The sequence below is a fragment of the Amborella trichopoda genome, chromosome 1, assembly GCF_054954075.1.
Source record: "Amborella trichopoda isolate Santa Cruz 75 chromosome 1, AtrichopodaSantaCruz75HAP2 v2.0, whole genome shotgun sequence".
Classification (NCBI taxonomy): Eukaryota; Viridiplantae; Streptophyta; class Magnoliopsida; order Amborellales; family Amborellaceae; genus Amborella; species Amborella trichopoda.
In genome coordinates, this window is record NC_142336.1 from 1990231 (window position 1) to 2061406 (window position 71176).

The window sequence follows — 71176 nt, forward strand, 5'->3', positions numbered from 1 at the left end:
AATATCAAACAGTTGATTTCATGTAAGTATTTTGATAACTCCCCTCCCTCCCTCCCTCAAAATACAATAAAAAATCTACCGCTTTTTTGCGTGAGGGAGTCAATGCACAATGCGGTCCCGCGGGAGCAGGCCATAGACGCTGGGGACGAATTCGGCCGGAAATTAAGTGAGTTCAAATGCGAGAGGCAAACCAAGTGTCGAACGCAGTATGTGGGCTCGCAAAGTAGCGCGCGAATAGAGGCTCTTTAGGGTTTTAAAACCAGCCTCTTTTTCTCTCTCAACTACCCACCGTACTCTAAAAAGTGCGAAATCTCTCTCTAAAACCAGTTTCTATGTATCTTCACGCTCAATGTCTTAAACCCCCTTCTCTCTCTCTAAAACCAGTGTCTGTGTCTTCACGCGCAGTATCTTAAACCCTCTCTCTACCTAAAACCAGTTTCTATCTATGTTCAGGCTCAGTGTCTTAATCGCTCTCTCTCTCTCTAAAACCAGTGTCTATGTTCACGCTCAGTGTCTTTAAACCTCTCTCTTTATCTCTCTCGCTCTTATTCTTGTTCTTATTTAGCAGTTTCTCTCTCTAGAAAAGAGTACCAGTCCACTCCAGTTTGTACTAAACCCAACCCCTCCATCTACAACCATTGTAACTGTACCCTGTCCTGAAATCCTCTCTCTCTCTCTCTTTAAGAGAGAGAATCACTGCACTCCACTGTGTCGTAAAACTCTCTCTCTCTTACCTGAAGAGCAATATAATTTCTCTCTGAAATGCTTCAATGGCAGGCCACTCAAGCCTGTAGAAAGACCACTTCTTTCCCCTCTTTGATGGCCTTCTCCTCTTCCCTTCGCCTCGCAACCAAAACCCTAGTTCGGTTCCACCATTCTTCTCTGCAACTCCATGGCTCCTTCACCTGTTTCCCGCACCTCCAAACCCCTAATTACAGGTTTTTCTCTGTCAAAAAGGAGGTCAGGCTTTTATCTGGTGTTTCGAGGGGGCCTGGTAAAGGCTCTGGTGTAGTCAGGGCAAAACGTAGAGATGGCGGAGATGAAGGAAAGGGAGAAAAGAAAGCCCTGGAAAATGATGATGCAGAGGGTGGAAATGGAGGGGTTATGGTTAAGGAGAAGGCTTTTGAGGCCAGGGTTGTGATGGCTGAGCTTCACAAGGAGGCCACCGAGTCTTACTTAGCTTATGCCTTGTCTGTGCTTGTTGGTCGTGCTTTGCCTGATGTTCGCGATGGATTGAAGCCGGTGCATCGTCGAATTATGTGAGCACAACGAACCCTCTTTCTCTTTCTACATTTCCTGGTCAGTGTGCTCTCGCTACATTCCCTCTCTCTGTGGCTTCTGTATCTTTTTTGCCTCTTGCCTGTGTGCTCTCTCTACGCTGGATCTCTCTTTCCCTCTCTCTATTTACCTTTGGCTGTCTGCTCTATCTCTCTACTCCCTCTTCTTGCTCTTTCTGAGCTACCGAATAGTGTAAACAGTGGAATCACCTCTCTCTGCATTGTACATCGCGTGAGAATAGTCCCTTTCTCTCTCTATTTATGTGTCCCTATAATAGAACTTCTATTTCTCTAACTGGGTTCCTCTTTCTCCCTCTACACTGTAAAAGCCCTAGAGAATAACTTCTCTCTAACGCATCTCTGTCTCTTTCTCTCTCCTTAATGTCGAGCCCCAGAAGTAGAAACTCTCTCCATCCTTAGTTGGATGTCTGTCTCTCTGTACACCATCATAATTTATTTGGAGTACTGCTGTCTCTCTGCATCCTATTTGTTGCTCTGATTTTTCATGTACAAAATCTCTCTGAATTATTTAAATGAGACATCCACGTAAAACATTTCTTGAAGAGCACGCAATTTGTGGGATGCCTTCCATATTGCTTTGCTGCAACCAATACGTAATATATATAAAGTTAAACCTTTTCTCGAAAAACAAAAAAGATAGAAAATTTGGCAAAAAACTAAATACAGAATCCTATTTAATGCAGATTTGCAATGCATGAATTGGGTTTTTCATCGCGAAAACCGTTCAAGAAATGTGCTAGAGTTGTTGGTGAGGTACGGTTGCTTCTATTGTAAGAATTTCTATATAAGTTTCCCCATATTGTACTTACAACTTCAGCTCTATTGTTTTGTATTTTCAGTAGCAATATGAGGAATTTGGTTCTTGGGCATTGTATATCATAAAACATAAATGCATTTCTATGTTCATGCCTTATCTTATCTTCAATATTTCGAATATATGTTTCCTTTTTCGCAGGTGTTGGGAAAATTCCACCCACATGGAGATACTGCTGTCTATGACTCATTGGTCCGGATGGCCCAGGTAAATCATAGATGATTTCACAGTTTGGTTCTCGTAATTAGATACCCATCCTTTTGGTTTCATCAAAGAAACATGTACATATTTACCAAAACAAAAACAAGAGTAAAGAAACTTGTACGTTAGAGTGAATGCACCTTTTAAGATACCGTACTATTTCGCATTCAGTTTGGCAGTGTGCATGGAAAGAAGTGTTTGAATTTATTAACTGTTGGAAGTATTAGGTTTCCTTTTTGTTCTCGAGAAGAATGATAATACAAAACTTCTCCTTATCTGATCAAAGAATGTCTTTAACTTTTGAGGATTCGGGCATTTGTCTAATGCAATTGGTTTTCTTTGACTACATTGTATTTTGATTCATGTAATACTGTTGGTTATTTAGTTTTTTCTTTTGGGGTAAAAAAAATATTAGCAGAGTCATGATTAAACCTTTGCTAAATATTAACAGTTACAGGATACAATAAAATGGTGTTAGAGAGTGCAATGCATAATGTTTTCTCTAAAAACATATGTTTTATGTAATTGCCCTCGTTGTATTTGTGCATATAAATCTTATATCGAATAGATAATATACTTCATGGGAGTGAAATGAAGATTTTCATCTTTTGCAAAAACCTAACCATGAGTATTTCTTGAGTCACAATGTTGAGGATGTAATTCAAGCATCCCAACAACCAACCAGGGAAAAACAAAAATAGGAAAGAAGTGGAAGACAGACGTTAAAACTTCCTGTTGTAAAGAACATCATTCCGCCAGATTCAGATCGAAAAGACCTTTCATTTTTAGAATCATCAGTTTAGAAACTCATAATCAATTTTTTTTTTTTTTTTTTTGAAAATTATTCATCTGGTGATACTAAGGTGATTCCCAAAATCTCAGATCAGACAAATCCTCCTAATGGAGTTTCACCCGAGGGAGCAAGTGTCCAATTGGCTCCTGTGGTTGTCTGTTACATTCTCTATTTTTCAAATATACTACATGTCTACTTCGCTGTAGCATTTAAGGTTTATTGATACGTTATGATATTCTATTCAAATATGGTTCCTCTCTGAATTTAGTTAGATGGCTATCCCGAAGCTTATGCACTCTTGAGGTTGTTTCTCTAAGTCTTGATATTATATGATGGCTGGAGGAGTACTATTTGTCCCTTGAGGCTTAATCTTGGGGCATATGTTGAGACTTTAGTATGTTGTCTTCTGTGAAGTTGTTTCATTGCAAACTCTACACTGTGCAGTTTATGGAACTTGAATGCTCTTAGGAGAGTGTGGGTTTTTGGGACATGCTACGAGCATGAAATCCCGTGTTCAAACTTTCATTGTGCTTTTAGTTTTCATTTATAGTTGTTAAAAACGTCACACTACCGTCATTATTTTGTCTGCTCTTTCTTTGGCCTCTTGGTTATTGGTGGGGCCATGACTTGTTCCATATTAAGGTACCTTGATTGTTTTTGGTTTCCTGCTCGTAAAGTATTAAGTGATAAGATTGTTTTCCTTGTCAATACTCAGTACTTTTCAATGGATGATTTTTTTTCTTCATTTTGATCTCAAAAACACTGAATACATTGCTCTTGTTTTTGTTAAAATATACTTATTAAGTTATTCTTTCCGTCCAATGTTTTAAAAAACGGTCCCCCTAGCGCCTAGGCGGCCTGGACCAAAAATCCGCCTGCCTAGACCCAGGCAGCCCTACAAGGGCAGATGTACCTGGGCGGGCGCCCAGGCGGGCTAGACGGGCGCCCAGGCGGGCTAGGTGGGTGCCCAAGCGGGCTAGGCGTTTCTCATTTTTTTAAAACTACGGGGTGCTGGGCGCCAGGCAGGCCGCCTAACGTTTTTTGAAGCCTTGTTTCCCTCTTCAAAGAAAGAACAAAGTTCTTCATTCTGTCTTCATATTTTTAAATTATTTTAACAATTTATTACCTAGTCTAGAAGTCATAATGATGTGTGAATTTTGCATTTGAGCTGCTGATACTGTTTTGTGACTTTTAGGACTTCTCAATGCGTTGCCCACTTATTCAAGGGCATGGGAACTTTGGGTCTATTGATGCTGATCCACCTGCTGCAATGAGATATACAGAATGCAGACTGGAAGTAGGTTTGAGCTTGTGCTTAGTTTGGCCTATCTCCCTGTTTAATAATCTCTATTTGCAATTCTGTCTGTTTAATCAGCTGTGTCCTCCCAGTTTGTGAATTTGAATGAAAGCTTATGTTGGAATTATTTTTTAATTTGTATTTTTAATTACTGTTGGAAATGTGGATTTCTTGCTGTTGTTATTCTGGACATCTGATCTGCACGGAATTGGTTTTAATTCTTCTGACAAATGTTTCATCGACTATAGAAACTAGCTGCAATTTTTGTCTATATGGAAAGGGCTATCTACACCCTTATCATTGATTCCTTGGTGCTGATTCCAACTGATCTACAAACTTCTGCTAAATATGTCATTTGTGTCACTTTCTGTTCTTCACATTTTCCTTTTTTTGTTTCTTGATTATTGGTCGATGAATCATCTTGAAGGTACTCATTTGTTTAACTTGAAAACTTTCAGGCACTCACAGAAGCTATGTTTCTGTCAGATCTCGAACAAAACACGGTAAACATGGTCTTTCTCATGCTCATTATGGCATGGTGTCTCTCAAGGCTGTTTTTTACATTCTCTTATGTGTTAGTTGTTACAAATTGTTAACCAACTGAAAAAACAAAAAATAGTTATTTCTGGATCTAAACTTCAATGACCCGTATGAGCTTTACAAATTTTTTTTTTGATGCGTGCTTCGAAGTGTTTATTTCCTAGTGCTCGATCTTGAGAATATTTAATTTTCTTCCATTGCTAACATTGCAATGTTCAGTTAGTGGGATAGATAAAAGTAAATGCTTGGGTCGCAAAGCTAATGAAATTTAAATCTATTAAAAAAAAATTAAATCTCTATGAAATGTATTCACAATTTATGTCCTGCTTTTCATAATGAATATTTATTTTGTTTTTTTTTTTTTCTTGGAAACATGCCCATCATGAGTAATCTTTAACATAATGGCATTTTTGGCCACCTTTGGTTGATTTTGAGGAGAGTGTACTCATAAATTTCTTTAGCTCTTTGGGCTCATTCATCAGTTGGATTCATTGAGTTTTCCTCTATTTTCATTGGTAAACCATTACTTGAATTGGAATATGATTGATTCTCTTTGGATGTAAATACATATGTACTACTTATTTCTCAAAAAAAAAAGGTACTACTTTATGTCAATAGCACTATATTTTAAAACATCCTTGCTAATGTTTAATTTGGTTTCAGGTTAATTTCGTTCCTAACTTTGATGGGTCTCAGAAAGAGCCTTCGCTTCTGCCAGCTCGAGTTCCTAACCTTCTGTTGAATGGTTCTTCTGGGATTGCGGTGCGTCAAAGGTTTTTTGAGTTCTAGACGCACTTGCACTCAATTTCTTTATTGTCCATCCTAGTTTTTGAGTTTCATATGTTATGTTCTATGCGTGCAGAGAATGAAAACAATTATTCTTAATTTTGTGATATTTCCTGTTCTGTCAGGTTGGAATGGCAACCAATATCCCTCCTCACAATCTTGGTGAACTGGTAGATGCACTCTCTGTATTGCTTCATAATCCTGATGCTACAGTAAGACATGATATTTTCCATTCCTTAAAAGTTTTATTCTTCCCTGCTACCTTAGCGAAAAAATAAAATTTTTAATCTTGGGTGTTGTATATGTGTCTCGGTGCCCCTGTTTTTACTTACAGTAAATGGTTTTTGTATGTACCATTGAAACACTGGATATAAATCTGTGATGTTGTGTTTTCTTGAACCTAATAAGTTGCATGAGGTCATATGTTTTTGAAGTACCGCTACATTTTTTTTTTTTTGGAATACCATTTTCTTGCCATATTTGTGACTCAACTCTTATTCCAGAACCAATGATGCATAGTGTCAAAAGTTTACAGAATTGAACAGCTATTAATTGGGAAAATTTTCAAATCATACCTACGGTTTGTACTGTTCAAGATTTCATCATATCTTTTGGTCTAATTTGAAATTTCCCTGACTCTGTTTATCGAATCTCATATAACCGATCAAGGGGCACATCATTATGGGTTTTGAAAGGTATCAAATCCTATCTATGCTGAGATGTTAATTAGTTCAATTTTTAGGTGTGATTTAATAATTCCCTTTTTAAATTGAGCAAGCTGCATGCCCCTGTTACGCAGTTATAATGATGTAGGTTTCATCATGTGTTTAGTTCCAGGAAACAGTTCAAATGACCTGAATCCTTCAATATAAATTTTATACCGGGACAAGGTCTTCCTATTGTTCATAATAGAGTCTGAACTCTCTTGCAAATGTCAAAGTCTCTTGTGGTCATTGGTTTAGTTGGTTGAACAACACCATAAATGAAATTTGACTTTTGATGTGGAAAAATCTGCATTTTCATGTGTCAATTTTTTCCTCTAAAAGAGACCTGCTTTTCAATGTTTGCAGAAATTGCTTATTTATCTTCATGTGTGATGATTGCTTTTACTTTCCATCCTTGGGCTGTTTCTGGTCCGGTAACCTTTTTTTCTGATAGGTTTAGCACTGTAGCCTTGTTACACAGGACTTTTTTATTTTTTTATTTTTTATTTATATAAAAATAGCCGTGGAATGGTCTCTTTTTTAAGCATATTGTATTTTTTTGATCTGGGCATTTTTAACTCTTTAAAACACTTGTTCAAATGGGTAGATTACTATTCACCCCCGAAATTACAATTCCTAAATGTCTGAAGGGCTACTTGTTTCTCTCTGGAGTATGGCCCATGTTCTAGGCACATGCTGTTCGATTTACGAACCGGTTCGTCAAGGCTAAGAGTCGATTTTTATTTCATTAGACTAATATTACAGGGGCAAATGAGCTCAAGGCAACTGTGGGTCACGGTAGCGGGTGCCGCAATGTGATGTCTTGAGTTCCATTCGCACCAGTTTAAAGTCAATATTTAAATAAAAAATTACAAGTCAGGCTTGATATTCAATTGGACTGTAGTTTGTGTATCGGCTTCTTTCAATTTCTGATTGTCTTTTTTATGTTTAGTCACTCATGTATGGCCTACTAACTTTAAAACTTTGTCTTCTACACAAGCTCCAAGAATTATTGGAATACATGCCTGGACCTGACTTTCCAACTGGTGGTGAAATTATGGGAAATATTGGGTATGCGATTTGCATTCCTCATACTAGTTTTATTATGTCTTTCCCTTGGTTCACAAAATGGTACATCTGGATCAGAGTGCATCATTGTTTTCTGATTTGTAGCTTCTTCTCGTGAAGGATTTTAGATGCTTATCGAACTGGTCGTGGGCGTATAGTTGTCAGAGGAAAGACCGATGTGGAGGTGCTTGATGCAAAAGGCAAGCTCTCCGCTCTTGTAATTAGAGAGGTATTTACGTTTTGCATTTCTTTTCTTCTAGATATTTTTGTATACTTTCTTTGCTTCTTGTTTAATCACTCTATGTATCGCGCTCTCTCCTCCATCTCTCTAGATGCTACTGTCATTCCAATCAGATTTTCAAATGATCGTCTTTGTTACCACATGCAGATACCTTATCAAACCAACAAGGCTTCCTTAGTGGAGAAAATTGCTGAGCTTGTGGAAGACAAGGTTATGTATTATGTATTCCTTTTCGGTTTCTTCATTGCATACCAAATCATCTTATTGACAAACTTGTTCTGTACAACACGTTTGTTATTGTATGTGGATTAACCACGGGATGTGGTTGATTTTCTTTTGCTCTTTAATGTCCATGAAGGAAAACTTAAAACATGAAACTTACATAACAAAACAATGGACCCTTGTGACATCTTCAAACCATAATGGAATAGGAGTTATTTGAACCGGGGTTTATGTAGTTTCTCAGTCTTCCAATGTGCATATCTGAACGTGGCAAGGATGTTTTGTTTATTCTTTATTTTTGCAGAGCATAGAGGGTGTAAGTGATATTCGTGATGAGAGTGATCGATCTGGAATGCGGATAGTGATTGAGGTTTGCATGTCTTGTGCATTTATGGTGGTCTAGTTTTTTTGGGGGAAAATTTGATATGTTTGTGTTATTGTATACTGTAATCTATAAGAAGCTTATTGGATTGCCATAGTTCTCTCATTGTAATGGTTTTATCATTGGACATTTTGGTGGCAGTTAAAGAAGGGGTCTGATCCATCCATTGTTCTCAACAAGCTGTACAAACTAACTGTACTTCAGTCGAGCTTTAGCTGCAACATGGTGGGGTTAGTTGCATCTAAACCAAAATTTGAACTTGTGTTGATTTTGAATCTTAATGTGGTTACCTTTGCCATGCTATGGTAGTACAATAATAGAGTTTCTTTATTTACTTCTATGTTGAAAAGTTGGAAAGAATGATCATGTGGGAGGTTTTGAAAAGCCATTTACAGTTTCAATTATGATATTTTTTCCTATTTGCCTGTCCCTCTTTTCCTGCTGGTTGCACCACTTAATGATTATTCATCTTGACAAAGAGATATAGGTAGCTTGAGCTTGAGAAATTATTGTACGCTTGTGCACATGTTTTGATATTTCTTCGAATTTCTTTTAATTGATTCACTGAGAATGGTTTTTTATATTCCTGTTCCTTTATGATGTTTGCAGTATACTTGATGGGCAACCCAAATTGATGGGTTTGAAAGAGATGCTTCAGGTATTCCGTTCATTTTTGTGGTTGGAACTTTTAATTTTTTTTTTTCTATTTTGCTTTTGCTATTTATAGATTATAGATTATTGAGTGCTATTATAGATTATTGAGTGCTTCAGGTATTGCTTTTTTCTATTCATACCTAAAAGAATGTGTGCCAAGGATGCCAGGGAGTTCAACCATTGAGGCTATTTTCCCAATTAGTTAATTGATTGAGAAGTTTAGGGAAAAGAGAAAAGGCCTCCACATAGTCTTTATTGATTTAGAGAAAGCATATGATAAGGTACCTAGATAATTAATTTGGTGGGTGTTGGAAAAAAAAAGGAGTCTCCAGATTGACATGGTAAGTGAGATGTACGAGGGAGTGCAAACTAGTGTGAGGACAAGTAGTGGAGAGATGTGAATTTTTGTTGATGGCAGGCCTACATCACGGGTCAATGTTGATTCCATATCTCTTTTCCTTGGTCATAAACGAATTAATTAGCCATCTATAGGATGAGGTATTGTAGTGTATGTTGTTTGCGTATAGCATAGCTTTGATGGCTGGGACTGGAGACGGCGTCAATGCAAAGTTGAAACTTCGGAGGGATGCTCTTGAATCTAAGTGGCTGCATAGAATGTCAAAAACTTCATGATCTGGTCGTGTATTCTCAATTTGGGAGAAGCTAATGTAATTTGGCATGTGATGAATTCCTACATATTAAAACATAAGATTTTGTTTTTCTGATATTACTAATATGGTCAACATCATAAGATATAGAGGCTGTATATCCAATCCATTGTTTGCAGTATTATCAGCTGTATTTGGAATTGTATGGTCTCGCAAGTTACATGCTCTTGCAAGATACTTCATGAGTTCTATGTATAATTTCAAATGAACTTGTTTATATCTTTTTCCTAATATGCATTTCTCAATGATGGCCCCTTTTCCTAGATCTTCTTCATGTCAGGACAGGTTTGACACTGCTGTAGGTATCCTTCTTTTGTCAAACAATTTTGTCGATCCTTCATTTCAAAGTTGATTCATGAACACGGATCACCATGCACTTTTGAGTTTTGTTATGGAAGTAGGTCAGGATTTGGTTTTTGAGTTAGGGGTGGCTGGTATGCTTTTGTGGCCACCTTACCATGTGTTTGTCTGGACATCTGTCAGAATGGGCATGCAAGTTTTTGGTAGTTTTAACTAGATACAGAAAAATTTGAGTTCCTAATAGGCTTATAGTGTGCTCTAATATTCTGCAGTTTTTATACATGTCAAATGGTATATGCATAGATACTTGTTGAAAGTTTACCAATGATGTCATTTAGTGTTGATTTACTGACACCTGCTCTCTCTTTCCTTTTATAATATCAGGCCTTCTTAGATTTTAGATGCTCAGTTATTGAAAGGCGGGCAAGATTCAAGCTCAAACAAGCTCAAGAACGAGAACATATCATTGAGGTAGGTTGCAGAAAAAAAGTAAGACATTCGTAAATTGCACTCATATGAAATACTTTCATATTGAGAATTCATATGATGCCAATCTTTTCTTTTGAATATTTATTGGTTAAATCTAATATCCATTTATTTGTTGGCGTAAATCTAATATATGTTGATTGTTGATCGATGCTTTTATTTACTCAGGGTATTTTAGTGGGGCTCGATAATTTAGATGATGTCATTCATCTAATTAGGGAAAATTCAAGTCTTTCAATGGCCTCAGCTGCTTTGAAGAAAGGTCACCAATTCTCTTTCTTTTCGATGTTCTTCATAATGTTTTGCAGTGATTTGGTGATTCTTCTTATATTATCAAAGGGTTTTAGTTCATCATTAGCATTATATTGTGAATTTGGCACATTCATACTGCCATAAAGCCCTATTGTATGATGTCAGAGTTTTATTTTTGCCTAGAGAATGCTGTCTTATATGAATGACGGAGTACCAAGTACATTCTTTCTTCTTTTTTTCTTTTTTTTTTTTAAATTCCTGAATTCTGAACATTATTTTCTAAGTCTATTTCTTTTGAGAGTTAGTTTTTTTTGTCATTAACGAAAATTTTGTTATAGTGATAGGAAATTACCAGATAATTTTGGTCTCTAAGAGATGCTGTGATGGCATCTTGATGATTTGAGATACCCAACAAGGTAACAAGTGCATTCATAGATCACCTTCATTGGCTAGTAGTATATTGATAATCTCCGTTGCTTCTTTACGTATGTGATGGGAGAATGAGAACGAGACGAGAGGATCCAATGTCCTCTATCTCATAAGAAATCATAGTTAGATGCCAGAGAAAAGTGCTTCCCTTCCTTTGCCCACGATATAGTTCTAAGGGTATAGCTTTCTACCATGATCATGGTTCCCACGTGAGAACTGTCATTGCCCTTGGGTGGCAGTGGGATTTAGGTCATCTGTGGCTCAGGCTTACCCTAAATTAGCTCAAAGGTGACTGTCGTCCAATCCTCATGAAATAAGCCCCTTGGAAACCTGGTAATGTGCCCATACATTGATTTGGTCTTGAATCTTTTATTGTTGAGTCAATTCTACTCTAATTTGCCAGAAGATTATAAATTTTTTATTCCTTCCAAAATACTCCGCAAGCTAGCAGTTAAGCATGATTGTGACAATAATCATCCCCTTTTTGGGGGTATGGGTATGGAGGAGAACAAGTAGTCACAGAAGCAGGGGTCAAACCAAGACAGTTCAAAAAGCACTAGCACAAAGGGGACCACAACTCCCTTGCGAAACGACAATGAAGAAGGAGGTGGTCCACTGATTGTCTCCTGGCACATGATGCACATTATCAGGATTTGCATATTCCTACACTAGAGATGTTCAATAGTGAAGGTGTATTCCAGCAAGCAAGCCAGGCAAAGGCCAAGATTCTTGTAAGGATAGGATACACCAAACAAGCCATCTTTTAATGCACAAAATAATTATTGCAGAATTTTGAAATGATCATGTTACCATATGATGCATGGATACTTCAACGTGTGTGCAGTGGATGCTTTAGAAGCATATCTAGACCAAAATAAATAATGATTTTGTATGATTGCATTTGAGTCCACTATCTCGGCATTATTACACCATTATGAATTGATAAAACAAAAGTATAGAAAGATATCGGTACCTAATAAATAAGTGATATTAAGGTGTGGACCTCCATGTGGTATAATTTCTTAGTTTTAGAATTTTTATTCAAATTATTTGGATTTTTTTTTGGATTGCAGTACGAGGCCACGTGGAACCCAAATTGTGTTGCTTTTTATTACTGTGGTATTAGGTGAAATATTCTATTTCAATTACAAATATTGTTCTTCAACAAAATGCTTTAACAAAGACGAGTTTCAATGTGGTGGGGCACATAATTGTGGCATGCATTAAACTTTCAGAACATGTAGAATCTTGTGTTGACGAATTGAGGAAATAACATTGTTCCCCAAAGGTGGATGCCTTTGTGTATATAGATCTTGTAGATGGATTTTACACCAAAGCTAGTCACTCCCTACCTATATTGTTTAAAAGGCTTTATTTTTTCTTCCAATGCTCCTAATAATTGTTTCACGCTTAGATTTGTATGACAAGATGTATTTTAGTGGTTTATAATTTTTTTTTTCTATCAAGAATTGGTTTGTAATGTTTGATGTGATATATTGATGCTATATTTTGACCAATGATTTAAAAAACATATGGTTGGTACAAAATCACACCGTTTGACTCGGGAATCGGTCATCCTATTCTGGTTTTACATATATATAGGAAAAAGGCCGAGTCTAGAAGGGAACTGGCGGTTCTGCATAGTAAAATGATGATTCTCTATAGTAAAACGACGATCAGGACCGCTAATTTGATACAGACTGGTTTTTGGTTGGTTCGTTGCTTTTGTTGGTGCACTGTTTTTTCCACATTGTAAAATGGCGATCCGGACCGTCGATTCATCGATCTGGACCTGTTTTTGGGGGCTCGCTCCGGGTTTGAGATCTGTTTTGTAAATCACTAATTTCGACAATAAAAAAAGTTTAATGTTATATTTTTTTGGTACAAAAAAGACTGCACTTTCGATAACTTGGGTCAATAATCCAGGAAAATGGAGATATTAAGGAAGAAGTCGCACACAGAATTGGAGCTAGGTGGGCAAAGTGAAGATGTGCAACTAGAATTTTATGTGATCGCCATATACTAATGAAGCTGAAGGGCAAGTTCTATAAGACAGCGGTGAGACCAGCTTTGCTTTATGGGCTGGAATGTTGGGCGGACAAAAAACAATATACCCATAGGAGTGTAGCGTAGATGAGGATGTTGAAATGGATGAGTGGCAAGACAATAAGAGATAGAATTCGAAATGAATTCATTCGGGAGAATTTAGGTGTGGCACCAATAGGTGATAAGATGAGAGATAGTAGACTTAGGTGGCCTGACCATGAGTGGTGCCGACCAAGTACATCTGTTAGGAGGTGCGAGTTGGTTCAAGTGGAAGGACTGGAAAGGAAAAAGGGTAGTGCCCAAAATGATATGGTTGGAAGTAGTCCGAAAAGATATGGGGATTTATGGCCTCACTGAGGGAATGACTTTTAATAATGCAGAATGGCAGACCAAGATTCGTGTAGCCGACCCCAATTAATTGGAAAAAGGCTATGATGATGACGATGAATGTTATGTTTTATTTAACACTTCTTTGTTTGTATTTTAGTATGTATTTCTTCTTTTTTTCTTTTCTTCAATGAACGACTTGTTTCTATAGTATGGCTGTTGGAGTTAAACTATTTGTATTATTCATATGCATGTGCTCAGAATTTATTTGTCCCTTTTGTATGCTTTGTGTTTATATCTAGCTTGGTGCCATGAAAAATAATTAGGTTGAACTGATTTTAGTATATTCCTTTTTTGCAGCATATAACCTCTCGGATAAACAAGCTGAGGCTTTATTGGACATAACCTTGAGAAAACTTACTTCTCTTGAGGTTTTTTGTTATTGAAGTGTGATATTTGGTTTCGTTTCTTGACAACTATAGATCTGGTTTCTATTTGTTTTGTGCAAGTATGACACAAACTGTGTTGTCTTAATATGATGCAGAGGAAAAAGTTTGTGGAAGAAGGTGAGTCTTTGAAGGAACAGATTTCTAAGCTGAATGAACTCTTGTCAAGCAAAAAACTTGTATATCAGGTGAATGTCATGTATTTTTCCTTTTAAAATGCTTTTCAATGTCTTGTTAGCTTTTAAAACTCACATGACATTGTACTCCAGCAATGTCTTGTGAGTTTTTAAACTGTTCCTTCAGCGCTCCTTAATGGGTGAGGGAGTAAGCAGGGCATATTTGGTAATAAATGCTCTGTCCAAGCAAGGCGGAAAAGATCCCAAATATTATTTTACCAATTCTGTCCTCTGAATCCTTTTCTAATAGGGAAAGTATATTACGAGCATTTACCTTTGGTACAAGGTGGTCACAATTAATTTTGACCATTGGATGTGAAATTGGGTGGCTGCATTTATTTTATTGACCAAACTCAAAAATCAAAAGAAAATTTATCGAACTTTGTGACACACCTAAGCTATCAGATTTCACATCGGACGGTTGTAAGTAATTGTGACCTCCTTAAACATAAGGTAAATGGTCTCATGGTATACAATCCCTTTCTAATATGGTATGTTTTGGTAAAATTGTCCAAAAAACTTTTGACTGGTTGCAACTTTGATGACTTATGCTGGAATTCCATGCTCTGATTTGTCATTTGCCCATTTCTTAATGTTATATATTTCTTATTTTAACTTTGTCAATGTATTTTTCCTATTTTTACTTTTTAATTTTTAAACCACCCACCATTCATAAAAACCTTCATAAGTTGACTTATGTTAGTCACCACTGACTCCCTTTTGCCTAGTCATATAAACACAGCTAAGTCTTTCTGCTTCATGTTTTGACTTAGCGGGCTAGTCTATTAGACATGACTTCTGCACATTATTTCTATGCTTCAACTATATTCTTTTTTTATTCCTCTTTGACTTTCTTTTGATAGGTTTTCTTTCTGTGACTTGTTACTTATGCCCCCTAGTGTTTGGGTTGTTTTCACTATTTTATATTTTCATATGATTTTCCTGTTTTTCGTTTTTAATTCTTATACCATGGCAAGTATTTTCTTTACTTTGCTTCTATACTTCACTTATATCAGATTTGTCCTTGTGCTGCTTTTTTTACTGCTTTCCCATAGCCGTCCTGTTACAAATGAAAGCAGGTGGGCATGAGCCAGAGGCTTCTGTATAACTATAATATATCTAATTGTGTGATGGCCTTTTGAGCATTTTATATTCTTTTGTACGAGAGATATCTTTTGTTATAACTATTTTGTGTCTTATTTTCTGATTGCTAGTGGTAGACATATATTCGGTACCTATCTAGAAAAGAAAAAAAAAAGAAAAAAGTTTGGTGCCCCTATGGTATGCATGCATTATGTTGGGAGATGTGGCTGATGTTGACAGTTGTCATTGACATTTTAATGGAATCACAATTAGGAACTTATAATATTCTTGTTAGCGTAAAATATTTCCATTTAATTATAGATGGTCTATTAGATGGCTTTCCTAATGAATTTGCTGCAGTTAGGGACATGAATTTTGTTTGTTTTGGTGTGTGCTTGCTCGTGGGTGTGTGGGCGGGCAGCATGCGCTGTGCACTTTTGTGTTTACAAAGACATCTATTGAATGTTGTCAATGTTATTTTTCTTTTGTGTTTGTTGTGTGCATATGCTTTTCTTCATTATATTTTTCTTGTGCTGGCTTGTCGTTTTTTTTACGCTAGATGATAGAACAAGAAGCTATTGAAGTAAAGAACAAATTCAGAACGCCAAGACGTTCATCACTGGAAGAAGGAGATGGCAGTCAACTGGAAGAAATTGATGTTATTCCTAATGAAGAAATGCTTCTGGTATGGAACTCATTGTATTTTTCATGAAATTGAATGCATTGATCTGAGTTTTAGTCTGGATCTATTATTTTTAAACTCAAGTGATCAGTAAACATAAGAAACCCCCATTGTCAGCAAAGGACCACTATTGCCACAATACTGCTGAACGTTTAATTTCCTCAATCTGTAACATCTTTTAGGTTTTCAGTGAGAAAGGCTATGTTAAACGGATGAGGCCCAACACTTTTAGTTTACAGAACCGTGGAACAATTGGAAAATCTGTTGGGAAAATGCGTGTAAATGATGCCTTGTCTGACTTCATTGTCTGCCATGCCCATGATCATGTTCTTTATTTCAGGTAAAACCTCTATTCCGTTGTACGTCAATTGTGTTATCTTTCCTTCAGAAACTTACAAACCATTTGAAATGTCATCCTCCTATGATATGCCATGGTTTTGGTTTTGTGCTGTTTCCTGTTTATGTTGTCAATGACTTTTTCTTAATTTGAAAATTTTTTTATTTTCTCAAGAACTGAATGCGTGTTTGGCATGGCTATTGTTGCGGTAGACTGGTAGTTACCTTGGTGAGCATCTTAGTGGGCATCATTATCCTCACTGGACAAAACAATGTTATTCTCAGTGTACAGCTCCTTTTTTTTCGAAGTTTATGACTTAATATCAAATCAAAGTTTGAATATGACAAGTGTTGGTTTCTAAAAGATAACAAACTAATTCACTTCGATTTTTTGCATTCAATTACTCAGCTCTGACATTTAAGGTTTGACGCAATATAAAATTTACCGGCGAACAACACTGGAAAAATTAACCGCATTTAGAGAGAGAATTAAAAATCGTGAAGGAAATCACAAGAAGAAAGAACAAAATGTGCGGATATGAGTATTCTGACACGGGTCACAAGCAAAGGAGAAGAAAAAACGCTCACAAATGACCCTCTCTCTCTCTCTCACTCTACACGATCTCAAAGATCAATTTTTTTGATTCATAAAATTCAATCCCTCTTTAAAATAACATGCATCCCTTTTAATAAAAGAATTCTCTTCGAAACCTCCTAAAAAGATGTACTCTTCCTACAAAAAAAGATAATTCCTATTTCCCTTAAAAAAATAGCTATTCTTTTTTTCTCATCCACTAAGTACTAACTTGCTAAATAAATTAACTTTTATCCCTTTACAATTCACGTGATTCGAAGGCCACCTCTACCCATACTTTACTATCTCACCTAAAGATAAAAAATGTAGAGATAAACCTTGTATTCCTCAACTAATAAAGAGATACGCATCTCTAAAGCTAAAATTGGTTACCTCCTATTTTCCTAAAAAAAAAAACCATGCACAAGATCGGATCTGAAAAAGACTTATACTTCTACGCACTTACCTAAAATAAATAGACTTTATCAAACTAACCTAAAAATCCTATTAAATCCTATTTCTGAAAATTAACTTTATAAAACAAAAATAGAAATTCTACCCAACCTCTAAAAGTTAAATTAACAAAAATATATTTAAATTTTTGTAACAACCAAATTTTGATCCGCATCATTCTCCTTTGGTTGGAGAAAACTCAATCTTGAGTTTTAAAATGCGATAAAATCAAAATTTCCTCACATCCTTCTTCAATTCGAACATTACAAGCATGATCCTGTGACTTGTGGGTTACTGCCCTAAACAAACCATAATGATTGTACTTAGAAACTGAGAAACCCTTGAGGAAAGGCTCATTATATGCTGACTTTTCAGCCCCATAAACTTGCTGAAATTGATCAAACTGAACCTCAGGGCACACCACGTATGCATCTTTTTCTCCATCTTCGATCTCTGGAATTATGGAATCTAAACCCTCCTCATGAGCCACCGAAGCAGACATTAACCCAGTCTCCTGAACGTCTTCCATAAATTTAGCCATTGAGAGTAAATTTGCACCCTCCCCTGGTTTAGGCTTAGGCGTAATTTTCTTTTTCATGGGAGCTAACACAATTTTATTACTATCTTTCCAAACAGTATATGTGTTCCTCCTCCCATCATGTATCGCTCTACGGTCATATTGCCACAATCTACCCAATAATAGATGACAAGCATCTATGGCAACCACATCACACCATACATCATCACAATATTTCTTTCCAATAGAAAAAGAAACATGGCATCTACTTTCCACTCGTACCTCATTGTCCTTTTTGAACCAAGTAAGCTTATATAGTTGGGGATGCTTTTTTGTGCCTAGCTTGAGCTTTGTGACCGCATCTTGTGAGATTACATTCTCACAACTTCCACTATCAATAATAAGCTTTTACACCTTGCCTCCAATGGTACAGATGGTGTGAAAAATATTAGTCCTCAACCAATCCTCGTGGGTTTCTTGCTTGGGTGTTAGTAGGCTCTTTCGAATAACTAAGGACTCTCCAACATCTCCATAGACAAGATCATCCTCATCTGGTTCCTCACGATAAACTGGATCACCATCATACCCATCAGCATCATCTAGGTTCTCATCCACTAGCATGAGTTGCTTGCTTTTATCAGGACTGCTGTTCGGCTTTCTACAGTCTCTAGCCTTGTGACCTGGCTCCCCGCACTTGAAACAACGGAGAGTTGAGCTGCGCCCTGAACTCTAGCACCTGGACCAGCAGTATTTGGGCGATTAATGGGTGGTAACCAAATTTTGATCTGCATCAAGGTCCCTTCAGTCTGTGTAGAGTGTGGTACTGTGATGCTACTCCATTGCTTTATGGAACATAATAATGGGTTTCAAACTGTTTGCAACCTGTTGTATTTAATGAGTACTTATCTCTCATATGGGATGGGTCATGGCAGCTTCTGACTCAAATTTTACAGTGGCTTAGAATATTTTCTGAGTATTGTGTCCTTAATAATGGTTGTGTACCATTAAATTTATCATATGGTTTTTGCAGTGATAAGGGAATTGTGTACTCTGCCCGTGCTTTTCGAATACCGGAGTGTACCAGGACTGCTGCAGGTACACCCCTGGTCCAGGTACTCTACTATATTGTCTCACTATCAAAATGTATTTGCACTTTGTAATACATGGTTTCCTAAACTTAAATCTCGCTTGATGTTTTCTTTCGTCGCATGTAAAGATTTTCTGCAGGGAAGAATGTGTCTACCCTACTACTAAAAAAAAAGGAAAATAATGTGATAGCGCCTTCATTAATATGCAATTGGTCTTATGCCATTTAGTTACTTGACACCTTATTTTCCCCTTTATTTTTCTTCTGTGTATGCAGATATTATCATTATCTGATGGTGAGAGAATAACATCTGTTATTCCGGTCAGTGAATTTGTGAAGGACCAATATCTAATAATGCTAACTGCAAAAGGGTTCATCAAGAAGATTTCTCTGGAGTTCTTCTCTGCGATAAGAATAACTGGGATTATAGCGATTCAGCTGGTTGTTCCCTTTTCCTCTTGTCAATTAGTTTTCAATTCAATGCCTAATTGAGCAGGTAGTTTTCATCAGTGTGTTTGATCTGATTTGGCAGGTTCCTGGTGATGAGCTGAAATGGGTCCGTCTCTGCTCAAATGATGACCTCATTGCAATGGCTTCTCAGAGTGGAATGGTTCTTTTAAGCTCTTGCGAAACTGTGAGTTGCAAATCCTTTATCGAGTCCTTATTTTATATTTGTTTAGTACAGTTTGGAACCACAAAGTAACAAAGTCAAAGAAGGTCTCTTAGAGAAAGTATGTGTTGAACCTATTACAACAAACTAGAATGCTGGGAGCTAGAATGATGGATACTCCTAACTTTGGACATGTTTATATTATTAAAGAATAAAATCATAATGTAATAAATTTAAAAATGAATTCTAGACACATGCGACTGCATGCCCTTGCATTTGTGACTATGCATAGCTAATATAACTAGATTTATTCTCTCTCTCTCTCTCTCTCTCTCTCTCTCTTTGGTGAGAAAGTTTAACATTTGTATTAAAAAGAGGGGATTGTGCAAATAATGGGCTCTGTAACTAGGAGCTATATACACCAAAAAATGGCTACGCACAAACTAGGAAGCTTTCTGCAAAACCTCCGAGGGGTGTGGCAATAGAACAGTGCGTGGGGAGGTGGGGGTCCAAGAGTCCCTAAAGTGATTAAAACCTCTGCTAAAGTGGGAGATTTATCGAACATGTCTGCCAGGGACCAAGGACAAGTTGCAGAACCAGTGGCCGAAGATATCACGTTGCTGGAATGACTTTCGATGGTCAAGGCTGGGCTTCAAGGATGGTCGAAAAGTTCGAGGCTTCTAGGAGCGCTAGGGCCTCAGCAGTTTGGTAGTCTGAGTGGTCGATATGCTTAAAAAAGGAGGCCAGAATGGGGCCTTCATGGTCCCTAAAGAGGCCACCAATGCCAGCAGGTCTGGGGTTGCCAAGGGAGCAACCATCTCAATTGAGTCTTAGGAGTCCTGGTTCGGGTGGTCCCCACAGAGATATGCGAGAGATACTGGAATGGGTGAGGATGAGCATGGCTAGCCAGTCTGAGTGGAATGCCGATGGAGGGAATCCTTTGAATCACTTGTGATTTGAGGCCCCAAAGATGACCGCAGTGATTAAAGCCCCTGCTACAGTGCGAGATTTCATCGAACATGTGTGCCAGGGACCAAGGACAAGTTGCAGAACCAGAGGCTGAGGATATCACGTTGCTGGAATGACTTTCGATGGTCAAGGCTGGGCTCCATGGCTGGTCGAAAAGTTTGAGGCCTTCTAGGAGGGCTAGGGCCTCAGCTGTTTGGGAGTCTTAGTGGTCGATATGCTTAAAAAAGGAGGCCAGAATGGAGCATTCATGGTCCCTAAAGAGGCCACCATTGCCAGCAGGTCCTGGGTTGCCAAGGGAGCAGCCATCAAAATTGAGTTTTAGGAAGCCTGGTTCGGGTGGTCCCCACAGAGATGCGCGAGAGATACGGGGATGGGTGAGGATGAGCATGACCAGCCAGTCTGAGTGGAAAGCCAATGGAGGAAATCCTTTGAATCGCCTGTGATTTGAGGCCCCAAAGATGATCGCTGTCTTGATCTTGTCAAATAAGGCTTCTGGAGATGAACTCTATGCTGTTATTCCTCAGGAACCTTCCATTAGTACAAATCCAACTTTCCTTTCCAATGCACATCCCCTCTTCCATCAAAGAAGGAAAAGTATGCCGTAAAGTAATGGATTATGGAAAACCATAGTTTATGGAAAACATATTCTTTGAGGTCAACGCTGGTGATGAAATGATGGGCAGTCATGTAGATGGTGGGTCCCTCGACAGGGTCATTTTCTGTTCTGATCCCCCTCTCTCACACTTCATCATTTTATCAAATAGTTATAAAAAATATGAGATGAACTATGGTTTCTGTAGCATATTGGAATTTAAACTCCCTGAGAAAGAATATTCATGACTGGCTACTTAAGTGTGTTATGGAGACAATTAAGGACATTGGCATGCCCTTCCAGCTGATAATATCGTGTATCTTTTGTGTTTTTGTTTTTTGGTTGTGGCATCCATTTCCAGCTTCGAGCAATAGGAAGAACTGCTAGGGGAGTGGTTTCCATGAGACTGAAGGATGGAGACCGAATGGCATCTATGGACATAATTCCAGCAGCCATGCAGAAAAACCTACAGAAAGAGTAAGAAACCCTAGAATTCCATGCAATTGGTTTAATTATCTAGTTCTACAAGTGTCTGTTTCTGTTGATTGGTAAAGATCTATACAATGGCTTGTTGATCCATTATATCGGTTGTTATTTTGTGCTTTCTACAGTTGCTCGTGATCAATTATTTTGGATTGCTGACCATTTGATGTGTGCTTTATGATTTCTTTTATCTACATGTTTTTCTTCCTTTTCTTTGGATGATTTCTATATGTATATCCGTCGTTGAATCATTTGCAGGGGTAAAGATCTGAGTGCTCCATGGCTGCTTTTTGTGACTGAGAGTGGATATGGCAAGCGTGTGCCTGTGAGCAGCTTTCGGATGACGAGGTTTAGGAGGAAGGGTGTGATAGGCTACAAGGTAATATCAGTCCTCTTTTCTGTGTTGGTTGCAAATAAGACATTCAAAAGCCCAAGTCAGATCGAATGAGCATTTTATGTGTATATGCTATATATACATGTGCATGTTCTTGTCAAAATAAACTGTAGAAATATTTATCTGCATGTCCTCTCTAATTTGATTTATATTATTCCACCTATTAACATACTGTGTTAGAATACACTGTATCAATAAAATTAATTCTGATAATGAATTATATCTTGGTTGGTGGTGTCTACACAAAATAATATGAGATTATTTTATGGGCAGTTATACATATAAATTTATCTTTTGGAAAGCTGTTTTTATGTTATTAATAATAATTTGTTGAAAATCTCATGTACTTAGCCTAAAATAATTAAAAAAATAATTGAAATCACTGAAAAGTCAGATAACTAAGTAATACTATATATAATACAAGGTGTGTATCAAATAGTCAACAAAATAGTATTATGTGAAGTATATTAATTCCAAATAAAATAGCCTATTTTTTATAAGATTAACCGTCATCCAAGCAGGCCCCAATTAAGCTCATTTGTATGAGTGTGCCCCTTTTTTGGGCTTCTTAAACAATCTCTGTATGTGTGTGTGTCTATCGATCTATCTAAAACCATGCACGTGAGTTTCTGTTCATGTGATTCACAATTGACAATGTGGCAGCTTCCTCCCGATGATGGTTCTTCCGCCCACCCGAGGGTGCGGGCCTATCTCTCTCTTTCTCTCTCTCTCACTTGCCGGCTCGCTTTCTCTCTTTCCACCAATGCCCATGTGTGTTTTGATTACATATTTCACAATTCACTATGTGGCTTCTTTTTCTTCTCCTTGCAGCTTCCTCCCAATGATGGTCTGGCTGCTGTATTTGCTGTTGGATTTTCGTTGTCAGGTAAAATATATTTCCATGTATAGGTATCATAACCGTCTATAGATATGCGAAGTCTTTGTGTGTGTTTTGGAACTCAATCTTTGATTGCATTTTATGGAACTAAGCCTTAATATTTTGTTTCCTCTCCCTAAATATCCTTAGAATCTCTTCATAAAATTGGTTTACTAAAAAGTTTACTTGTTTGTTGTCATAGCTGATGGTGAAAGTGATGAACAAGTAGTTTTGGTTAGCCAAAGTGGAACTGTCAACAGAATCAAGGTTCGTGATATTTCCATACAGTCACGCAGCGCGATGTAAGTTTGATGCCTAAATACAATTCCGTCGTGTTGCTTTTTCTCAGTTTCCTATTTATTTCTTTTGATGAATGATGGACAAGATCTTTTTCTCAAGTTTTTTCCCTTGTTCTTTGGTAAATGAATCATCAACATGGAAATAAGGTAAGGGGGAATAGATGCAGTGATCCATTGCATTAGTTATGTGCAAGGTTTTAAGAAACGGATCTTTGATCTGGATCACGCATCTGGATTTCCAATCCGGCGGTATGGTGATCTGGTTTATCGAACCTAACATTAAAAAGTTCAAAAAAGTTAAAAAAAATAAAAAATACAAAGTGGGGGCTGATGCTCATCGTTTTTATTGCAGAACCGCCCTCTTATGTTAGAGGACCAAAAAAAGAATAAAAAGGAATATATAAAATGGGGCTGTTGCTTACAGGTTTCTCTGAAAGAACCAAGCTATCTATCAAAAAACCGGTTCACATTGGCGAAACCTGCCATAGCAGGAAGTGTTAGTATTTTAGTATAATAAAATGCTATAGTATATTTCAAAAATAAAATGCTATAGTATATTTCAAAATAATATATACCTACTGGTGTTGTTTATGTTTTCAATAAACAGAAAGAGAAAGTAGTAGATTTTAGTTCCACATTGAAAAGCGGTGTTGATATAGGACCACTCTCATGCTTTATGTTCATGGAACAAATGAGAGGGTGTGGGCACTTATATAGAGCTCGCGAAACATGCGACACGCACGTGTATGTGGGAGGGTGAGGGCGTTTGATGCTACACTTTGCACTTTTTACACTCGCATCGGCACATGAGGCGCCCCTTGCCCAAGCACGTGTGAGGGTCGGGCTCAAGACTCACCCCATTTTTGCGTGACGTGACCCAAACTGAAAAGGTGCATCGGATGGCAATGTGCATGCGTGTGTGCGGTCCAACGGCTATGGAGCTAGCCGTTGAGATTGAAGGGGCATGCGCATAGCGGTTGTTGGGCTATCAATGGTTGGTAACCTGTGGATTGTGACTGTTGGAACTCAAAGTGATTGTTCACATTAACAGTCCCTTCTAAGTGTCTCTACATTACCTGTGGATTGAAGGGCATTTTTACTACCAACTTTTTACCTTTCTACTACCAACTTTTTACCTTTCTACTGTGAACACTTTTTTCTCCTCTCTCTCTCTCTCTCTCTCTCTCTCTATTTAGGCAACTCTAGTGATTAGAAGGCTTGGAAATTTAGTGCAAAATTAGGCGAATACTTACTGTGGCTTTCTGTTTCAAGATATCCCAAGGACCGACTTGCTTGGGTTATCTTTGTCCATGCTTATTTGCACTAACGGGGCAAATTATAGGCTTGAGAGAGCATCTAGCATTTTATTTAATTGTTTTCTTTACATTTTTTAGCACTATATACTCCAGCCCCGGCTTCACCCATTTTCTTTCGAACTGTTCACTGTTCACCCCTCAACAACTGCCGATCTGGATCAGCCTGTTGCGATTGGCATTTTTTAAAAATCTTAGTTGTCACAGAGTGAGAGAGAGGGTCATTCTATCATTGAGATTTAGAGAGACTCACTCTTATCATTGAGATTTTGAGAGTCTCATTCTATCTTTCATATTGAGATTTTTGTTGCGATCTTAAATCTACAGGGGAGTTATTCTCATGAGATTGGAGTTTGCCGGAAAGATAATGTCGGCATCCCTAATGTCTGCTACAGAGGCGGATGATAGTTCTGAATCTGAAGAACAATCTGTGGCATAGAAAGCATAAAAAATGGCGATGAGAGAAAGAGGACTTAGAAAGGTGGAATTTATTGGTCCCAATTGGGAAGCACGGCTGAAGGGAATATAATTTTTCTACTATTTTGTTTTTATGTTTGTGTTTTTTGTGAGGGCAGACATTCATAGGTGTAACTTAAGTTCTAGGAGCAAGGCTAGATCATTTGAGATTGGGACTATATTGGCTGTGTTGTTAATTCTGCACATTGTATGTGCAATTTTGGAATTTCTGATGTATAAAATATACAAATATAAGCACGTAACATATAATGCCAATTGGGTAGGGACTCAAATGGTTTGTGATTTTTTTTTTGATAGGGAAATTTATTAAAATGCTCCGAAGGGATGAATTCTTGAATATTTTGCCCATTTTTTATTTAATTTTAAGAAACCCATTGAAACCAGTATTATGAAGTTCAGAATGGTCACTAAATTGATGAGTAGTATAGTATGGTTCATTCAAAATTTGTTTGATCACTAGTTGAATTGGGATTTGAAAAAAAAAAAAATGTTAGTTAAAAAATATAAAATATAAGATAAATACCCAATTATGTTAAACAGGCCAGAATCATCCATTACTTTTGATTGGTTTTTAATCTAATGCTGTTTTTGCTAGACCGAGATGAGGTGATTTGATCCGCAATGATCAAAACATACATCATGAGTTGAGGGTTAGAAAAGTGATGAACGTTTTTAAGTAGTTGATGAGTAGAGTAGGGAGAGGCTATTTGGTTGAGAGAGAATAATTGGTGTTTAGAGAGAGGGAGAGAGAAAGCCTATTTGGTGTTTAGGGAGCTTATTTTGATGTTTTTGGGTGGGCGGGTGAGGCGGGGGGGGAGAATTGAAGTAAAATATTTCTTCAACCATGAAACACTTAAATGAGCGACTAATTGTCTAAACTTTAAACCGAGAACTAATCATCTTCCATACCAATAAATTTTTTTTTTAAGGGTACGGTTTGTATAAGGCTGAGGCCTTAAATAATCAAAAGTAAGGCGTCTTCCGTACCAATAAAACAAAAGAACCGTGCGATTTGAATGAGGCTGAGGCTATCGGTATTTAAAGATGTTTCGACATTGGAAATCTTTGTGATGAGCTGAAAATTTATTTTCATCTCTCTAATTAAAATTTTAAAGCTTCAAAAATAATATAAATCAATCTAATATATAAACACTTGAAAATCTTAAAAATCGACAGTCCAAAAAGTACATTACATAATGCACATATCTAAGACTTGAAAGTCCATTTTTTCTTATGTCCATGTCTTTGAAGTTGAGACGATTGAATCGAGGATTTTTTAGCATCAAAACAACCTCTTTTAGTAAATTTGAGTTTAGGGCCTCACCTTTACATAAACTTTATAACTTTTTTTAAATAGAAATAATGTATCTTTCCTTCCGGATGAATCCATCAAATTTTGGACATCTAATGGCCTGCAAAACTCATCACAAGTACACAAATACAAGAACAACATTCCCAATTCTGAAAATGTATATTTACGAAGACCACCCATTATATCAGAGAGAGAGGGAAGTCTTTGGCTTTGAGGGGCCTCAATCTCACAGTGCACTTCCTCGAGGTGCTCGTTAATAATCGTAACCAGAGTTATTCGGCTTCTAAGGCCTCAATCTCATATTGCACTTCCTCGAGGTGATCATTGATGATTGTAACAGCGTCTTGCACTCCTCTTATGGCCTCCTTGAGGGCTTCATCATATGCAGCATCTACCTCGGCATCCTCTGTTCCTGAGGCCTCTGTGATCTCATGGAGGTGAACACATCGATGCTCGGCTGGCCTGTCAAATCTACACCGTTCGTGGCTCACTAGCCGTTCTGATGGCCGCCCTGCCTTCTTCAATACTTGAATCTTGGCGGTCTGTATACATGTGGAAAGAATTTTTCATAAGCAATGCCAACAACAATAATTACCTTTTCTTTATGTATTAGTGTCATGGTAAAGTATACAACGAGAGCATTTACCTTTGATAGAAAATGGTCACAGTTAATCTTGATCATTAGATAAAAAATTGAGTGGCTGCATTTATTTCACTGACCAAGCTCATAGTTCAAAATAAATTTTCTCGAACTTTATTACACACCCAAGCTATCAGATTTCACATCAGAGGGTTATAAATAATTGTGACCTCCCTGTATCAAAGATAAATAGTCTCATTGTATACAAACCCGTTTGTTATTCTTTAGCCGTAGTGCTTTATTTTAAGCAATTGAAAGTTGACTTTGGGTACGGTTTTGGTGCCTGCGTGCAGGCACCTGCTACAATGAGTCCACCTTTCCAAAATCCATTTTCGGAAGATAGGTTTTGGATCCAAAAATTTACATGTAATATTGACAACAACGATCATGAATATAAAAACAATTGAAACTATGTAACTAATATAATTATTATTTCTGATTTTCAAAATTTATTTATTTATTCATATTCATGATCTCCTTATTATAAATTATATATTCTCTAAAAACTAGGATCAAATTATATTTTTAAAATATATTTATTGCCAAGCCCGCATTTCTACAATATGGGGGCTGGTCGCATGCTAACCGCGTCCTATCAAGAAAGGCCTGTTTTTTGGTAGTTGCTTGTTGCCTTATAGCCATTTTTTGTCGTGTGCACATGCGCAGGCACGGACGCGGACGCGGAAGTTGGCGCAAGCGTGGGTGCGGGTGCAGCCATGCAGAGGAATGAGCGTTTTCTTAAAACATCTAGTAGATTAGCATACCTAAGACAATTTCGGAAACTGCTAGTTTTGTTGAAAACCCAAAACCAGTGGCCATTTAGTTAAATTCGTGTAAAGCCAGTGGCATATGAGTAGTTCTAATTGGCTAGGTTAACTACTACTGAGAATCATTTCTCCTAGAACCAACATAACCTATATTTAATAAAGGAAATCAACATAATCAGATTTTTTTTTCTAATTTATATAACATGTTGACGGTATATAGTAGATAGGAATGGAACCCGAGATGTCATTGTGGCTCTGCCACCACAACCACAAATTCTTACATAATCTGTTTTCACAATCATATTTTCCAAAGGACACGAAAAACCAATTCAAATATTCAAGATCTTACCATGTGTAACTTCTGTTTTTCTTGTGCCTGAACAGCCTTCAAAATGCTGGCAAGGTCGCCCCGACAAAAATATGGGTTTGAAAACTGAGACTCCAATTCAACAACCTGAAATCACACACAAGCATCATGCCTAAAAATTAAGGTGTACTCGAGTAGATGCGCTAAAGTGGGCTAAACAAAGCAATTAATGTTGCCCCTTTTATTGATGTATAGTTAATATTGCCGATTTCAATCAAGTAATTCAATCTGTTATTGCTATTGCGAATTTATTCTATTTGAGACTAGAAGTCTGATAGAAATGCGATTTTGCCCATGTATCTTTTTTACTAGTTAAGCGTCTCAGTTTCTTTTGGTATTTTCATTTTCTTCTATGACTAGGAAACCTCATTTATCCAAAATTGGTATACATATAAAAAAATATATATAAAGTGATAACAGAGTTTTTGTTTTAGTATATGTAGAAATACGCCCACCCACTAACAGGCCAGCTCTTGGCGACCATGTACAAAAAATGGTGCTCGACAGCACACTGTACGAGAGAAATAAAACAAAGACAGACAAAAAAAAAAAAAAAAATTGTGGAATCAGAGAACAAAAACCAAGTTAGGTTCCACCGCTGCCCTGAGCAGCCACTCCCTCCTTTGTCAAGGCATCTGCACCAGCGTTGGCCTCCAGCCCGGCATGCTGAAAGGAGATGCGAATATCAATAGTTGGTATATTCAAAAACGTTTTTGGAGAATTTGAATATATCACCCAAGGACCCACTTTATGGTGAGTACAAAAGTGACACTATTCCTCCCACCCTCCCAAATATGGTCCATCTCCTTTGAAATTTAGTCTTTGTTATGGTATTCATGCCTTTCAACTCTCCTTTCCCAATTCTTTATGCTTTTTGGAAAAATTTCATACAATTCAACAATTCCAATGTCTCCTCAGGGAAACAGAAGAACCTACTTGTTTTGAGCAATCATTGAATTCAACAGTGATTTCACTACAGAGTTGTTGATAGGTTGCATCACTTCCATTCACCATATATTCCGCAAAACCCCTTCAAGAAAACCTCAATCTAATTAGTATCATTTTGAAGTAGACAATATGGTGATATCTTCTGTGACTTCAAGTTCTCATTTTACATCAACATCCTGAAACTGAACCATGTCCCTGAAACATGTTTTCATAGGTGACACTGTTGCAGAAAAGATATATCTGCAATAATGCCTCAAATATTATCTTTAATATCACACAATGCCATGTTTGTTGAAGATATGCTTTCTTTAAATCAACACAGTATATGATCAGTTAGAAACAAAGTCAATTGCACAGTTTTGGTTGTTGAGTACATAACATTTTGTTATTTATCTGCGAACGATGGTGGATGCCCTAGTGTTGGACCTAATACTCATACACCACTACTTCATGTCTACTAAACAGAAATTTTTGTCCCTTTTAACACCATACCATTTCTTTATCTAGAGGCCTTGATACATTGTCTCCTCTCTTTATTTTGACAGACATGATTATTTAACTCCACCCCATGATTGAAACAATTCACATTGTTTTTGAAACCCCCCTCCATTGTTGAGGTTGCATCGTATGTTTTTCTTTTTCTTTCCAATTTTTTCTTTTGTTTTATCAGATCTCAAGCTTATTGGCAATAAGAAACAAGAACAATGGATAGAGGCTACATGATGGCAAAGGCATAAGGAAACCATGGTATTTATCAGGAGTTTTGTAATGTGGCAAATATGAGAAATTATCCTACCATTATCATGATCGGATAAAGCATTAACTTAAATGGGAGGGAAAAATGGATCCTTTGCAATGGTTGTGCAGATGATACATTTGTTTGTGTTAATATCTATGAGGTCAGATGCAGCTCCAACATGAATATCTAATATTGGACGCATCTCCAGTTTGTGCCCAAATCTACGTTACATGGATTCTTCTGGTTGGGTGCCCTACCCATCTTGGGACACGCATTGACACATATGCCAATACTGACTCGCATGGATTCTTCTTCTTGTTTAATAACCATAGCTTACAAATATTTTAGATATCTTGATATTCTTTCTTGTTTTGAGTACTCACGTAAACTTTGAAAATGTCTACAAAACTTGAAAATATCTATGGATCCAGCCAATTAATGTATAATAGATTCTTTCATGGATTATTACTTATGACTAAAACAATCTTTGGATTTGGTTGTCTCATCATAATATAGCGATGTTCTATTGTTCATGATATGAGGATCCAACACCCAGTACTGGTTTCATGTAATAACACATATACCCTATATCAACATAGGCACCTTTGTGACATGGATGCATAAGTTCAAGGTTTTAGGTGTGCGTCAAAACACCAAAGACACAACAACTCATGTTGGACACTTCTTTTTGTCTTTCTTATTGAAATCTCACTATAAAAGTAGTTTAATTTTGGTTAAATCCCAATCCCACCTTATAAATGATGTAAGGGCATGTCGCTTCTAAAAAGCCAATTTCAAGAATGACATTTTTAACTAATATCTTTGTCGGGCATTCACAAATGTGTTAATGTCTTTATAACATGAGTGTGTGTATGTGTGTGTGTGTGAGTATATATATATAGTGTGTATATATATATATATATATAGTGTGTATATATATATATATATATATATATATATATATATATATATATATATATATATATATATATATATATATACGGGATATGATCTAATGCAACAGTTTTATCATAGTATAATGCAACCACACTTCTAGAAAACCATGTTTGTGGTATTTGCATGACCCAAAATTTTGCACATAGACTCTCTTCATCTCAATAATCAATCTAAAAAAAAAAAAAACTAATTTTCACCCTATATATGGTCAAAATGAATCCCCTCCAACAATGAATTTAGACCGTCCATTTGATGAATTTCAAGATCTAAGCCTTCATGAATTCAAAATCATTTTTTTCTTTTTTAATATTTTAAAAAATTTGGAAAGAAAAAATATCATTCTAAGGCCTAGATCTAAGCATCTTAGCAAAATAGACGGCCAATGTTAATTGGGCTAAATAAATACTTTCTAGGTTGGTTTTTCAAATTTTTCTTTTTTATGATTGTTCATTAGAATGAAAAGAGTGTATATTTTAAAATTTGGATCAAACAAATTATTGATGCCCCTCCCACCATGGGACGGGACACCCAACAATATCCCCCTCCAGTCCTAGGGGAAGGTTATCCTTTGCAGATCAACCGGGTGCTAAAAGGCACCCATGCCTGTCATGCATCTGCATAACTCTTGCTTGTCTTTGGACAAGGTCTTTCTCTTGTCGATATGGTTTTTCCCTAGTTGCAACAGTTTTTCACCCTTTGTAGCTTGAACTTCTATGAAACAACTCTCGATATCCCAAGATTGACTTCCTAGAGTCTACATCTTCAGCCATGTCTGCATCTGTGTACCCTTGTAACACAGATTTACCTCCCCCAAAGTTCAAACACACTTTGGATGTTCTTCTGAGATATTTAAATATTCACTTGACTGCTGCCCAGTGTTCCTTGCCAAGATTAACGATAGATCTGCTTACTACACTAACTGCGTGTGCGATATATGTCATTATGCACACCATGGCGCACATCAAACTTCCTACAACCGACCCATAGGGCATTTTCTGAGTATCTTCCTTCTTCCTCTTGGTTGAAGGGTTCTTCTTGGCACTTAACTCCCGTGCCTTCTTGCCTTTCGTCAACTTTACTAGGTCATAGGTGTGATTCTTATGCGAGGACTTGTTCTCATCTTGCATAGCTTTAACCCACACCCTTTTATGTTTGTCGGCCTTGACTTCCAATAGCTCTCTGGTCCAGCCCCTTCAGTGTATGGGACATACTGCAATGTAGGGTAACTGGTAGAGGGTTTATGTCTCCTAGAGGACCTTCTCAGTTCAACTGTAGGTGACACTTCTTGAACATGCTGCTCCCCCTGCTCCTCATCACTCGGAACTGGCATGTCAAACTCTTTGGATCCATCCTCTTATTGCACTTCTCCCCCAACTTCATGTACCACGGTAGGAGGAACTATGACCGGTTCTGAACCATTGGAGATCCGTGGCTTTTCTAACTTCTTCACATCTTCAATAGTAAGGTCTTCCTGAAATACCACATCCCTACTCCTTATCACCTTCTTGTTCTCAGGATCCCATAGCCTATAGTCGAACTCTTCATTTGAGTACCCTAAGAAGGTACATAAGAGTGCTTTCTCATCCAACTTGGATTTATGTTCCTTTGGCATGTGCACCAATGCCCTGCATCCGAACACCCTCAAGTGTGAATAAGAGATATCTTTTCCGGTCCAAACTCTCTCTGGGATATCACCATCCAAAGGAAATGATAGGGATCTATTTATTAGGTAGCATGCTTCGATGACTGCTTCACCCCAATACGGCTTTCATAACTTGGCGGCGGATAGCATGCTCCTAACTCTTTCCATAATGGTGCGATTCATTCTCTTTGCTACACCATTATGTTGGGGTTATATGACACTGTCTTTTCGTGCCTTATGCCACGCTTGACACAATAGCATTTAAAAGCATTTGAGGTGTACTCTCCCCCATTGTCTAATTTGAGACACTTTAGCAACTTGCATGTCTCATTTTCCACCTTAGCATGGAAATTCTGAAAGATCTCAAACACTTAATTTTTCGATTTCATCAAATACACCCACACCTTTCTTGAAGCATCATCAATAAATGTGACGAAGTATGATGCGCCACCGAGCAATTTAACATCCATGGGACCACACACATCTGAATACGCCAGATCCAGGATTTTCGTATCTTTAGAGCTCTTACTAGAGAAAGAGACTCTAAGTTGTTTACCTAGCAAACAATGGTCACATGGGGATAGAGATGCATTCTTGACATTGGGAAGAATCTACTTCTTTGCTAAGATTTGCATTCCTTTCTCACTCATGTGGCCAAGACGCATGGGCCACAGATCTTGTGAGCATTCTTCCATGGCGGCATTAACTTCGCCATCAGAGACTTGCACGTGTGTTTTGTAGAGTGAACAACGCTTCTTGCCCTTTGCTATTACAAGAGATCCCTTTGTCAGCTTCCAATGTCCCTTACCGAACACTAAGTGGTACTCTTCATCTAAACAACCTCCCGAAATGAGGTTTAGATGGATATCTGCTACATGTCTGACGTCCTTTAGCACAAGCTTCATCCCAACATCAATCTTAATGTGTACATCTCCCTTACCCACAATATTTGAGAAACCGTTGTTCCTCATCTTTACAGGGCCAAAATCTCCCACTCTGTAAGAAGTAAAATAACGTTTATGTGAGGTAACATGAAACGATGCTCCGGTATCTACAACCCAGTCCATCACCACAGTTTCTGACCACACCAACATCTGCGATCATTGCAGTGGGTTGCCTGCCAACATCCTTGGCATTATCCTCATTCTGCTCTTTCTTGAGCTTCCGACAATCTTTTTTGAAGTGACCTTTCTTGCCACAATGATACCACGTGACCCCCTTTCTCAACTTCACTCTATGTTTATCCTTATTTGGTCCTTTGTTTTGGACCTTCCTCGATTTGTGACAAGAACTTGCGAGTTTGATGTGTCGGAGGATCTTCTTCTCGTCTCCTCATTCAGCAGATTGTTAGTGACCTGACTCATGGTCACTATCCCATCAGGTGTTGACTTGCTCACAGAGACTTCAAGGGTGACTCCCTTTCTTGACTTCACTCTAGTTTATCCTTATGTGATCCTTTGCTTTGGACCTTCCTCGATTTGTGACAAGAGCTTGCGAGTTTGATGTGTCGAAGGATCTTCTTCTCGTCTCCTCATTCAGCAGACTGTTAGTGACCTGACTCATGGTCACTATCCCATCAGGTGCTGAGTTGCTCACAGAGACTACAAGGGTCTCCCAATTGTCCGGTAGTGAACCGAGCAAAAACATAACTTATAGCTCATCTTCAAGGAACAACTTCATCGTTGCGAGTTGGTTAGCAATGCTTTGCACCTCATTCAAGTGCTCTACAACGGAACCTCCATCCTTGAACTTCATGTTCACAAATTTTCGGATCAAGAACACCTCATTTCCGATGGTCTTCCTCTCATACAAGTCATGTATCTTATTCCACAATCACTTGACAGATATTTCCGTTGACACATGATGGAACACATTTTCTTCCAACCATTGTCGGATAGTTCCGAGAGCCTTTCGGTTTAGTCTCTTCCACTCATCGTTTGTCATACCTTTGGGCTTGTATTCTACCCCTTCAATAGGTGCGTACAAGTCCCGACAGTATAATAAATCTTCTATCTTTGGCTTCCAGATGATTCAGTTATTCCCATTGAGCGATATTATTATGCTCTCAGTACTGGAATCCATCTATCCACACGCACTGTCTATCCACCGTCTGTTACAATTAGCTATCGCCCGCATGTTACGGTTAGCTATCGCCCGTGTGTTACGGTTAGCTATCGCCCGTGCGTTACGGTTAGCTATCGCTCGTGATTTACGATTAGCTATCGCCTGTGATTTACGGTTAGCTATCGCCCGTACGTTACTGTTAGCTATCACCCATGCGTTATGGTTAGTTATCGCTTGTTCGTTACGATTAGCTATCGCTCATACGTTACGATTAGCTATCACCGTGTTCCAAATCCCCAAAGAGCTAAATTAATTAAAGTCGGGGCAAAGCCCAAGAGCAATGACTATGATCAAAGAGCGGGATTAATAGAAAACCACTGAACCTTGCACCCGTCGTGAGCATATGCTCAGATGTGTACAACAGAACTCAATTATATATGGGACACAAATATGCTAAAATCGATGTGTTTATGATTGGGAAAACATGCAATAAAGCAAATAAATCTTACTGACACCAGATGTACGTGGTTCACCTTTTCAGGCTTCGTACATAGGAAAAAGAGATCAAATCCATTATTAACTCAAAGATTACAATGATCTCCTAAGAAACTTTCTTGGGCTCTCTGGTTTCTTCCAGAGACTCCTTTCTCTAGGTTTTCTTCTCTCTCTCAGAGGCTTCTTTCTTTTCTAGAAGCTTTCTCTCTAAAAAAAGGGAAAGGTTCTCTCCCTCTCTTCTTCTTCTTTCTAGGAGAAGGGTAACTCTCTCTCTTCTTCTTCTTCTTCTCTACAAAAGAAGGCTTCTTGTATTTTTCCAATACACCAAGAAGAGTCAACAACAACCCATTCACAAAGAGTCTCCCATGTTTTTCCTTTTGTATATGGGCCAATGGGATAATAACCATATTTGGAAGTGTATCTTGTAACTTTCTAAAAGGTGGTTCATCTCTATCTCTTTTTAGAAAGAGATAAGAGGAATATCTACCCATATCAAAACCATACGTGAGATCCTATTTGTATAGGAAGGTGACTTGGTCAGCAAATCACACTTTTCCAAACTACCCCTTTAGCTAGGATAAATTTCATTGATTCACCTCCCACCATAGGACGAGACACCCAAGAATCTCCCCCTCCAGTCCTTGGGGAAGGTTATCCTTTGCAGATCAACCAGGTGCTAGAAGGCACCCATGCCTGTCATGCATTTGCATAGCTCTTGCTTATCTCTAACTAAGGTCTTGGTCATCATATCCGACATATTCTTGTCGGTATGGATCTTCTCTAGCTGCAATAACTTCTTCTCTAGAACATACCGAATCCAATGGTAATGCACATCAATATGCTTTGTCTAGAATGGAAGCTAGCATTCTTGCTCAAGTGAATAGCGCCTTGAATGTCAAAATGGACGATATACTTGTCCTGTTTTAAGCCCAGCGCCTGGATGAATATCGACATCCATATCATTTCCTTGCAGGCTTCAGTGTCTGCAATGTACTCTACCTCTGAGGTCGACAGAGCCACACACTTCTGCAATTTGGACTGCTATGAAACAGCTCCCCTTGCAAAAGTAAACAGGTATCCCAAGATTGACTTCCTGGAGCCTACATCTCCAGCCATGTTAGCATCTGTGTACCCTTGTAACACATGTTTACCTCCCCCAAAGCACAAACATACTTTGAATGCTCCTTTAAAATATTTGAGTATCCTCTTGATTGCTGCCTAATGTTCATTGTCAAGATTAGCGATAAATCTGCTCACTACACCAATTGCGTGTGCGATATTTAGCCTCGTGCACACCATGGCATACATTAAACTTCCTACAGCCAACGCGCAAGGAACTATCTGCATTTCTTCCTTCTCATTCTTATTTGAAGAGCTATGCTTGACACTTAACTTGAAATGATTTTCAAGTGGGGAACCGACAGGTTTTGCATTGTTCATATAGAACCTTTCAAGCACTTTCTCAATGTAGCTTTCATGTGACAACCATAGCTTCCTAGCCTTCATGTCACGAGAGATCTTCATGGCCAAGATCTGTTGAGCATGGCCTAAGTCCTTCATGGCAAAGGCATTAATCAACTCTTCTTTCAACCTGTCAATCTTGCTAATGTCTTGATCGACAATTAGCATGTTATCAACGTACAGTAAAAGAATTATGAAGTTATCGTCAGAAAACTTCCTAACAAATATACAATGCTATGAAGATGTCCTCTTGTACCCATGACTCCCCATGAAGGAGTCGAACTTCTTGTACCATTGCCTTGGGGCATGTTTCAGCCCATATAGACTCTTTTCCAGCTTGCAAACCATGTGTTCTTTTCTTTTAACCTTAAATCCATGTAGACTATTATGATGAGATTGACTATCTTTGCAGGGGGACGCCTGTCTCATGGACACATATCTCGAGGTCATCGAATGGATTCACCGATCTGCTAGCCAAGGACAGAGCCTTGGCCCTTGAAGAAGTATAGGCCCTACCACTGCTCTTTTTGGGTCGGGCCTTTATCTACCTCTCTACTGGTGTTTCTCTCGGCCTGGGTTTTAAGACCCCCCCACCCCCCTTTTTTTCTTGTATCGCTTTTGTACATGTGCTGAATACTATGTAAGGGGATATTTTATAACCCCATTTTGTTTACAGACTTTCGACCAATTCTTTTTTACCAAGAGCCTTAGTTTTAAAGCTCCTTGGACTAATCTTGTATCTCTTCTCTTATTAATATAATTGTCAACAGTTATCAAAAAAAAATCCTTCTGGCTGCTCCACATATATCTCTTCCTCCAAATCACCATGGAGAAAGGCAGTCTTGACATCTAGTTGCTCTATGTTTAGATTCAAGCTTGCAGCCAGGCCTAACACCACACGGATTGATGACATTTTCACCACAGGAGAAAAGCTTCCATCAAAATCGATTTCCTTTTTCAGCCCGAAACCTTTCACAACGAACCTAGCCTTGTACATTACCTCGGGTGTCCTGTCCCATGGTAGGAGGGATCTCACATATAATTTTGGTATGGGTAGATGTTTCTCTTATCTCTTTCTAAAAAGAAATAAAAATAGATCACCTTTTAAGAGGTTATGGGATACACTTCTAAATATGGTTATTATCCCATTGGCCCATATATAAAAGAGAAAAACGTAGGAGACTCTTGTGTTGTTGACTCTTCTTGGTGTATTAGGAAAAATACAGGGAGCCTTCTTTTGCAAAGAAAAGGAAGAAGAGAGAGTTAACCAGCTCTTAGAGATAAGAAGAAGAGAAAAAGAGAGAACATTTTCTTTTTAGAGAGAGAAAAGCTTCTAGAAAGAAAAAGACCTCTGAGAGAGAGAAAAAGCCTCTGAGAGAGAGAAGAACCTCATAGAAGAAAACCTAAAAAGAGAACTCTCCATAAGAAACCAGAGAGCCCAAAGAGCTTCTTTATTGGAAGACTATTGTAACATTTGAATTAATAGTAGATTTGATATTTTTCTCCCGTGGATGTAGCCTAAAAAGATGAACCACGTAAATCTCGATGTTAGTAAGATTTATTTGCTTTATTGGCATGATTTTTCCACTCCTACACACACATCGGCTTTGCCATAATTTGTGTCCCATATATTCGTGTTCCACTGGGCACCTCCGCAATCGTGCGAGAGGGCTTTAATTGGGTGAGCCCAACACAAATGGCCCTAACATGATTTTTGAAGATTGTTGCATTGTATTATTAGACAGCCATTGCATTATATATATATATATATATATATAGGGTGAAACCGACTCATCAAAATTTGAACAATGTATTTTCCTTTTTGTTTTACGGATTTCAACCCTAATCACAAATTTCTACAATTTGAAAGATTATATACACTTATGTACAGAAATACCCAATTGTCAATAACGATTCAAAGAAATAAAAATGGGAAGAATAATTACAACAACAATAAGAGAAAGCTATAAATGGGATCACAGAAATCATAAGCAGAAGATAATTAGGGCTATTCAAATAGGAAAACTAGCTCAACAAAAAGAGAAATGAAAAAAAAAACTGATCCAATTCTTCAATGTGGCGAATTATTAATGCTCTAATGTAACCAAATAATCCCTAAATTATTCCTGAATTAATCAAAGGCACATTCAAGCATCACCAAAACAAAAAATACAATTGAATAACAGGTATAGAGAGAGAGAAAAATGGAAAGATAACTACTTCAAAGTATCAGAGAGGGAGGGAGAAAGACAGAGAGAAATAGAGCTCGCTACTTTCTTAGCCTTTCATACGCAGCGGCCCTTCTCTGTTGAAGAGAGAGAAACTTTCGAAGCAAATCAATTACTTTAATGGGTTTCTCAAAAGTGGATGGCAGGTTTTGCTGTCCATGGTCGTCTAACTCCATTAATGTAGCTCCATTCTCTGATGGATCCATTTTCACCACGGGTTTTCCTCTCTCTCTCTACGAGCAAGGCCTCTCTCTCTAAGAGCAAAGCCGCCTCTCTCGCTCTCTCTCTCTCTCTCTCTCTCTAAGCGAGCCTTAATTTCCTTCATTTGCGCCGAAATATTTTATACTTCCGCGGGAGTACACCGCTTTGCTCCCTCAGATAAAACCAAATATTATAGGACTAATTTTATGACTTTATAAACTAGAAAAAATAGAAACATTTTTTTCATAATGAAATGTAGAATTAAGGTGCACTTCCAAAAATCTATTGGAAAAAGGCTATTTTGGTATGAAATGTAGAATTAAGATACACTTCTAAAAATCTATTGGAAAAGGCTATTTTGGTATTTTTTAATTGATAATCTCGACATTAAATATATAAACATGTGAAAATTGAAAGATTTCAAGTCCCAAAAATGATAAATCTTGCAACATGTTATTTGAGCGGTCTATTTTTTCAAGATTTTGATATATATAGAGCTACTTGATTGAAATTATTTTTTAAATTTAAAATTTCATAATTAAACATAAAAATGGATCATAAGGCCATTCCAAAAAAAATTGACACAAAAGTTACATCTTATTGTAAAATTTAGAGGTGCACTTTTATACAAAGTTCAAGAAAAAAATTCTTGAATCTTGTGAGACACTTCAAACCATCTAACTTGACAACTGATAACTAGGAGTTATTATGAGCTCCTTGTAACAAAGACAAATAATCTCACAATATATAATCTCTTCAAGATTTAGTCAACATTTTAACAGACTTAGATGCCTTAGATCCAAAGTCGAAATCGGATTATTGATTGGAGCTGCATGACGAAGCTTTGGGAAAGAATTGTAAATATTGTTTCGCACCATTAAGATCGGGGGATCAGCCTTGATATTCTAGGTATTATTTATTTTTCAATTGAAATGCATATTCTTTCAAGCCAAGCAACAAATTTTTCTATTATATATTCTATTTACCTTTTTTTTTTAGTGAACTTCTTGGTATGATTTCTTTTCATAATTTCTTGTAGATTTTTGTACTGGGTTTTTTGCCCCCTTATCTAGGGTAGGGCTCGGGCAATTTGACTTGGACTCGCAAAGTAACTCCCCAGGTAAGTGGGCGAGCTCTAGGGGTGAGAATTTACCCCGTTTGGATCCAAAACTCGAATTTTAGACCCTATCTAGATCTGCGTATGGATTCAAGATTTGGATCGGATGGATCGAATAGGATAAATTTAGATCTAAATAGTATTTGGATTGGATCCAGGTACCGATAGATCTGATCTAGATCCGACCCAGTTATTAAAAATATTATATATATGTTTTATATATACATATATGTTATATAATACTTCTTTGTTATATATTATTTTATATAAAAAATATATATAAGATGTTTTTTTCGTTCCGATAGGGTCCATTTTTTAATTTAAATCCTATGAATAATTTTTGAATTTGGATCTGAAATCGAAATCGGATCCAAGTATTTTGGATCACGATCCAACCCCTTCTCAGCCCTACTGAACTCAGCCTGAGCGGAGTAAAAAGAAACATTTTTCGAAGGCCCCAAAATATTACAAAATTCATTTATTTTTCAAAATTCCAGCAAGGTCTATAACCAACATTCATCTCTCTCTATCTACTACCAGAATTTCCATTTATTTTTTGGGTGCGGTTTTTATAGAGCTAAGGCTCTAAACAATCAAAGTAAAAGCACACCTTCAAATGATATTAAGAAATGTGGTTTCAATATTAGAAATTTTTGTGATAGCCTTAAAATATATTTTCATCTTTAATTATAAAATTTAAAGCTTCAAAATAGTGTAGGTCGAGAATATTTATGAAAACTTGCAAATCTTGAAAAATGACTGTTCAAAAATATGTTACAAGATGCATTATTTTTAAAACACGAACTGTATGTTTTTTTCATGTCCATGCATCTTTATGTCGAGATGATCAATTTAAAGATATTTGAACATCAAAAGAACCTCTTCCAGTATTGTTTAGAGGCCAGCTCCATGTAAACTTTTTCCTTATTATATAGTTTTCTAACCAATTCTTTTCCCAACATTTCAAAGAGAATCCCAATATTCATGTGTCCCTCTCTCAGTCTCTCACATTTCTAAGTTTCTAATCAAATTTCATTTCAAACAAAATCCCAATATTCCTCTCTCTCCTCTATCATTTCTAAGTTTCTAATCAAATTTCAAAAAAAATCCCAGTATTCCTCACTCTCTCTCTCTCTCTCTCTCTCTCTCTCTCTCTCTCTCTCTCTCTCTCTCTTTGTAAGGTTCATTTCCAAGGGGAAGAAAGGGAAAAACCAGAGGGAGAGAAACAGAGCATATAAACCAAGAAAACCCCAGACAAAGTTAACCAAGAAAATTGGAAGAAAGATTTCTTGAGAGAGAGGGAAGATGGGGAATTTGTTGAGGAGATGGTTTGGAGGAGTCCGTGTTGTGTTGATTTTGTTGATAGCATTTGAAAGCATGGGGAGGAGCAATGGTCATTTGCCAGTGAGTGGTTTGTTCATTTTGGGAGATTCCTCTGTAAATTGTGGCAACAACCTCTTCTTCCCCAGCCTTCCTTTCTCTTTGGTCGATACCTCCTTTTTACTTCTCTGCAACACCACTCTTGTCCCTGATCTTCTCGGTATCTCTCTCTTTCTCTTATTGTCCCTTTAGGTTTCTTGCTCTCTCTCTCTCTATTTTCTCTTTTGGTTTCTTTGTGAAATCTTGGTTTGGTTCACAAAAGAGTGAAAATCAGAAAGATCTTAGTGAAAAGAAAAGAGTAAGGAAGATAAAGAATGGGGTTTTGAGCTTTCTTTTCAATCTTCTGTTGCAAGTATTTTTTATAAGCTTCTGAATTCTGATCTCTTTTCACTCACCTGCTGATACATAAGGACTATTCTCCCTCTTTGATCTTCATCCATTCATGGATTGACCTCTTTTTATCTCTCTCCACTCACCTGCTGATACATTAGGACTATTCATTCTCTCTCTTGATCTTCTTCCATTCATTCATTGACATCTCTCTCTCATTCATTCACTGAGTGTAAAAAGTTTATATAAGGATGCAACATTATAACGTAGAATTACGGATGCATCTCAAAAATCCATTGGAAAAAGGAGTTTTAATGATTGATCATCCGGACATCGAGATGTATGACCATGAAAAATAAAAAGATTTTAAATCTCAAAAATAGTGTATTTTACAACATATTATCTACACCGTACATTTTCAAGATTTTCATATGTTTATAGATCTACTTGATTTTAACTATCTTTAAATTTTTAAATTTTATAATTAGATATAAAAATAGATTTTGAGATAATCCTAAAAACATTTTACATCAAAATTATACACAATGATAAAATTTGAAGGTGCACCTTACCTTTACACCTACGCATCCGTATACCAACTGCACCCTTCACTAAAACCATCTCTCTCATTCACTAAAGTCATCTCTCTCACTCTCTCATTCATTCAATAAAACCATCTGTGTTCTCTAACTCTCTTTAATTCACTAAAACCATCTCTCTTCTATCTCTCTCTCTCAGCCAAGAAGTTGGCTCTCCGGCCAGTCCCACCGTTCTCCGGCCAAAGCGAGAATGTGGGGAGGGCAATGCAGGGTCTGAACTTTGGCGTCCCCTCTGCCACCATCCTCACTTCCGGCGACCTCGACTATGTCAGTCTGAAACAGCAGATACGTTATGCTCTCAATACCCTCCAGAATTTCGATCTTGCCCTCGGCCGCCGAAGGGCCCGCCGCCTCATCTCCTCCTCCATTTTCTACCTCTCCATGGGAGCCCACGACTACACCGACCTCTACTATCCTGATATTTATGTCGCAGGATCAAGGCACCCAGAATTTGCCCACATTTTGGTTGGTGAGGTGACCCGAGCCATGAAGGTATGCCGACATCAATTAGGGTATTTTAGTCATTATTTTAAAACGATGGACATTAAAAAATGCACCGGCCTAAAATAACTATGAAGGTTCATTTTATTTTATCGTATTCATGATCATCTTAGCCTAGACCATGAATCCCTACAATATTAGATTAAAACTTCGTCTTTAAGATAGATTTGAGAGGGGGCCGCATATAGACAATATGAGTCGGCTGGCTCATAGCAACCCGAGAGAAATTCTTTTGACGGTTGGTATTTTGCTGAATCAAAGGCATTTAGGTCATTATTGAGGGAAGGGTATTTTAGGACTTTTGAAAATTCCAGAATGGGGCTATTTTGGTCATTACAGGGAGAACAATCATCTACTCGGAGATATTTGAGTAAGCAGTGTTTTAAAAATGGGATAGTATGTTATGACTTATGTCACAATTGCTAAAAATTAAATGGCTTGGGTGAGATCGAAAAAAAAAATTATAATCACTATCACCCGATTTCAAATCTGATGGACAATAATAATTGTAACCTCCTTTCACTAAAAATAAATGATCTCTTTGTATATTTTTCCTTTAAGAATTCAAATGAGTATATCGTACACAAAGGGTCTAACCGGCCAAGTCAACTCATTCACTCAATCAGACAAAAAAATTTAAAGGGTTTAAAATGTTTATACAAGGTTGCAGAACTTCAAACCTTCTTAATATGATGACTCTTTTTTATGTTATTTAGAGATCCCTAGATCCGACCCCCGATTCAGGAAGAAACTCAACTTGAGTATGGATCCCTTTTTGACTCGGGCGATTCTAAATCAAACTGGAGGTTTTTAGAACCCTAGACAAATGGATTTAGAACCCTATATAATGGGATTTATGCTATGACACAAATATATCATATTGTTGGCAGATGCATCATTAAAATTCCTCGTCATTCCTCTTGGACAACAGTTTCTTCCTTTAAATTAGTTAAATATTTTCTAGCTAAAATATGCTAAATAAAACATAATTATATCAAAAACCTTCAAATTGTCATATATTGACACACCAAAGATCATTCATGCCTAGTATTTCGAAATAGATAATAGAAATGGGTGTTGTGTGTGTCTTGACTCGATTCTTCCTTATTTCCTCTCTCTCTCTCTCTACTATTCCTGTTTCTGATTCAATACATCCGACCTGGGAGATTCCTGTGCCAGACCGACTATATTTGAGAAAGAAAAATAAAAACAGAAGCTAAAAGTCAGAGGATAAACAATTTTCCATTCACACTTTCTCAAAAAAAAATACTTCCATTCACATGATAGGACTAGCACTCTTCATTCTTCAAAAGATCTTTCATATTGTGTCTTTCATGGTCTCTCTCTCTCTCTCTCTCTCTCTCTCTCTAGATTGTTCATGTTCACAGTGACATAATATAAAAAAGACCAGCATTCTTCATTCTTAAAATAGTTTCTTGCATTGAATCCTTCACTTCATCTCTCTCTCTCTCAGGATCTATACCACGCAAATGTGAGGAAAATCATCGTGGCGGGAATCGGGCCTCTTGGCTGTGCCCCTCGATTCCTATCAGAGTCTGATCCAGACTCTATCAACTCCACGAATAGAGGCATCAAATGTGAGGACCAACTGAATGACATGATACAAGAGTACAACACTGCTCTATCATTAGCCTTGAAGAACCTAAGCTCCGAATTGCCACATTTGCGCATCACCTTCTGCGATGTCTATAAAGGACTCATGAAGATGATCTCGAATCCACAACCCTATGGTGAGTTACTTGAAATCCTACTTCTTCTAACAAAAGGATAGGGAACTTATTCATATGTGCAAATATGTATGTGAATGTAAAAAAATTGATTTTCTTTTTCTTTCTCAAGCTTAAGCTTAGTTTACTCTATTACCAACGTCATGACTTCATACTGGTGTTCAATACAAAGAGGAGTCCTCCAATGAGATAGAATGTCTGGAATTCTCACCATTGTACTCTGCTTAATTCATGGCATCCCCACACTGCATCATTTCAGACTTCATTTATGAGTTCACTACATCTTTGATGAGTTCAATTAAATTCTTCTTTCTACATACATTAAGTCAAATCCTCTCTTGAAATAGTAGTGGCACTTTATAAAGATTTTCTCACGTGTATGACACTATATTTGCACACATTGAATGCCCTAGATCCATGCAGAATAATCTTTTCTACAAAGGCCTCACCGATTTGGTACGGAGCCAGAGCAAAAGTTGGGCAGTCCCCAGTATTTGCCCACAACCTCTTTACATACATATACCAAATAACCCAACTGTTCACTAACAATGAAAACACTGAGTCCAACAAATATGCAAATCAGAGCCAGCAGTCCCCAAAGATGACCATAAGAGTCAGGTTTGAAACTAAGGAAACAATGATAATGGGGTCATATCTCACCTATGGGACTCAGTAAATAGGTCCCAAAGAGAGAACCCTCAAAATTTGTCAAACACTAAGTAGCTGCACAGGATAGTGTACTCAAAACTTGATCTTTGTTATCATTTTTTATGGGGTACATTCTCTCTTAACAGTGCTCATAATATGAATAAATGTTATATGTTATCACCATAACTTTTTTGTTTTTTGGCAGGATTTAAAATTGTAAACAAGGCATGTTGTGGGGTCGAAAATTATGGGGGATGGGATGAATGTGGGGCTAAAGAGCCCATGTGTGAAGACCCTTCAACCCATGTTTGGTGGGATGGCTATAACCCAAGTGAAGGAGCAAACCATCTCCTTGCTGACTGGGTATGGTCAGGAGGCCCACTCGGCATCTGCTCTCCAATGAAATTCCAACAGCTAGCCGCCACATCATCCTTGATGATAGTTCAGCAACCAGAGGATTGGCAAGACCCATGATGTTTAAAGTTCTAGGATAGCTTTTTATTTTGCCAAATACACTAGTTTTATGCTTTCTTTGTTGTTTGGTTAGTCGTGTACAAGTCTTATCTTGGTTTTGACTTAGACTTGTAGATACTTTTAACATTTTTGGGAAATGAGGGAGAGGTCATCATGGCTTTGAAATTTGAAGAAAATCCCACTCTGATGAATGCAGTTCGAAAACATATGCTTTGGAATATTATGGAATTCTAAAGTTTAGTTTCTACCTGAATCCAGTATAAGATGGTTTTAAACAATCATTGGGAATCGACCAATTTAACTTTGTAAAAGAAAATCATAAGACTCAGCGATTTCTACTCTCTCTCTCTCTCTCTCTCTCTCTCACAGATGGTTTTAAACGATCATTGGAAATCGATCAATTTACCTTTCTAAAATAAAATCATAAGCTGAGCCATTTCTAGTCTCTGTCTCTCTGACATATACACACACCCATTCTCTCTCTCTCTCTCTCTCTCTCTCTCTCATGCTAGTGGACTTACATCGAATGAATTATCAAAATTAAAGAAGTAAATGTACATGTGCAATATCATAAAAAGTAAGGTCACACTGTAAGAAAATTGCTTCAGTGTTTGCTTTCATATGGTTTTTTATCAGAGTCCAGTAGAACTAATGATGGATGGAGTATAGCATATAAATTCTAAACAATTTCAATTCTATTTCCAAGTTCAAAGAGATTTTCAATACCAGAGTAAGACTAAAGTAACCCAAACGAGCTTTAAAACAGAGCAGTTAACTAAACACATAAATGAATAAAAAAAAAAATGCAAATATAAAATGGAAACACAAAAATTATAATCAAACATCAGCACATAACATACAAGCTGAACTCAATTTCCAACAATGCCATGACAAAAGAATATGAACTTCTTTAAAAGTTATCATTTGATAAAAAAATACATATCATGCAAGCTTTGACTACACAGTAGAACCCAAATGCATCTGAGTAATGATAGAAGTTTAATAAACAAAAATATGAATAAGCCTCAGCACATAAAGTACAAAATGTTGAACTACTACCAATGCTGTTGTAAATAAATTTAAACATTTCAGATCAGTTCTCAAGTTTACATAACTACTACATACCATCATGTACCCCTTCCATAACACATACAAATAACTACATTTTTCTGCACCTTTTTTTCTTTTCTTTTTCAATTGGTAGACCCATACTTTGGGACAAGGCACTTTAAATCCAAGAAAAGAAAAAAAAAAAAAAAAAGAATAAGAAAAAACTAGGCCTTCAACTTACTGCTTGTGCCACGCCTGCACCAAACAGTGCCGCGATTCCTTTCCATTCCATCTCTTTTGGCCTCTATAGAACACTGTTCAATTTTGATATTCCTCTTGCCTGATGCAATTAGCGCTCTACGTTTTTTCATCCTTTTTTCATTCTCCAAAGCCTGGCTAAAGTTCCAAACCCTAACATTATTTTCCTCACCCCCACAAACAATTCTATCAGCCCCAATAGCCACAGAGAAGAGATTTTGGGCAGACCCATGAAGCATTCTTTGCGGGGGCTCCACACTAGTAGACTTAGAGTGAAGAAAAGATGAACCTCTACTTGACTTAAGCAGCTTTCGAACATCCATTAAAGCGAGCTTCCCATCATCAGAGCAAGAAACAAGCCATGGAAACTCAAAAGAGAGAGACCGAACTGCACCATTGTGAGGAATCCAAGATGCCCCCTTCTTAACATAACAATCTAGGCAAAGGCCACCATGATCCATTTGTGTTTGAACCTCAAACATGTGGATTGATCCATCTTCACCTCCACTGAACAGAAGAGAACCTGAAAGGCTTTGTGCTAAAGAATATGCAATTCCATTGTGAATATTCGAAATTACTTCAAGTTGTTTCCCATTACTGACATTCCATATATACAAATCACTTCCTGCTACAGTAGCTAAGGATGGTCCTCGAAGAACTACATCGAAAACCCAATCTGCATGCCTCAAAATCTTCGAGCATTTGAAGGTGGATCGATCCCAAACTCGAACAGTCATATCCCAAGACCCACTGTAAATTCTTGTCAAATCCATGGCCAAACAGCTAATCGGTCCTCCATGTTCCCACAATCGAAACTCAGTGCTCTGGTTCATTAATCCAGACACATCGAACAAATGTGGGAGACCCGGAATGGTTCTCCAACAAAGGAGAAATGCATCAGTTCCCCCCACTACTAAAAGCTCATCATCTGCAACAATGGCTCGTAGGGTGCAACCAAAATGCCTAGAATGAGCAAGAGAGCAACATTCCTCCATGCTCCATAGCCTTACCACCGAATCATAACCTCCTGTTATTATAATATTTGCAGAGGCCAAAAGAAACACTGAGCGAACAGCTTCAGTGTGGCCACAAAGCATGTCCGCTTCGTATCTTCCCATGAAGGTTTTGCTCCTCTTTTCTCTCTCAACATAGAGCTCTTTCCATATAATCTCGGGTTCTGAGGCTTTAGAAGGTGACATGGGTAAGCCCCATCTCTCACAATAGTAATCCTTCCAACCATGGTGGTCGGAAGCAAACTTCCTAAAGAGTGTGGAGACACAGGAAACAATACCCAATTCTCTTGGATCTAAGTGATGGAGAATTTCCGATATAAGAGCAGGTGGGAGATCAGTTATGGATCGGAGACTAGTAATGGATGTTGGGCATAAACTTGCAGAATCTTTAAATGGCTTCTTTATTGAGATTTCCCTCTTGGGTTGATGAGATTGAGAGGTACTCAGAGGAGATGAATTTGGGTTTTCTTTCCTTGTGGAAATGTTAGAGAGACAAAAGGGGATGTGAGGCGTGTCACAGGTTGTGGACCTTTCTTCATTCCAGTTGTTATCCTCTGAAAAATATAAGTTTTGGTCCAGTGACCCATGGCATTCATATGCCATAAAATGATACGAAACACAGAATAATACTTCGGAATGAACCCTAGAACTAAACCCAGAAGGAAAATCAACCCAAAAGTCTAAATTTTTAGGGAAATGAACTTTTAGAAACCCTAGAATCAAATTGAAATAGAAAATAACTAAAACAAACCCCAGAATCAAGCCTAACAAGGGAATCAGTCAAATAAGAAACAAAAAAGGGGCCTTCATTAAACAGGAAAGGGAAATACCTGCCGAGAAGAAACTATAAATTTATACCCTAAATTGGAATGGGAAACCCAAAAAATAGCGTCTATCCTATGATCCCTTTTTTTTCTTGTTTCTTTTTTTTTGAGAATGTTAACTTTTGTATGATCCTAAATTTAAACAGATCAATTCAGTAAAAATAGGGGGGAACAGTGCTCGAAATCACAAAGAACCCAGTTCAAGAATGGGAAAAACTAACAAAAAAAAACCTATATATGGAGATCAACTTCAAAAACCTAGAATTCAAGTCCAACGAACAGGAAAACCAGAGAAACCCTAGGAAAACAGTTAGTCAACGAATAAAAATCTACAGAAAAAAAAACCCTAAAAATTAAGAAAGTTAGGGTTTGCAAATTTACCTTTAGAGTTTAGACAATTATTTACAGGGGATCTAGAGGAAAACTTTCCCCATGGCCTCTGCAAATTATAATAAGACACAATCTGTTGATTTATACGAGAGCGGTGGGGTTGGCTTCGCCGTCCGATAGGAATATGAATGAACGGTGGGGATAAGAGGAGAGGTGTACGGAGAAACAATCAAACGACCTGGATTTGGTGCGTGCGAAGTGAGATGAATAGATCACCGTTGGATAATTGTAAGGCGGCAGCAGCGAAGGAGCAGATGACTTCTGTTTTTCTATAAGGGTGTGGTTTTGTAAGGTTACAACCTTAAACAATCCAATTAAGGCGGACCTCCAAAAAAAAAATTTGTTAATTTTGATTTAAATTTTTTTAAGATTATCTGAAATTCTATTTTATTTTTTTTAATTATAAATTTAAACTCCAAAAATAGTTAAAATCAAGTATATCTATAAACATATGAAAATCTTGAAAATTGACGGTCTAGATAATGTGATGTAAGATGAACTATTTTTGGGACTCAAAAAAAAAAAATTTATTTTATTTTTTTACTTTCATACATTTTGATATCGAGATGATCAATTGATGATTTTTTAACATTAAAACAACTTTTTTCGATGAATTTTTTAGATGCATTTGTAATTCTACATTTTAAAGTTGAAACATTATATACATTTTTCCTTTATATAATGAGCCAAGTTTTGTTTTCAAAGGTAAAATACATTATCCTTTTGGAAAATTTGCAAATAATTCTTTTTATGGTAAATTTTAAAAAGTGTTGTATATTACAGATTTTACACTCCAGACCTATTTTATGAGAGCATATATTATATTAAGGGTGCAATTTTTATAAGGTTGCAACCTTAAACAATCCCATTAAGGCGCATCTTAAAATTTTATCATAACATATAATTTTGTTCTAAAATTTTTTTAATATTATCTTAAAATCTATTTTCATACCGAATTATAAAATTTTAAATTCCAAAACTGGTTAAAATCAAGTAGATCTATAAATATATGAAAATCTTGAAAATGAACGGTCTAGATAATGTGTTGTAAGATGCACTATTTTCGGGACTCAAACTTCTTTTTTTTTTTCATATTCATACATCTCAAAGTCGAGATGATCAACTAGAGGTTTTTTTAAACATTAAAACAACATTTTCCGATAGATTTTTGAGGTGCATATGTGATTCTACATTTAAAGGTTACAACCTTATATAAACTTTTCCCTCATATTAATCTTTTTTTTTATCTATTAGTCTAAAATTCTGGGGATCTACAGGTCTCATAGTCATGATTATACAACGTCTATACTTCTTACCAACATGTGGATGTAAAAAGCACAAAAAAATATCATAATTTTAGCTTTTAACCAATTGATTGGGTCAGCTAAAAAGCATAAAAAATAATTTAAAATAATTAAAATATTAATAATACACCTAAATTTTGTAAGGGTAATTGGTTAATTTTTATTATTGAATTATTGTTATTATTTTCTTAGTCTTTATATTCATACACAAAGCTAACAATTATTTTGGCTTCTCATGTTTATAGTTTTTATCACAAAAATTTGAAGTTCAATATTTTTTAGAAGACATATGTAGAAATGAGGGCCTATTAATAAATGTATTTTTGGACTTAAATTTGAAGGACATGTAATCTATAACTTGGAGATCATAAATATGAAAAATACGTAAATTTAAACAACTAAAAATAATAATTCTAGTAAGAAAAAATTTGGGCCGTTAGTTTCCATTGTTTTTAGATGGAACACCTACTTGCATCCATCTTTAAAATGGATGCTTTACACTTTTTGGTCCACATATGTAGTCATGTGGTCCAGCCCGCATGAAACAATTTTCTTTTTTGGAATTTGAAAGTACAGTGTTAAGATTAGGAAAAAGTTTATATAAGGGTGAGGCCGCCCTTCAAAAATTTCTCTAGGAAAGGTTGTTTCGATGCTAAAAAACCCTCAATTTGATCATCTCGATCTCAAGATATATGGACACGAGAAAAAAAAAGGTTTCTAGTCTTGAAATAGTAAATCTTGTAAAACATAGATTTCAAGTCTTGAAAATAGTGCATATTGTAATATATTATCTACATCGTTAATTTTCAAAATTTTCAAGTGTTGATGGATCTGCTCGGTTTATAGTCTTTTTTAACCTTTAAATTTTATAATTAGATATAAAAATAAAATTTCAAGCTATCACGAACATTTCAGATACTGAAACAATATATTTCGGCACTATTTGAAGCTGTGTCTGACATTGATTGTTTAGTGCCTCATCCTTATACAAACCACGCCCTTTAGATTATAGCAAATTGTTTCATGCGGCGGGAACTTCATTTCTACATTTGTGGTCCTCGAGTTATAAAGCATCAATTTTAAAGATGGATGCAAATAGGTGGTCCATCTAAAAACAATTGAAACTAACAATCCAAATGTTTTTTTAATATGATTATTATTTTTAATTTTTAAAATTTATTTAATTTTCATTGCATGATCTCTATGTTAGAGATTACACGTCATTAAAAACCAAGTCCAAAAATCCATCTCAAAAATAGATTTTTAAGAGGTGACTCATTTCTGCATGGACCAAGAGAAACCGTGTCCTTAGATTATTCATTGTTTCCAATATAATTTTGTTCAATCTCTCTAAGATGTATATATGAAAAGTCTGAAAATTTATGACCACATGATGTTTGCTTTTGATTGCACATTGAACATGCTTTTGGACAAAATGCACATCCCCATGACAAATAAAGATGTTCATTTCTTTCCTATGACTTCCTTATGCCTTTTTTTATTTTGGGTGTGAATATGACTTTCTGATGTTAGCTTCTTCTCTTGTTCTTTCCCAAGGGTTTTTTCTTCTCTTTTTCTGCACATGAGTTCTTTAATTGAAATTCTAGTCTACCCAAGTTGAATTTCTCAACATAGTTGCATTATGAAAACTTTGAAAAGGTTGAAGAAAGTATTACAACAATGGCTTCACATCTTTGGCTTTAATGAGTTGAGTTCATGGAAATATTGAGTAGAGGCTATCTTGAAACTGGCAGATTATGATATTTGAGTACTTTTGCTGTATTTGTATGCCTGCTCTCTTATTTAAATGAAGATGTAAGAATGATTTCCATAAAGTTCATTTGATTTCTTGATATTTATTGACTGCTGATGACTGTCAATTTGTTCCTATTTTCTTCCAACATTTGAATGATGGACAATCCATTTGAGAGGAATTATTTGTTGGAAATGTGGCCTATCAAGGTATTTTTTTTTGGAAATTTATTTTTCAATAATGGTACAAAAGGCATATTGAAGTTTATGTGAAATTTCATGTGGTTAACATGAGGCAATGCCATATAGTTGGATCTATTTTTTAGCTTTAATAGGATGTTGCAATGGAGAGAAAACCTAGTGTCACTGGAGAAAAACCTCATTGGTGAGTTTGGATTCTTTGTATGAATTTATTTTATATTATAGATATACAAAGTTTATTTAATTTCTAAATATCTTTTATCAAATTGTGGGAATCCTTGGATGACATCCTATTATATGTCATTAGTGGATTAATGATAGGTTTAGCTCATTACATAGGATTAACAGTTTAATGACAACATGTTAATCCTAATTGTTGCACTTATGGAAATTAAAGCAGGAGTTACACTTAGATCTCAACTCCTATAGGCCATGAATGTGAGAGTTACAAAATAAATGTGTTTTCTACAAAAGGAGGTTAACCCCTTCAGAAAAGATAGAGAAAATGATAGAAAAAGTGAGATGGAAGGTGAATAAGATTCACCAAAGATGACTCTCAAGGTTGCCAGTCACTGGATGACTTGGTCTATAGGATTTGATATGAAATCTCAAGTCCCTCATGTGATTTAAAGACATATAGTCGCTTATTAATTTTTTTATATATTTATTTTATTGGGACTAACATCATTATGTTTATGAAATTTGTATGTGGGTGTACAACCAAGCTATTTGGCTTGGGAATTGTTAATCCAGATCAGATTCTATCAGTGGACCATTCAGGACCCTCTTGGGATTGCTAGTATTTTTTTTACTCATTGTTTTGCTTTTACCAATATTTTATTGGTCCAGCTGATCAGGATTGTTGATCTAGCTGATCCGCACCGATACAATAGGTAGGCGATCCAAAATTGAATTCCGGTTTTAAAATACTATTTGTATGATGGGAAAGCTTTCTATATTCTCCCTACAACATAGAAATTCTATCCTCCCCCTTATCCAACCGTCCATTTTTTAATGGAGGGCTAAGATTGCCCCAATCACAATGTCACGTCTCTACACTATTTTATTTTTAATTTTTTTCTATAAACTATTTTGACTCCAAATTTTGGATGTCCATTATTCTATTAAACTCGCACTAATGAAAAATATAAAAAAAATATTTTCAATAAAATAAAATGACCAAAATACCTGTGAAAATTTCAAGGGGTATTTTGGTTATTATTTTTTATCGAAAATTATTGTTAATATTTTTTATAGGTGCGCCCCAATGAGAAGATGATACATACCAAATTTCATATTCAGAAAATTTGTATTAAAAAAATGAAAAATAAAATATTTTGAGACGTTAGATCTAAGAACAAACAGTGAGTAGCTGTCTTGATAAAAAAATAGACGGCTGGATGGTAGGGGGAGGATAGAACTTCTATATTGTAGGGGAACATAGAAGCTTTCCCTTGTATGATATTGTAAATTTCATTGCTCTATTGATTTTTTTTTAAGTAAGATGAGTACATGAGAGTAACATAATAGAGTGCATGGTCCTAATATTGTTGGAATTTTGTTGGAGCGATACCTAAGTGACATAATAATAATGGCCATTCCCATTTTTTAGTACTACTAGTAATATGCATGTGCGTTGCATGTGATATTTATTATTAATCATTGGAAGATATTTATCACTGAAAAATATTTTGAGTAAAATATGGTCTTAGATATTATTGAATTTATCTTCATAATTGAATAATTTTATTAAATAATTATGATTTCTTTAAAATTATAAAAGAAATAAATAATTCAGATGTACTATTTGTGATAAAATAAGATTACAGGGAGACTAAAAAGTTTTAAATGAAGGAATTTATCTTTAAAATTGAATATTATATCAAATAATTATAAATTTGATACAATATTTTGAAAATATTTAATTAATTCATATTCATTTGAAATAAATTAAAAAAAATTAAATAATTCAAATTGCATTAATAAACATAATAGAGAATTTAATTTATATAAATAATAGTAAGAAAAAAATTAATATAGGACCTTTCGAATGTCAATATCAAATATAATAGTTCTTTAAAACATAAGGTCTTGTGAATAGTTATATCCAATATATTAGGCTATTAAGGAATACTTCTAAAGCATTAGCCTTGTAATAAAAAATAAATAAAACTGATATGAACCTATGTACATTGGCCACTACCGATTTTCAAAAAGAAATTTCTTAAATCCTTATACTTATGGGATTAATATACTTTAGTTATTTTTGTTGTGAAATATAATTCTTATTAAATATTAAATAGAATAATTTGTTCGTTAATTCTTCTATATATAATATTATGCTGCTTATTAAATAACTCTTATTATTGCTTATTGATATATTCTATTTATGTTATCAAATATAATTCTTATTCAATAGTATAAAATAGGTCATTACGAAAAGGTCAATTTAAAATTTTAAAAATTGAAAGAAATACGAAAAAATAAAAATAATATTATGGTGTATGCAACTTTTTTTTTTTCCAATTTCATTGTGGATGTCAGAATTTGCAAAAAAAAAACAGAATAAAAAAAACAGAAAATACAAAAAAAAATGAAAAAGGATATGTAATATGTAATATATAATTGACAATAGATAAAAAAATTATGTAATATTGTAGATATCACCCAAAATTCAGTTTTCACATTAGATCCATGAATTGTGTCAATGAACCAATATCCGAAAATAAAAATCCTATTTTCAAAGTCTGACATGTAAATGTTATCCGAAATAATACAAATATTTAATATATAGTACTAACTCAATAAGATATATATTTTTATAATTACCTAAAATCGTAGCTTGTTTGAATAGTTTGAAAAATCCATAATGAAGGCAAAACACACATTTACGAAGAAATTTACAAAAGTACCTTTATTATCCGAATTGATGCAAATATTTTCCGTGTTAATGCTAATATTTAATTTCTAGTACCTCTGTTAGGTCCAAAAAAAATTTGTTGTCTAGCAAGGGCTATATTCTGATTTGGATGTGAGTGTTCTTCAGAGACATGAGAGTGATTTCTAATCTCATGGCTTTGAAAAGTAGTATAATTTCAAAATTGGAAAGAATCAAAGGCTTAAGCATGGTGGTAGCAAAAGCATCATATTTTGGACCAAGTCTATTAAGAAGTCAAAATACATTTATTTTCATCTAGTACAGCTTTGTCAATAGCAACTAAATCATTACAAATACTATTGAATTTGCATATGTACTCTGATAGGGTTGAATTTCCTTTATTGCAGAGTTGGAGTTGATGGGTAGGTTGAAACCCCCGAGCTTGAAAATTACCTGCATAAGACTTCATACATCAGCAGAAGTCTTAAGGCCAACAACACGGCTAAGACACTCTTTTGATAATGTCCATATGATCCAAGCTTTAAGAAGCTGGTCGGACTTTAGCCATAATTTGTAGTTTGGGTTTTCGACTTCACTCTTATCATCAACAGATGAAATCATTTGACTTGGTATAGGATAATTACCATTAATGAATAAAAAAAGTTACTGACTTTCAATGAGAGAGAGCATTTGATTTTCTCATAATAAATAGTTATTCTATGTCAATTGAATAAACATAAAGTTTCTTGTATTAAGGGTGGAGGGTACAGGGATATTTGGACATTGAGTATGTAGCATTCATTGAAACAAAGACATATTAGAGCACACGAAACTTGAAAGACGGAATTAATTTAAGACGAAATTTGCAGGAAGATAAGGAAGAATATTTAATGGGGCTTGAGACATGAGGTGGCTTGGATTTAACAAGATGGTGCCTTAAACAAAGGATAAGACCATTATTGTTATGGAGAAGTTCATGCAATTTGGAATATGAGAAACGATGGGTTTAGGTTGGGATAAAAGGAGATGGTGGGTTTTGAAAATAACAATTTGGAAGATAAAGACAAAAAAATGGCTCAATGGGGAAGATCCCTTTATCTTGGCATATAGGATTGGAGCCACACCAATACTAACACACATGAATAAGATGAACTTAGAGAGAGAGGCTCACGCACAACACCAACACAGGTGAATAGGATGACCTTAGAGGAAGATTTACTTGGAAGAGGAAAAGCAGTGTTATTGCATGTTTTTGGATTTGACAAACTACTTCAAGATGAAAACATTGAGAGGATCGATGATGCTATGATAACATGAATAAATGAATAAATTTTGGAGAGAAAAATGAACTTTTGAAAAATAATAGGACCCCACACTAATTTATGGTGGTCCTTTCATTGTGTATATATTGGTGATACAATGATACAATATACATTTTCTTATCTAGTTACAGGTAATATACACTTTCTTATCTTATTTCATTCTCCTCTCAAAAAGAATGAGCAATACACTTTCTTATCTTGTTTGAATTGTGTTTTTATTAAATTCTATATAATGTTAAAAAAAAAAAAGAAAAAAAAAAAGAAAAACTCAATTCCACATTAAAACTAAGGAGAACACGATAGAAATGACCGAAAATGTAGGCAAAGATAATGAAAAAATGCATAAAAATGTAGAAAAAATGAAAAATTACTTACCTTGAAAGCCTAAAATTATATTTTCATAGTAGATATGTGGAGAACATCTCGAAGTACTTGATCTGTAGAACCTCAATTAACGAATCATGCTAGAGCTTCTATAGAAAAAAAAACAAAAATAAAAATCAATTCTATATAGAAACTAAAAAGAACAAGATGGAAATAATCGAAAATATAGGAAAAAACAACAAAGAAATGAAATGCAAAAATCATAAATATACAACTAAACATTTATACCAATGGTTTAAAAAACGGATCGGTGACCCGGATCGGGCTTCCAAAAAACCGATCCGGATCGGCGAATCGGCGATCAGGATCGGGAATCGGGTGAATCGGTCAGAATAAAGCTTAAAAAAAATTCGAAAAAATTATTAAAATTCATTATAAATATTGTTTTTTAGGAATTCAATAAAAAATGAGGGTACTCCATTAAGAATTTTCATGTTTTTGAATGAATATGCGAATATTGATATGTTCTTTCCCTGCATGAACCGCCATTCAGCATTTAATTTACAGTATTTCGTGCTCATCCCTACACTGTTGCTGTTGGGACTCGATATGTGAATAATATGGCTGGGATAGGGTGGCCTCAGAATCATCATCTCCCTCATTTTCTCTTTGAATAATATGGATTAAAAAAAAAAAAAAACAAATTTTCAAAAAAATCGATCATGAATTAAAAAAAAAATCACAAATTTTCAAAAAATTCTATCATGGATTACAAAAAAAAATTCGATCATGGATTAAAAAAAAAAAATCACAAATTTTCAAAAAATTCAATCATGGATTACATAAAATTCGATCATGGATTACATAAAATTCGATCATGGATTACATAAAATTCGATCATGGATTACATAAAAAAACAAACAAAAAAAAACAAAAAATTCAATCGTGGATTACAAAAAAAGAAAAAAACAGTTCGATCATGGATTACAAAAAATTCAATCATGGATTACAAAAAACTCTATCATGGGTTACAAAAAAAGCAAAAAACAAAAAATTCAATCATGGATTACAAAAAAAAAAACAAACATTTCGATCATGGATTACAAAAAAAAAACAAACATTTCGATCATGTATTACAAAACATTCGATCATGGATTACAAAAAATTCTATCATGGGTTACAAAAAAAAAAAAAAAACAAAAAAATCGATCATGGATTACAAGAAAAGAAAACAAACATTTCGATCATGGATTACAAAAAATTCTATTATGGGTTACAAAAAACCAAAAAATTCGATCATGGATTACAAAAAACAAAAACAATTCGATCATGGATTACAAAAAAATCGATCAAGTATTACAAAAAAATCTATCATGGATTACAAAAAAAAAAAAAAAAAAAAAAAATCCTTACGGAATCGCCGATTCACTGTTCGGACTCGCCGATTCCGTACAGTGAATCGGCGATTCACTGTACAGAATCGTCCGGTTCTCTCTAGAACCGGACGATTCCCGTTTTTTTAGGCGATCCGGTCCCCTTTTCACGATTTCCGGTTCGACTCAGCGTTTTTTAAAACACTGATTTATACTAAATCGAACACCACTTATCATCAAAAAATCATAAACCACAAATACACAATCCTATAGCAATTATGAAATTCCCTAAGAATTGATTAGGTAATGCTTATAGAATTGATTAGCAAATATGAAATTACCTAAGAAAAAGATGGAGTTTATTACTTGCCTTAATGGAGTCAATGTGCTTTGTATCTACATGCCTTTGATTTAGTCTATACTTGATAGATTTGAGGAAATAGAGATATTTGATTATGGGGGCGAGATTTAAAGAAAGAAGAGAGAGAGAGAGAAATATGACGTTGAGAGAGAGACAGAAGAAACGTAGGCGGAGATAGGGAAAGAAGGAGTTACCTATATTTATTTTATTCATACATGTAGGAGAGAGAGGGAGAGATAGGAAAAGAGTAAATTATATTAATTGCATGTTTCATAGTGGGAGAAAGAAAGGTGGGAGAGGGAGAGAAGCATGGGAGGTAAATATATGCATGGGCATGAGAAAGAGAGAGAAGACACTTGGCTCAAGTATAGGAAGGGTGTTGCTCTTGCTTGATATATAATAAACTATAGTTCCTTTATTTTATTACTATCCGCATATGGACATCGATTAATTGAAATAATAATTTATAATATGAATCATCTATTTTGTAAGTAATGCTGTTAGATAGTTTGTAGCCAGAAGTTATCATTAAAAATATACATTTCAATCTCTAATAGGAGAATTACTTTATGAACGGAAAGGCTGGGTCATAGTGGTAGCATCCCCACACCTAGTCATCATATTGTAGTATCTATTGCTACCCACTAACACCACCCCGCTAACACCTTAAAAAATGTAACTCCTAATCTATTGAAAAAATATAAGCATGGGCTTGTCTTCCCCACTGAATTACCCAAAAAAGGTACTTTATGAAAAAAATAGTGGTTCTCAGCATTTCAATTACCAAACAAGAGAAACGGCTAGTATTAGAGAATCCAGAAAGTTACCAAACAAGAGAAACTACTGGCCCTTAGAAACTCGTATAAATTACTAAATAGGGTTTCTATCCACCTCTCTAAAATCTAAACTTGTTTTTCTCTCCCCTCTCTATTTTATCAGTTTTGTGTCAAAGGTTTGTAAATTAAGCCATGAAGATTTTCCCCATAAAAATCTCATCAGTGAAAACTTACTTTTTTGGTTGCGTTATTTTTAGTTTGAATATCAATTTCTATTTTTCTTTCTTTCTCTTTTTTGGTTGTTGGAGAGAGGGAAAGGTGGGAATAGTTTAGTGATAGGAATTGAACTTGAGATGTAGGGTTGATGTCAACTGTTAACCACTTGAGCCCAAGCACGATTGCTTAAAAAAACGGTATTTGGAAGATTGATTTAATCTTTAATTTTTACAAATTAAGGACACTCTTTGATAATAATCAAGCAACTAATATGGAAATCTTACAAAGCTAAACGAGTCATATGAAGAGAATGTGCTTTGTGTGCAAATTGATTCAGATTTGAGCATCCACCTCTTAGAGAGAGAGAGAGCACAAATTTCACTTGCCATGACAATTAGAGAGAGAAAGAGAGCACCAATATAATCAAACAAGTAAAATAAAAACCTCAGGCAGCAAAACGAGTATTATGAAGAGAAAAACACTTTGTCTGTGCAAATTTATTCAAATAGGGACTATCAATCCTTTAGAAAATAATACAATAATCCACATTTAATCCATGCTATAGAGAGAGAAAGAGACAAAGAGAGGGTAGAGACAGAGAGGAGAAAGATAGAGGGACAACTGGCACCAACTGCACTTGCAATGGTAATTGTCGATACATGTGCCACTAGCTCCTTTGTGAAAGTCATCACAATCCTTGTAACAATGGCTTTGAAGGCAATTGCCAAGACCTGGTGGAATGTCATGGCGGCACCCATCTTCTCCTTTTACTACCATTTCACCTGCATTTGTATCATTCAATGATTTAATTCATAAATATGATTGAGAAGATGACTCGGGAACAAATTGAAAGCTCTATTGCAAAGGTAATATGAACATTGGGAAAACAAAATAAAAGAAATAACACAATGTTTTGAATTGGGACCACATGGATGCAACATAGAATTTGGCTGGGAGAATAAATTTGACTGATTGTTTTTACATAAATGATAAGTAGAAAAGCAGTGAGAACTATAATGAACAGTGTAGTAGCAATAAATGTGAGGACATGCACTTCCATAATTTCATACTTTTTATTTTGCTTCGCCATACTCGGGATCTACTCCCATAGAGATGATGAATCATTCTCTATAATTTGTAAATTCAATGGATACAAAGTCAGCCGATCTCAACCAATGCAACATAATTTATGGTTACACAAAGCATGTATGATAGTTCCGGAACTGGTGACTACCATTTCACCATTAAGGCATCTTTAAAGTGAATCGTATTCCACGAATATGATATCTATCTAGTATATATATAGTATGTATGTTTATGCACACGAGTAGCATTTAATGCTTTATATAGGTGATGTTAGCCTCATATGAATGATGCCACACCCCTTTTAATGATAAAAAAATATATAAAGGAGTAAAGTTATACCTCAAAATATGTTGGAAATATAATTTTCACATCGAAAAATCTTGAAATTCATCGGCTTGACCTCAAAAATTATAATTTTAAAAAAGAGAAATTATACAATAAGACTTCTTACTTTTAGTACAAGAATGTCATCATCATAGTTAGAGCCTTTTCGCAATAATTAGGATCGGCTACACGAATCTTGCTCTACCATTTTGCTCTATTAAGGGCCATACCCTCAATGAAGTCATAAGTTATCATATATTTCCTCACTACTTCCAACCACGATCTTTTAGGCCTATTCCTTACATTTTTTTAGCCTTTAACTTTAATTAACTCGCACCTCACAGCCGGCGTTGTATTGAGTCTCTACTACATATGGCCAACCCACCTGAGTCTACTTTCTCTCATTTTATTGTCTATTACTGTCATACCTAAATTCTCTCAACTGTATTAATTTCGAATTATATCCCTTCTTGTCTTGCCACTTATCCATCTCAGCTATACTCATTTTATGGGTATGTCTCTTTTAGTATAAGAAGATTGTGATCGTCATTAGTCATCAAATGTGAAATGTGGTGGCTGAGAGCGTGCAAAGTTAAAAATTAATTTATCTAACTTTGTAACACAACCTTACCCATTGATTTCACATATGAGGGCTAGTTGTGATTGTGACATTCTTGTTCCAAAGGTAAATGGTCTTATAGTATTCTTTTTCTTGTTTTTAAAAAATATTTTTTTTAAGCCCTAAAATTAAAGTATCTTGTAAATACATTATCTAAACTAGTTATTTTCCAATGTTTACAAGTTTGATCATCGCCATTTTTGGATCATCAAATTTCATAATATGGGGGTCAAAACAGATATTTAGGGCACCATAGAAGTTTTGACATCATAATTTCAGGGTTTTAATGGATATCTTTAAATTTTAACATAAAGTCTAGAACTTGCTAATCACACCATTATTTAGGGAAAACATATATCATGAGTTGGTATACCTTTAGGACTAGGAGGTCACAATCAATCTTTATTTATTGGATGTGAAATCAAACAACTATAAGTTTCCCATTAACCAAGCATAAATTCTAAAAGAAAATATTTCGCACTTTGAAATGAACCCCATGCAATCAAATTTCACATATGGCCTCCTTGTACCCCATTTTTTAGATGGATTTTTTTACCTAATTTTTTAGGTATATATAATCTCTAACATGGAGAACATGAATATGTAAAACAAATAAAAATTGATATCACTTTGAAGGAAATTTTAAACTATTAATTTTATTTGTATATGAAGAGATCACACCACAACTCCACATCCATCTTTAAGATGGATGTTGGATGTGTCAGGGGACACATATGTAGTTATGCATCAGGGGATGCAAATGTAGTGATGTATCCCCTAACGCATAAACTACCTCACAATTAATAAATCAAATGATGTTTTTGATAACTTTTCCCTTTATAGTGTACAATAACTTATTTAAAACCTTGAAAGATTCATAGTATGGGCCCTAAAAATCATCCGAGATAAGAATGCTTGTCCCACTATAGCAATTCCTCCACTTAACCTCATTTTTCTCCCTATTCTTTCACAAATACAAAGCATCTACCACCTCCACCACTCTAACCTAAGTGATGCTATTAAATTAAAGGCCAGAGCACCTCATAAATTGTCACACCTCATGCTAACCCAAAGCAAAACATAGGTTTACCTTTTGCAAATTATAGGATGCCTTTAAATGAAAGGATATTGCACCCCCTAAATTTTAACTCCTCATGCTTATCCTAAGCAAAGTATAGGCATGTCTCGTACAAATTAAGGAATGCCTTTAAATAAAAGTAAAGAGTATCCCTTAAATTTACACTCCTCGTGCTAATCATAAGCAAAATAAAGTTTGTCTCTTGCAAATTTGTTTTTATAAATTTGGAGGTTAAGCTTCAGTATTCAACATAGTCACAGCTTAGAATCTTAAGATTGTATCCATAGTTTTGTGTCTTTCCATGATGAAGCTCCTCGCAATTTTTGCCGTATTTCTTCTTGTCCTCCTGTTCTCTATGGTAAGTCCTATGTCTTTCATTCATTGACACATACACACACATACACACACACTCTCTCTCTCTCTCTCTCTCTCTCTCTCTCTCTCTCTCTCTATCCGGCACTAAAAGTTAGAGAGAAAGAAGGAGATCGTCTAGTATTTTCTGTCTTCTTGGCATGCGACCATGACCTATGCAGCATCCCTTCTTACCCTTTTCTCTCAAAAAAAGTATTAAATGCATAAGGGATATTAGTCACTTGCATAAAGGTTAGAGAAAATTTTAGAAAATATGGACGTTGCTTGCAGTGTTTTAAAACTCAGATTGTTTTGATGTCAATCAACCATCCACTGTACCGATCCAGATTGACCGAATCGATAATATGTGTCGGTTGAATCTGTAAAAGATCAAGAAAAAATAATAATAACAAAATAGTATTGTAATTGAAAGAGGGGATCCAATTTGTCCACCTAGCAAACTCGATCCCTATCAGTGATTCCAAATCCAAAACAGTATTTTTCAAATACTAATCTTAGTCACAACTTTGGCAATAAGATACTGATTTTCGTATCCATCACTATGCATGTAACATTGTTATGCACTTGCATGCATGATATTTATGTTTATTAATATGCACAAACATATAGATATCATATCCATGGAATACGATTCACTTTCAAGATGCCTTAATAGTGAAATGACAGTCATCAAATCCGAAACTATCGTTCATGCTTTGTGTAACCATAATTTTATTGGATTAGTTGAGATCGGTGGACTTTGTATCCATTGAATTTCCAAATTACGGAGAAGGATTCATTATCTCTATGGGAGTAGATCTCGAGTTATTGCAAAGCAAAATCAAAAGAATGAGATTATGAAAGTAAATGTCCTCACATTTATTGCTATGGCATTGTTCACTCTAATTCTTATTCTTTTTTTACTTATCATTTATGTAAAAACAGACAGTCAGATTTATTCTCTCAGCTAAATTCTATTATGTATCCATGTAGTACCAAATCAAGACAATGTTTTATTTCTTTTAATTTATTTTCCCAGTATTCATATTACCTTTGCAATGGAGTTTTCAATTTGTTCTCGAGTCAATCTTCTCAATCATATATATGAATGAAATCATTGAATGATAAAAATGCAGGTGAAGTGTAGCAAAAGGAGATGATGGGTGCCACCATAACGTTCCACCAGGTCTTGGCAATTGCCTCCAAAGCCATTGTCATAAGGATTAAATGAGCCAATGGCACATGTATCGACAATTTCCATTGCATGAGCAATTCGCGTTAATTGTCACTCTATCTCTCCTCTCTCTCTACCCTCTCTCTCTGTTTTAATAAACTTGCATATACAAAGTGCGTTTTTTTTTCATATGACTCGTTTTGCTTACTGAGGTTTCTATTTTAGTCATTTAATTAGATTGCTACTCTCTCTTTGTTTCTCTCTCTCGCTCTCGTTGTTATTGCTAGTGAAATTTGTGCTCTTTATCTTTGATAACAATTAATGCCCCTCTCTCTCTCTTATTGGATATGGTGATATCTAAAATCTACCACGTAAAGAATGAGAGAGATAGACATTTATTCTTGTCAGAGAGAGAGCATCAATGTCACTTGCAATGACAATGAGAGAGAGAGAGCACCAATGTCACTTGCAATGACAATGAGAGAGAGAGAGAGGAAGAAAGATAGAGCATCAATCTAATCAAATGACTAAAATAGAAGCTTCAAGAAGCAAAACGAGTCATATGAAGAGAAAAACACTTTGTATGTACAAACTTATTCAAACAGAGACCATCAATCCCTTATAAAATAGTACAATAATCCATATTTATTCCATGTTATAAAGGGAGAGAAAGAGACATATAGAGGGTAGAGAGAGACAAAGGAGAGAGAGAGAGAGAGAGGGACAACTAGCACCAACTACACTTGCAATGGAAATTGTCGATGTAGGTGCCACTGGCTCATTTGTGATGACTTATGACAATGGCTTTAGAGGCAATTGCCAAGACCTGGTGGAACGTCATGGTGGTACCCATCATCTCCTTTTACTACCATTTCACCTGCATGTTTATCATTCAGTGATTTTATTCATATATATGACTGAGCAGATTGACTCGAGAACAAATTGAAAGCTCCATTGCAAAGGTAATATGAATATTGGAAAAACAAAATTAAATAAATAAGACATTGTCTTGATTTGGTACTACATGGATACAAAATAGAGTATGACTAGGAGAATAAATCCGACTGCTATTTTTACATACATGATCAGTAGAAAAACAATAGGAACTAGAATCAACAATGCAGTAGCAATAAATACGAGGACATTTACTTTCATAATCTCATTCTTTTTATTTTGCTTTGCAATAATTTGGGATCTACTCCCATAAAGAAAATGAATCCTTCTCCGTAATTTGGAAATTCAATAGATACAAAGTCCACTGATCTCAACCAATCCAATAGAATTTATGGTTACACAAAGCGTGGACGATAGTTCCGGATCTGGTCCTAAATGGACTACCATTTCACCATCAAGGCATCTTGAATGTGAATCGTATTCCATGAATATGATATCTATCTAGTGTGATATATATATATATATATATATATATATATATATATATATATATATATATATATATATATAGTATGTAAGTTTATGCACATTCATAGACATAAATATCATGCATGCAAGTGTATAACAATGTTACATGCATAGTGATGGATACAAAAATCGGCATCTTATTACCAAAGTTGCGATTAAGATCAGTGTTTGAATATTTGGAATCACTGATAGGGATCGGGTTTGCTGGGTGGACAAATTGGATCCCCTCTTGGAATTTCAATACTATTATCTAAAACTTTCTCAAACCTTTATTCAATTGATTAACATGCCCTATGCATTTAATACTTTTTTGAGAGATGAGGGTGTTGCATAGGTCATGATCCCATGTCAATAAGAAAGAAAAATATTAGAGGATCTCCTTCGTTCTATCTAACTTTTCATGCCAGAGAGAGAGAAAGAGAGAGAGAGAAAGTATGTATGTGTATGTCAATGAATGAAAGACAAAAGATTTACCATTAGAGAACAGGAGGACAAGAAGAACTATGACAAAAACTGTGAGGAGCTTCATCATGGAAAGATTGAAATTGTAGACACAATCTTAAGGTACTAAGCTATGAATATGTTTAATACTGAAGCCTAACCTCCAAATTTATAGAGGGGAATTTGCAAGAAGCAAGTCTTATTTTGCTTAGGATTAGCACGAGGAATGTAAATTTAGGGGGTACTCTTTACTTTCATCTAAGGGCATTCCTTAATTTGCACGAGACATGCCTATACTTTGCTTAGGATAAGCATGAGCAGTTAAACTTTTGGGGGTGCACTATCCTTTCATTTAAGGGAATCCTATAATTTGCAAGAGGTAAGCTTATGTTTTGCTTAGGGTTAGCATGAGGAGTGATAATTTTGAGGTGCTCTGACCTTTAATTTAATGACATCCCTTAAGTTAGAGTGGTGGAGTTGGTAGATGCTTTGTATTTGTAAAAGAACAGGGAGAAAAATGAGGTTAAGTGGATAAATTGCTATCGTGGAACAAGCATTCATATCTTGGATGATTTTTAGGCGTGGCAAATCAATGAAAACCCTAAGAAATCATAATATTGATCAAGCACTATAAAAATGGATTATCTCTATCCAAAATCTCTACACCTTATCTTTCTATCTCTCTCTCTCTTAACATAAAAAGGGGGTACATGCCACTTACAATATATATATATATATATATATATTGAAAAGCCCAAAGGGGGCAAGCCCCACTCTCTCATTTTTTAGATCTCTCTCTTCCACATTGTAAAAGAACCTAAAGAGTTTAGCTTATTGAAAGTTATCATCTCTCTCATGGTGCCTCTCTCATGATCTCTCATCTCCTATTGGGGTTTAGATTATAGGGTTGTAGTAGAAAAGAGAATCATCTCTCTCAAACTAGGGTAGTAAGGGGATTCACCTAGGTTTGAGTTTTGTGATCAAAGAGCTTCATGTTCCATTGGTGTGACTTGTTCAAACTTGCTTTCTCAGTTGAGATTGAAGGTTGATCATTAGATCCTGTGCCATTGAAAGGTGGTGCTTGATGTGGGGTGTAAGAAGCTTGGTTGAGGTAATATCTGACACCATCTTTTGTTTCTTTCATATATATTTATTACATCTTTTATTTCCAAACATAGGTTGTGTCTTTTCTTATGTTAATGAAAAGTATGGTTTGACTGGCTTCAAGTTATTGAGAACATATTGTATTCTTTTATTTTATTTCATTGGAAGTTGTTATATTGTAAAAGGACAACTTGTGAGTGATCTAGACCGTGAAGAAAAGAAAATAATTAAAAAAGAAAGAAAAAAATTATTGTATACTCTGGCTAGATCACACGGGTCCTTCTTTCAGTTACAAAGATCGATAAATTCATTTTGAACTCTGCACACCCCCAACCACCACATTTCATGAAAGAAAGACCTATGTGATCTTTTACCGGGGAATATATATATATTTTTTTTTCTTGACCCCTTTTTTTTGGCAAAAGATCACGTACATGTAGTCTTTATTATAATAAGATAAATTTCAAAATAAAATTAACATAACAATAAAAGCAAGATCTTAACAACTTGATGTCATTGAACAACTATGCACTATGCTTGAGAATAAAAGAGAAGATTGCAATAAACAAAAGGAAGAGTGCCGAAGATTACCTCAACCGGGCTTATTACACCCTACACCGAGTTACCACCATCCCATGGCAAGGGATGAACCGTCTAGCTTCAATCTCGAACCGGGAAAACAAATTTCGACCAAGCCACACCAATGAAACATAATCCCCTTTGATCACAAACTCAAACCCTAGATGCATTCTCTTAGCAACCTAGTTTGAGAGAGATGGATTCTCTTTTTGCTAAACCTTAAAACCCTTAGCCATAAATCTATACTTGAGAGATAGGAGAGAGAAAAACTCCGTAACCTAAACCCCTTAGGTTCTTTTACCATGTGGAAGAGAGAGATCAAACAAGAGAGAGAGAAACTTTGTTAAGAGAGAGATAGAAAGATAAGGTGTAGAGATTTTGGGTAGACACGATCCCTTTTTTATAGGCTTGAATAAGATTAGGGTTTTCCTTGGCTTGCCTCTTCTTGTGAGATTGAATATAGACCGTCGATCAAGGGTGACTTGTGAGGTGAGAGATCTGAGCCATCCATTCCATAGATGGGCCATCAACATTATGGAATGTGCATAGACCATTGTCCCCCTTTCCTTAACCATGTTACCATAAATAGAAATTAGAAAAATTAAATCTAATTAAAATATTATGTATTCAATAACTTTTTACAAAATATTCCAATGATATATCAAGTCAATATACACTTTTAATATTTAGTCAATATATGGTCAAAATATTCCATATCTTATTTAACCACATGCCATAACATAATATTACCAAAACATGAAATAACTTAAACTCTAAGAAAGAATCCAATGGGTGGGGCATGCTACCCATGTGTGGCACATGGTAGGCCCATGTGCACTACGGGCCCCTCCATGATATTTTATATTATTTTAAATTATAAAAAAAACATTCTAAAATATTAGTTGAATTTTATAATTTTGTAAAATCAATATCTTCATTTTTATAAGTCCAAAAAATAAAAAAAAATATCAAATGACTCATAAAAATTCAAATAAAAATTCTAAAATAATTTCTATCATAAAACAAATATAATTAAATTAACTTGATGGGAAATGGATTCATATGGTTAGGAAATTTAATTTGCAATCATGGGGTACTCCACCTTCAATTGTGGACTACAGACACTTGCCTTATCGAACCGACCCAATGTTTTCTATGACCCACAGTTCAAGCAGGAGCTCATCAGCGGGTCACCAAAGTTTGACGGATGAGCCAAGGGGTTGCAACAGATCCTCCCTTAGAGAAAAGTCAAGGTCACCAAGACCTTATACGACCACAACTCTATGGCACATAAGGGTATCTCTCGCATACACATACGCTTCACCCTAAAAGGTGGATTTTTTACTTTCCCGAACGATCTATCGATATGCATGCCGTGTGGTGGTACATGGATGAGATTTTGGCCCATGTCTTTGTAGGCCACCATCACACACAAAGGTCACACAGTCCTCGGCTCACTCATCCGGGCATGTTCTCCAACCTCAACAAGGGCTAACCCATAAATCCTCATCGGTTTGTAAGTCATGCCCTGGTAACATGGATTTTTCCCAACCGTCTGGCCTAGATCGTTAAGCACAGATCGGTATTAGCAAACCATCGTTTGCTTAGTATGGTCCACGAGAGACCACACTCTTACTGAGTTCATGTTCTACTATATCATTTCATTTTACAAGTACTCATAAGGCCTTTAAAGGCCACATAAACCCAACATTTCACACTTTATAACTAATAACAATTACAACCTTTTTATACCAAAAACGACATACCCATAGAATGAGTATAGCTGAGATGAAGCTGTTGAGATGAATGAGTGGTAAGACAAGAAATGATAGAATTCGGAATTAATACAATTGAGGGAATTTAAGTATGATACCAATATGCGATAATATAAGAAAAATTAGACTTAGGTCGGCTGGCCATGTGCAATACAGACCCAATAAAACATCGGTTAGGAGGTACGAGTTAATTCAAGTTGAAAGCTAAAAAATGGCAAGGGATAGACCCAAAAAGACATGGTTGGAAGTAGTATGGAAATGTATGTAGAATTATAGCCTTATTAAGACTATGGCCTTTAATAAAACAAGATGGCAAATGATGATTTATGTAGCTAACCCCAATTAGTTGAGAAAAGGTTCTGACAATGATGATGACCTTCTTATACTAAAAGTGATAATTTCTCTGTTTTGAAATCATAGTTGTCAAGGTCAAGCTGATCAATTTGTGGATTTTTCGGTGTTAAAATTGCATTTTCCAACATAATTATATATATATATATATATATATATATATATATATATATATATATATACACGCACACACACACACATACACACACACGTGTGTGTATTGTGATTATAAATTATAAGATACTATAAGGCCATTTATCATTGTTACAAGGAGGTCAAAATCACTTCTAACCTTTAGATATTAAATTGGATGGATTGGGGTATGTCACGAAATTCAACAATTTTGTTTGAACATTGAGTTTAATCAATGACATACTTATACATACAAGACTGGTCGTGACTTCCTTGTATTAAAAATAAATATTCTCTTTATGTTTATGCACATTCATAGATATAAATATCATGCATGCAATGTTTATGCACTCATTCACATGCAAGTCTATAACAATTTTACATGTATAATGATGGGTACAAAAATCGGCAGCTCATTACCAAAATTACAACCAAGTCCAATACCCAAAAGAAAGCAAATGTAATTCGTATCTTTATTACCAAAATCACAATATCAAAAGAATGACTAAGTTTAGTTGAAAAACATAGATCACTATTTGGAATCACTTATCAAGATCGGGTTTGGTGGGTGGACAAATTGGAACCTCTTTGTAATTGTAGTATTATTATTATTATTATCATCATCATCATCATCATCATCATCATCATTATCATTATCGTTATCATTATTATTATGTCTTGGCCTCTTACCAGCTCAACCGATGCGGATCATCGATCTTGAACATCATAGTGGATGGCTAATCCACACCCAAATGATCTAGGCTTTAAAACACCTCAACCAATATGTATGCTTTCTAAACTTTATTATCAAGCCCTAATTTTTTCAAATGAGTAATATTTTTTTGGGTGAGTAAAGTGGTAAGTCAGTAGAGATTTGGATTGCTATCCTTTGGTGAGAATAGAATCAAATACCTCACCATAGGACTAGGCAATACTACATCCAATGCCCTAAGCCATTCTCAACAAATGAGTAAAACATGCCTTAACATTCAATACTTTCTTTGAGAGAAAGAAATGAGAAGCGATACAGCATAGGTCATGATCCATGGAAACACAAATATAAAGGGGGTGCACGATTCCTTTTATTTAAGGGTATCCTATAATTTGCAAGAGGTAAGCTTCTATTTTGCTTGGCTTAGCACTAGGGAAAATTTATGAGATGCTCTGTCCTTAAAAAGTTTAAATAGAGCTGAGGATGTAAACA

At 35.8% G+C, this 71176-nt stretch overlaps 4 protein-coding genes across 12 annotated transcripts; 2 read left to right on the top strand and 2 right to left on the bottom strand.

Moving 5' to 3' along the window:
• Positions 1-203: 203 nt before the first annotated feature.
• On the top strand, positions 204-25148 carry GYRA (DNA GYRASE A). Of its 6 annotated transcripts, none has more exons than XR_016040109.1 (27): positions 204-1259; positions 1982-2051; positions 2254-2319; positions 4302-4403; positions 4862-4906; positions 5607-5705; positions 5855-5941; positions 7434-7504; positions 7622-7730; positions 7890-7952; positions 8269-8334; positions 8488-8576; positions 8956-9004; positions 10353-10439; positions 10623-10716; positions 13869-13939; positions 14053-14142; positions 15773-15898; positions 16078-16235; positions 18806-18870; positions 19139-19303; positions 19395-19496; positions 21395-21510; positions 21775-21895; positions 22742-22796; positions 22990-23089; positions 24727-25148. XR_016040109.1 is itself a non-coding variant. In XM_006829807.4 (27 exons), exons 1-27 carry the CDS (start codon positions 763-765, stop codon positions 24836-24838), a joined length of 2892 nt encoding a protein of 963 aa, XP_006829870.3. In that variant the 5' UTR covers positions 204-762; the 3' UTR covers positions 24839-25148. The 6 variants fall into 6 exon arrangements, 3 of the variants coding, with proteins under 3 accessions (XP_006829870.3, XP_088701990.1, XP_020517571.1); XR_016040132.1 differs by having other exon boundaries at positions 22990-23054; XM_006829807.4 differs by having other exon boundaries at positions 18806-18887.
• Positions 25149-26020: 872 nt separating this feature from the next.
• On the bottom strand, positions 26021-38745 carry LOC18425242 (DNA repair REX1-B protein). Of its 4 annotated transcripts, XR_016040254.1 has the most exons (5): positions 38542-38745; positions 28899-28992; positions 28544-28628; positions 27945-28049; positions 26021-26730 (listed from the first exon to the last, which is right to left on the bottom strand). XR_016040254.1 is itself a non-coding variant. In XM_020661930.2 (4 exons), the coding sequence occupies exons 1-4, from the start codon at positions 38654-38656 to the stop codon at positions 26461-26463; spliced, it is 513 nt and encodes a 170-aa protein (XP_020517589.1). In that variant the 5' UTR covers positions 38657-38745; the 3' UTR covers positions 26021-26460. The 4 variants fall into 4 exon arrangements, 3 of the variants coding, with proteins under 3 accessions (XP_020517589.1, XP_006829871.2, XP_020517590.1); XM_020661930.2 differs by lacking the exon at positions 28544-28628 and having other exon boundaries at positions 38613-38745; XM_006829808.4 differs by lacking the exon at positions 28544-28628.
• Positions 38746-40571: 1826 nt separating this feature from the next.
• LOC18425243 (GDSL esterase/lipase At5g37690) lies at positions 40572-45670 on the top strand. Its single transcript, XM_011631003.3, has 4 exons — positions 40572-41354; positions 42263-42615; positions 44099-44375; positions 45226-45670. Exons 1-4 carry the CDS (start codon positions 41120-41122, stop codon positions 45492-45494), a joined length of 1134 nt encoding a protein of 377 aa, XP_011629305.3. The 5' UTR covers positions 40572-41119; the 3' UTR covers positions 45495-45670.
• Positions 45671-46559: 889 nt separating this feature from the next.
• FBX2 (F-box protein 2) lies at positions 46560-48432 on the bottom strand. The gene has a single exon (XM_006829810.4). The coding sequence runs from the start codon at positions 48416-48418 to the stop codon at positions 46769-46771; it is 1650 nt and encodes a 549-aa protein (XP_006829873.2). The 5' UTR covers positions 48419-48432; the 3' UTR covers positions 46560-46768.
• Between the last annotated feature and the right edge of the window lie 22744 nt (positions 48433-71176).

Bases quoted from the DNA above. Each gene is read 5' to 3' on its own strand.
- GYRA (XM_006829807.4), top strand. From the start codon at position 763: ATGCTTCAATGGCAGGCCACTCAAGCCTGTAGAAAGACCACTTCTTTC. The intron at 8,577-8,955 runs GTTAGTTGCATC...TGATGTTTGCAG, and splicing joins TTTAGCTGCAACATGGTGGG to TATACTTGATGGGCAACCCA. The intron at 21,896-22,741 runs GTAATATCAGTC...TTCTCCTTGCAG, and splicing joins AGGGTGTGATAGGCTACAAG to CTTCCTCCCAATGATGGTCT.
- LOC18425242 (XM_006829808.4), bottom strand. From the start codon at position 38,702: ATGGATCCATCAGAGAATGGAGCTACATTAATGGAGTTAGACGACCAT. The intron at 28,050-28,898 runs GTAGGTTCTTCT...GTGTGATTTCAG, and splicing joins TCAATGATTGCTCAAAACAA to GTTGTTGAATTGGAGTCTCA. The intron at 26,731-27,944 runs GTAAGATCTTGA...ACATGTATACAG, and splicing joins AAAAACAGAAGTTACACATG to ACCGCCAAGATTCAAGTATT.
- LOC18425243 (XM_011631003.3), top strand. From the start codon at position 41,120: ATGGGGAATTTGTTGAGGAGATGGTTTGGAGGAGTCCGTGTTGTGTTG. The intron at 41,355-42,262 runs GTATCTCTCTCT...TCTCTCTCTCAG, and splicing joins TCTTGTCCCTGATCTTCTCG to CCAAGAAGTTGGCTCTCCGG. The intron at 44,376-45,225 runs GTGAGTTACTTG...GTTTTTTGGCAG, and splicing joins CTCGAATCCACAACCCTATG to GATTTAAAATTGTAAACAAG.
- FBX2 (XM_006829810.4), bottom strand. From the start codon at position 48,418: ATGGCATATGAATGCCATGGGTCACTGGACCAAAACTTATATTTTTCA.